The 72,089-nt window shown below is 36.9% G+C and overlaps 1 protein-coding gene across 1 annotated transcript; it reads right to left on the reverse strand.

Annotated features, from left to right (window-relative positions):
• Positions 1-5,207: 5,207 nt before the first annotated feature.
• DKK2 (dickkopf WNT signaling pathway inhibitor 2) lies at positions 5,208-55,903 on the reverse strand. Its single transcript, XM_072119138.1, has 4 exons — positions 54,882-55,903; positions 14,866-15,016; positions 7,041-7,187; positions 5,208-6,568 (listed from the first exon to the last, which is right to left on the reverse strand). Exons 1-4 carry the CDS (start codon positions 55,098-55,100, stop codon positions 6,318-6,320), a joined length of 768 nt encoding a protein of 255 aa, XP_071975239.1. The 5' UTR covers positions 55,101-55,903; the 3' UTR covers positions 5,208-6,317.
• Between the last annotated feature and the right edge of the window lie 16,186 nt (positions 55,904-72,089).

Raw genomic sequence — 72,089 nt, forward strand, 5'->3', positions numbered from 1 at the left:
CTTTCAATAGAGTGTATGTCAGCTAACATCTTGTCCCAAAAGTCTTGTGAACTGTATAATAGAAAATAATATCCAAATGTCCGAATTACCACTTTTTCGCCATAGCACAGTGAATAAAAATTGGAAAATAAAAGCTGATTAAAAAGGTTATGCTGTGCCAAAAATGGTAGCAATGAAATTATCAGCTACTCCCGGAAAAAATTACACATCACACAGATACACACAGTGAAGTATGAGAAGGTTACTCATGTCAAAATGAAGACTTTTTTGTACTTACTGCTTTTTAAAATCTATTAAAAGCTGTTTAACCTTCATTAGGTATCTCTCTGAGGTGTCGTTTGGAGTGCACTGTGAAAGATGTGAACACAGAGCCCACAACATTGTGGCAAAAATTATCTTACAATGTAGTATTGCAACAAAATTTGTTACACCAAAACTATAACATTACTAAAAGTTTTAGATGAGGACTGTACAAAAGGCTCTGTATAAAAAGGTTATTATTATGTTTTCTTCTATGTGTCTGTCCTTCCTTACCATTCCTCTTCATAAAACATTTCCCTAGATGGAAACATTGAAAGAAAAGATCTTCTTGCAAATTCGTGGTTTGGTCGGTTTTTCTATTTGGTCTCAATGTAAGTCTGTATGTCATTTTGAGATGACAGAAGTAAAAACTAAAAAACAGAAGTGAACTATTTCTAAGTATTCTAGTAATCAAAAGTAGTCATCATTAGGTAAGAGGGAAAGATGGCGTGATGTCACATTCATTATATAGCAAACTATAGCCTGAAGCACCCTGATTTCAAGACAGATGTATTATGTGGGACTAGAAATCATTCTGATGAGGTGATGTTAAAAAGTTCTAAGCATTTTGAATGTGGTGGTCTTGGCTTTTATCCCAGAGATATAATGGTCCCAGAATGAAAATACCTCATACTGGGTCCAACCGGCAGTTTTCTATTTCATTGAAAAGTCCAAAATGTACAATAGGCCATAAAGAATAATGTTTCCCCTAATGGATGGTAGCATCTCCAAATGAAGGGAACAGTAAATGAATCAATAACATTTTATATGGACTGGCTGCATAGGGAACTTGTAGAAGGCAGTTTAAACCATAGTGTAATAATCTTTCAACAAGTAATAAATTGCAGGAAAGAAATACATGGAAATACATGATTGTTACTCTGAAGTATAGTAATTGCTTGGTCTTCTTCAGTAATATTTTGTATGTTAATCTGAAGCTATTAAGTGAAAATTTATGTAACATACACCATGCTTATAGTACCTTAACCCGTTCACGACCCGTGACGTAATAGCACGTCACGGGTCGGCCGCGGGTGCATGGAGAGGGCTCACGCGCTGAGCCCTCTCCATAGCCGGTAACTCTTTGCTGCATATTGCAGCAAAGGCTTACCGGTAACACCCGCGATCGGTGCTAGCACCGATCGCGGGTGTTTTCACCTTAATCGCCGCCGGCAATGCTGCCGGCGGCTTCAAAAGGATGCCGGCGCGTGGGCGCCGCCATCTTTTCGAGGATCGCCGCTCCCCGTGATGTCATCGGGGAGCGGTGATCCGTCGCCATGGTAACCTCGGGTCTCACGATGACCCGAGGCTACTTCGGGTTAACCCATGCATTACAATGTGCTATCAGCACATTGTAATGTATGAGTAGTAAAATCCCCATATACGGCCATACTGTAGTATGGCAGTATATGATGGGATCGTGCAGACACCCTAGGGTTAAAGTACCCTAGGGAGTCTGAAAAGTACTAAAAATAAAAATAAAAAAAAGTTAAAAAAAAAATTATAATAAAAAACCCTAAAAACTGAAATCACCCCCCTTTCCCTAGAACTGATATAAATAAATAGTAAAAATCATAAACACATTAGGTATCGCCGCGTCCGAAAATGCCAGATCTATCAAAATATGATAACGGTTTTTCACTGCGTTTAATCCCGTAACGGAAAATGGCGCCCAAAGTCGAAAATGGCACTTTTTTTGTCATTTAAAAAAATTTAAAAATTCTATAAAAAGTGATCACAAGGTCGAACAGTCCTAAAATTGATAACATTGTAAACGTCATCAAAATCTGCAAAAAACGACACCACCCACAGCTCCGTACACCAAAGTATAAAAAAAGTATTAGCCTCAGAAGATGGCAAAATCCCCCAAAAAATTTTTGTACAGGAGGTTTTAATTTTTAATGTATGAAAACAATATAAAACCTATATTAATTTGGTATCCCCGTAATCGCACAGACCCAAAGAATAAAGTAGACATGTCATTTGGGGCTCACAGTGAAATCCGTAAGATCCAAGCCCACAAGAAGACGGCACAAATGCGTTTTTTTACCAATATCATTGCATTTGGAATTTTTTTTCCACTTCCTAGTACACGGCATGGAATATTCAATACCATCACTATGAAGTGCAATTTGTTACGCAGAAAATAAGCCATCACACAGCTCTGTACATGGAAAAATAAAAAAGTTATCCAAAATGAAAAAACAAAAAAGGGCCAGGTCCTGAAAGGGTTAAATGGCATCAGCAAGTAAAGTGATTTTACTTGAGTGTTTTATTATAGCAATGTCAACCAGGGTTGACACCACACAAACAAGTCATTTGGCCCTCTTCATCACACCTGTGGATAAATGCTATTTAAATACTGCACCTTTAACTGTAAAGGTGTGAGCAAAAGGTTGCTTGTTGAATATATATAAAAAACAACATTCATTGTTCAAGAGCTTTTGTCAATAAATTATTTCATACTATACATACTTTATAGACCACACTTCATAGACTTATAATGGGCAGCAAGAAGTGTGCTGTTTCATTGGGAGGATTTATCAAGGCTTGTGCTATACGTTCAGCATTTGCATTCCTAAACTTTGGACAACATTTTATAAATGAATATTGAAGATGATAATTGTTGGAATTTGTTATGCAGTTCATTAAAGAAATGTGTTTCTTTGTCTTTCATTTTCCCCTGCTTTTCTTCGTTATTTCAGCAGTTTCTGTAAATGAATACCACTAACAGCTATTGATAAATCAGTCCAATAAAATATCCTACAGTCACCGAAGGTCTTATCTCCTTAAAGAGATTAATCATTAAGGGAAATATTTCCTAGTTATGGTAAGAGTTTATTGTTTGCCTGTTTATCACTCCGTGGTACATGGAGCTCAAAAGGCTTTTAGAAACACTGCTCGCTACAGGAGAAATAGCAGAAACAAGGCACAATGAAGCTGCTTTACTTTATTACAAAGTTAAGTGTTATAACCTACTCTATTCATTTCTGTAACAAATAAAAAATAAGTTTAATAAAGTGTAAATAAAATACTCCAGTTTTACATTACGAACATCTACTTTCTATTGTTCTTTCACAAAGGACCTATCAGTTTCCTTTAAGTAATTTGATTTCTAACACTCAGCTCTGAAAGACAGTACTTGACTACTTTGCTAGAGAATTATTTATGTGAATTTATGTCTATACTTTCATATACGGTATATCAGGAGGGACTTACAGGTACAATGGTGGGGGAATTTATCATAAAGCATGCTTCTTGCGCCAGTTTCTTAGACTGTTTAGAAACTTTTTTTGTATGTCATTTTTATCATAGTGGCTTGGACTGTTTGATAAATGTTGCAAAAGTGTTAACTCCTTAATGCTTCTTGACGCACCTGTACGTCATGAAGCTGCTAAGGATGTATGAATAGGGCTCACAGAGTCCTTGCCATGCAGACATGGGGCTCACAAGCACCCACAGTAAACACCCATGATCAGTGCTTGCTGGCATCATTTAAAAGAGGGCCGTGCTTAGGTGTCGCCATCTTTGTTTTGATCATCGCTCTCCTGAAGTCTGTCTTATGTTAGCTTATCTATTACAATGTGCGATTTGCATATTGTTATAGATGTGGAAATCAATTAGATCAGTTTCCTTAGAACTGATATAAAAATAAGTAAGCAAGTAAACATGTAAAGTATCACCACATCCCAAAATGTCCGGTCTATCAAGATATGATAATGGTTATTCCTGGTTTTGAACACTGTAAATATCCAAAAGGCCACTTTTTTGTGATTTTGCAACATATAACATTTTTTACTAAGAGTGATTAAAAAGTTAATAAAGTCCTTAAATTGGTAGCAATAAAAATGTCAATTCATCTCGCAAAAAAAATGTACACCTTACACAGTTACCGTACACTGTATAAAAAAGTGAGAATGGCAAAATTCATTTTTTTAACACAAGATTTTAATTTTTTAAAATATATTAAAATACAATAAAGCCCGTATGATTTGAGTAACCCTATTATGTTACTGAACCAAAGAATAAAGTAGAGGTAGGTATTTGGGGCGTCCTGTGAAAGTTGTAAAAACTGAGGCCACAAGAAAATTGTTCAAATGTGTTTATTCCCCGATTTCACCGCATTTTACCTGCTTTCCAGTTCAATGCATAGAATAATAAATGCAATCACTGTGAAGTGCAATTTGTTACACATAAAAAGCCCTCATACAGCTCTGTATGCGGAAAAATGAAAAAGTTATAGATTTGTAAGGGTTGGGAGCAAAAAATTAATGAAAAGGCTGCATCCTTAAGGGGTTAAAGTCTCCATTGTGTTTGAGACTTGTTGGTGAAAAGTTGCAAATAAGTTGCACATTTTTTCCCAACTAATTCCTGGGTATTTCCTTTTCCAGGGGGGCAGTAGAGTGAATTTGCGCCTAAAATTGCAACTTTTTGAAACTTGTACATTACTATACTGTCTACTACATCTGGAATCACTTCCAGATAAATCCAGTTTAAGGCTACATTCACATGAACATATGGGGGAAGTATATATGGCTGACGTTTATACGGCATATATACGTCCCCATAACACTTCAATGGCCTCACAGCGCCGTATGGGAGCAGTGCAGTGCAGCACACTTGAGGCACCGTACCGTTCCATAGCCTGTAGAAAGATAGGACATGTCCTAGGCGCTCCCCCCTCTTACTCTCCCCAGCGCCGATGTATGCCTGCCGTACTACGTGCGAATGTGGCCTAAGTAAGCAAAAGGAAAAAAGTGGAGTAGGTTGGAAAATGTTGCAAAAAAAAATTTTAAATCAATTCTGCATATTCCAGACAATTGTGATAGTTATATGTCTGAAACGTGACATAACTACAACAATAAATTCCCCCCTTCCAATGAGCTCAAAGAAAAGATGCAAGAGAATAATTGTTTCAACACATTTTTACTGGGACAAAGTAGTAACGAAGACTGCTTGTAAGCTTCAGACAACAATTTTTCTATCCTTTCAGTGATCAATCCTCAATACCTCCTTGATACAATAAAACACAATAGAATGCAGTAAAACACATGAATATTTTATTCTTTTTTAAAGCCAATGGTCAACAACAACTGAAGAGAAGTAATGTGCTTCAATATGGGACAGTATAAATACCTGCAAAGAGTAATAAAGGCAAGTATAATTTGGTAATAAAGTGGAATCCAGAATTGTTTGCTGTTCCTGTTGCAATCTTCATGATACGGTGATGATATAATTGCTAGTAAACTATAATGTGTTGACTTGTAGACATCTTAATACCATGTTCTCATAATGTTAATTTATGTAAGCCACAAGGAATGACTGTAGTATTTCATTGTGGACAGCAGACACATGTACACTTACCATTACAATGGACTGTGTGTTAAGCAGGCATGCGTCCTTCCTAATTGGTCTAATTCAATAATACTGATCTCTTCTCCACAGTCACGGCAGTCTCTAAGCTTTCTGGATCTGCTATTCATAATTGACCTCTTAGATTCATATGGAAGTTGCCAGTAACTGGCTGAGCCAAATTTCTGTGTTCTGAAAAAGACTTTCTTGACAAAGAACAGGATGTAGTGTAATTCTGATCCAGCATGATTGATCATCACAAGAATATTCTATAACTCTATTCCCTGGACATGGTCTGCTCTACTTTCTATTGAACAAGCCCCATGCCAGTGCACAGGAAATTCAAGAAATATGTTTGGATCTGGTTAAAGCATTTAACAGAATAGACAAACAGAGATTATTTCTATATAGATAATTTTTTATACATTTTGTAAAATCAGTGGGCATGCACTGTTACAATGGTAAATGTCATTTTTTTAAGAAATGTCACTGTCACAAGAAGTTTATTTACACAGATAAGCTCCAATATCTCCAGTTCAAATATATAAATTTCCTTTCAGGTCAGTGTTTTACGTTCTCCAGTACCAATGACGCTAAGAAACGTCCCCATCTTGTACCAATGGCAAATTCATAGTCTGTTGGAAAAGCAGCTATATGCCAAATACTTATATTTTCTGGCAAATGTGTAGTCTTGATTTTGAAGAATATGTGGCATCTTTCCAAACTTTGCAAGATAAGCCTTTAGCACAGTCACATCTCTGAAATATCTCCAAGCCATGAGAACCCTTTTTTCTTATTTTTGTGCAAACCTCCCCTTGACGTAACACAGGTTTACAAATTTTGGTCCAGAAATGTCGAGCACAGCAAAAGCCTTCAATGCAATCAGTTGACCGCAGACAGGGGTCTCCTTCATGTCCTGTCAAGAAGTATAGGAGATTGATCACAATATTATTAACAATTTATAGTAAATAGCCAAGTAACATGCAGGTGCACAATTCACAATTCTTCATTAACAGCAGCCATTAGAAAATAAACTTAAATGGATTCTCCAGGCTGACTTGAATTTGGTACATTGTAATTCCCTATACTGTTATACTGTACTGTTCAATTTAGATGTAAACAATCTAAAGGATGCAGCAACCCCTTTTGAGAGGTGATTGGTGGGGTGATGTGTGTAATATCATGATTTTAATTAACCATCCTGATCATATCCTAAAATGGAAAATTGTCCTAAATTTTCTAACTGTATCTTGCCGAAATTGTGGCATTTAGAGTTGTAATAAAAGTAGTCCTGAGAAAAGCAGTTCCTCGGAACTGGTTAGTAGGATTAGTCTGCCATGAGTAAAGCTGATAGTAGATGTCCATAAAATTAAATGTCTAATCCTTACCTTTTATATGTGGCATCTTAGAATGATGCCTTCCAATATTCTGCCAACCTAAATCCTTGTTAGAAATGTGGCCATTTTTCTTTGGGCGACCTTCAAGTTCTGGAATATGAGGTGTCAAGATGGTTTCAGCAACTGGGATACATATACCTGTTACAGAAAAAATGTATTATCAAAATGCCATACATCACATTGCTATGTATGATGCACGAAATGTATTAAATGGGTTCAATTAGCTCAAATCAGCAATGTGTAGGGCATAGTAAAAACTTTAGCTTTCCCATTGCACAGCAATCTGTTATTTTGGAGAAATGAGCTTCTTGGTGTATAAAGTGTGTGAATGTGAGGCTTTTGTACTCATTTAATCGTCTTACCACATCTTTCCATGGGAAATGTCAATCATTGTGTACAGGGGTGGTGCTGGGAGGTCCTGGCAGTGAATAGCACATCAAATGGGTGTAACAGAAACCCAATGCGCCAAGAATTTTATTTGCAGTAATAGAAAAATTTAAATGTCTAAAATTACAGAGTGCTGGTAAACAGAAAATATATGCCAGGGAAGTTTATAGCCCTATACAAGTTTGGATTACTTGTGGGGGTGATTTAGGAGCTTGTATACTCCCTTTATAAGGTATATTCTAAATAGGTTCTCTATAATTTACAACAGCTTCTGGCATAAATGAAAGTAAATCTTTAGGAAAAACTTGTGGGGTAAATCTCATTTTTGGACTGTTTTCACCTTCACAAGCCAAATATTCTCAAATATTTCACATGAGGACTAGGTGAAGCCATACAGTGAAAATTACTGGTCATAAAGTGTATAACATGGTAGAATCCAGAAAAACATTTTTTATCGAAGAAGAGAGGAATAGAAAGGTAACTTAAAGGGCTATTTCAACAAAGCAAAAAAATCTTAAATATATGGCAAAATAACACATTCTCTTATTAAATGCTATTAACAAAAATACAGCATTTCACAAAAATAATTCTAACGTTTCTCTAGCCGTCCTGGTATTGTGTGTTTTGGTTGTCATGGGATATGGTACAAAAGAAAATTAGGTATATCAATACCTGATTTCTCCAATAAAGTTAAAATTAATATTAAGAAAAAGGGACGCTTTTAGGACAAAATCCGGGAGGTAAATCCACTGACTGGAAACCATAAGATAGACAACTCTACACCCACAAATACAGTAAGATCAGTAATTATCTTTGAAAGAACGGATACCTTCCAATATAGGATTCAGAATAATCCGAGAAGTCTTTTTCAAGGATACCGACTGTATATGTCAAGGTGTTTGTGACAGTATATGGAAGGATAATAGGTACATAAAGGACAGGAGAGAGGCAGACTGCCACAGGGGTATAAAGGTACTTATACCCAAATGTTCAAACAATGGTGGAAATTTGATGGATAATGAGTCCTAATAGACCCTACAACAGTGACTCATCCCTTTTGTGACCTAAATGCCGCAACTTAGAGTGGTAATCCTATATGATTACCCTCCGCATATTGTGGGATATGACTATAAACTCAGTCCTGACTATGGATGGGAAGGTCTTCCTGTCTGGACAGGTTCCTCTAAAGTGAACACTGTACTTCTGGAGCAGGGGTAGAAGGATGGAGAGATCACTAGAGGCAGTGGTGCTGTAATGAGGAGAGCAACTTTACAGATGCAACACCCCTGCCAATACATGGTCAGAAGGGTAGTTGCCTGCAGTTGTTCTAATAAAGAACCGTGAGTTATTTTGCACAATGTTGCCTCCGTCTGTTCCCTGGATATGGCTGTAACACCAAGGGTGCCCCATCTATTACACCACCTGCTGGAGACCTCCAGGCCCCAAGAAAAGGCTAGGCCCCGGTGAGGGATGTTGCACAGACAAGACATAGCAGTGCTGAGTGTTTGTTTGATTAGATGAGAAATCAGAGCTGAGTTTATCAGGGATCTTACCTCCATCTCATGTTTCATCTATATCTTTCTATGTGTCAGATACTAGTAGAATGTTCACATTGCATGCACAAAGCGACAGGTGGATAGGAGGATGTACATGAACATAGCATAGAGCAGTGATGGCGAACCTTTTACAGATCGAGTGCCCAAGCGACAACTAAAATCCACTTGTCTACCATGAAGTGCCAACAGGGCATTTTGTGCAGTAACTTATTGCTACCTGTTTTTCCACATCTTTCAATTGTATCGGCCCCCTGAGGCCACCAATACAGTTGTAATTCTGACTGTCATTGTAGCTTCTCTCCAGGGTCTCTCTGTACAGGAAGAAAGGTGGGTCCAGCAGTAGGACCTCCAAAGATAATGCAGTTCTGTCCAAACCTTTTCACTTTTCCTGCAGTTCCAAATGGCCAATGAAGTGTCGCTTTAAAATAGCTTTAAGTTGCTTGGGACTGCTGGAAGATTTGGTGGATTTGTTCCTGTCTGGTGAACTCTGTCCTGGGGTGACAACCTGAGTGCCCACAGAAATGGCTCTGAGTGCCACCTCTGGCACCCGTGCCATAGGTTCGCCACCACTGGCATAGAGGAATCAGGAAGTATCTGCTCAGCTAATGCTCGCCCACAGGGCTGAATTTTACATTGAGTAGCTGATACAGTGGTAGGAGCAAAAGCAGAAAAAGGTGAGTAAAAGTGCAAAGTTAGAGATTAAAAGTTATCACCCCTTTAAAGGTAACCTGTCTCCAGGGGCCTCATTTTCACTAAAGACAGGTTACAGAAACCCTTTACTGCTGCATTGCAAATATGACATTCTGCCTTCTCTAAGTATTTGCATTAAAATATAATTGTGTGCTATAGCTTATCTTTCACCCTGGCAAAATCTTCTGTGTAGTCCTAGAGTTTGGGCTTTGGTTTGGATGCATTTCAAAAAACAACATGTGACTTGTCTGTGCTTCAGACTACTCAGCTCTTGGCCCCAGACTTTGTGCTCCTGTACAGCTCCTCTGTTTCCCACTGATGTCAGCTCACCAGGCTGTGAGCTCTGTGAAGGAGCAGGAGGGAGGGGCGGTACAGGAGCACAAAGGTGGCGGCCAAGAGCTGAGCAGTCTGCAGCACAGACAAGTCACTTTTTTTTTTTTAATGCATCCAAACCAAAGCCCAACCCTTAGGACTAAACAGAGGATTATGGCAAGGTGCAAGGTAAGTTATAAAACACAATTATATTGTAATGCAAATACTAAGAGAAGGCAGAAAGGCATATTTGCAATGTAGCTGTAATGGGCTTTTGCAACCTGTCTTCAGTGAAAATGAGGTCCCTGGTGACTGGTTCCTTTTAAGAATCAAACTCTAGTAAACATTCTGTAACAGCAATTACCTACTCCCATGCCCAGTTTATAATACTGGTATCTTACTTTGTGGCCCTTTCACTCCTGTAGGAACCAGAACCCTGGTGCAGCTGCTACCTGTAAGCCGTACTTTAAAGTTTGTACTAAATTGAGTCTTTTCAAAAAAAGGTGAGAATTGGCGAAATTATTAAAAAAAAGAAGTGCATTGTCATACAGGGTGATTAGAAAAGGGTTCCAGAATGGGAAATTTTAAAGATCAGTGTCACAAGATACAACAGAGTTCAGCACACATTTAAAAAAAAAATTATCAATTTAAAAAAGCTTACAATTTTACCCCAATATTCTCTGTGAAATAGCTCAATTCTTTGGCAACTTTATACAGGACCTTATGGTATAGTACATAGCGCTACCATTAATGGCAAGCAAGACAACAGTGACCACCCAGGCAAATTGCTGAAATTCATTCTGCTCACGAAACATTAAGATTCCTTGTAATGTTCCTTTATATGAAGCAACATATGGATATGTTTTAGATAATTCCAGACTGAGCATCCGCTTTTGATTACTTTCACTGTGTGCTTGTTGTTATTCTCTATTATATTGCTACAGTTTATTTACCACATTGCTTTCTCTCACTTTTATTTGTGATCGTGCAAATAGACCCAGCTTTTCATACTAAATATTTAGCTTTGACTAAAAATCAGTAGTGCATATCAATACTGGATGAGGCCACAAATGGAATGAATACTGCAACCTATGACGTACAACCATTGTATTGTAGAGGTAAAAGCCATGCTATTTTACTAAATTCTGACATGGCCATAAGTAACAATAGACTGAATTAGCCAGAAGTGTCAACAGCAATGGCCCCCAGTGATTTAGAACAAGAGATTTTTTAAAGGTCTGCTGAGGTCGCTGATTGGCTGAAGTAGGTCACCAGCAGTATTGGTGACAAAAGTAACATGGGAATCAAGAGCCTGAGAATAAGGATACGGTTTCAGATACCCATATTGATTCCTATTTCATTATTGAAATCTAATAACTAATTATTATTTAAAAAGCCATTTGCTAAGTATTGAGTAGAAGCATCTTTTGAGCTAGCACAGCCATGAGTCTTCTTGGGAATGATGCAACACATCTGGTTTGGGGATCCTCTGCCATGCTTCCTTGCAGATTTTCTATAGTTCCCTCAGGTTGGATGGGGAACGTTGGTGGAAGCCATTTTCATGTCACTCCAGAGATGTTCAATTGATTTTAAGTCAGGGCTCTGGCTGGGCCAGTCAAGAATGTTTGTTCTGAAGCCACTGTTTAGTTATTTTAGCTGTGTGCTTGGGGTCATCGTCTTTTTAGAAGGTGAACCATTGGCCCAGTCTTAGGTCCAGAGTACTTCATCTATAATATCTCTGTACTTGGCTGTACATACCTCCCTTCAATTGCAACCAGTCATCCTGTCCCTGGAGCTTAAAAAACCCATAGCATGATGCTGCCACCACCATGTCTGACTGTTGGGATTGTATTTGGCAGGTGATGAGCAGTTCCTGTTTTTTCCACACATAACTCTTAAAATTAATACAAAAGAGTTTAATCTTCATCTCATCAGACAAGAGAATCTTATTTCACATAGTGTGGAAGTCCTTTTTGAAAACTGTATGCAGGCTTTCATATGTCTTAGACTGAGGAGAGGCTTCTGTCTGCATACTCTGCCATAAAGCCCCAATTTGTGAAGGACTGCAATGATAGTTGACTTTGTGGAACTTTCTCCCATCTCCCTACTGAATCAATGGAGTTCAATTTAGAGCTGTATAAAGTAATGGCATAATGAGACAAAACTACTTTTCTGCAATGCATCAGATAAATATATCTGACTTAAAAAGAAGTAAGATATAAATGATACAATCAAGACTGACTTACAGCATATGCACATCAACCTACATACATACAAAACTTTTTATTCTAGGGAATAAGCACACTTGAAATGTATCATTAATAATGTACCATATACAGAAATAGACCTGACATTCTCAAAACATGAATCACATAGCCGAGCAGAATTAGCACAAAAATGAATTCAGCAGCACGAACATTGGCAGTACTTCTTGAATAGAAACAGTATTGTTTCGACTATACTACCAAAAGGGATATCCTTTGGAAATATAATTTCATTGCCAAAGCTATTCTAGATTTTATAGAAGTATATAATAAGAAATAATCTATGGCACTGAGTACTCAAGGCACTTTTTGCTATCTTGAGGTTTCGCCTTTCTGGAACACTTACAGCCAATTAATTATATGAAATATGAACACTTGGATGAAAAGTTAGAGTGGGGACCTAATAATCTGTTAGCTATAATAAATCATTTTCCGTTGTTATTCCATTAAGATCACTGGTCCTTTCAAGTTGTGCTTTGTTGAAATACAGCAGCTACAACTCCATCTTTTAAGAAAGCCTTGCCAAGTTTATGCCTACAAAGCCTTTCATATGATTTCTATTGGCAACATAACATTTTTCTTTGGCCCACATACAGGGCATACATATCATAGAGACAAACCATGTGACTGCTATGGCGCCCTTGAGAGAGGATTCCCATTTATCTAGTATACGTTAACATCCCCATTTTAATAGGTAATAACAACGTGTTATGGATCTAGCTATGGGTTCTGCAGGGTTTGAAAGCAAAAGTAGGGAATGTACTAAAGCAAAGCAAAGAGAGCATTGAAGCAGTAGGACCTCTTGACCTGGCTAAAATGTGAAAAAGATTGTAAATGGCCTTTCAAATTATGTGAAGTATAATGATCAATACAAAAAGTAGATACAAGACAGACTGTGAATCTGGTCGTCCTTTTTCTGTGTATCATTTCTTGCTGCTTCCAAACAAAATAAAAAATGAATTAAAAAGAAATAAACTGTGAGATGAAACCCCTAAATATAACAGCTTTTCTGCCAAAAAAGACCCAAACTAAAATTAGTATGTGATTGAAATGTTGTGACAGGACATTTAAAAAGTGATTGCCTTAGAAGATGTAAAAATAAGCAGCAATGCTTCGATTTTTTCTATCTTTGCCCAAAACAGACCAGTTGTTATCCAATATATTGTTATCTATCATCCAAACCAAGCAGGATTAACCAGGGGCACATAGTGATATATCTATGGCATCCTGCCTTCTAAAATCATCTTTAAAAAAATATGCTGTTATTATTTTATGGCTTAGAGAAACTAAAGGAAAAGTTAAAGGAGATCATCCTACCATCAAGTTTAGTTGCACACGGTTTACAGTTAACAGAACTTTATTACATATGTGAATTCTTAAGATTTTATCAGAATGACATAATATTCCCATTTGTTGCTTCCACCCTCCTATCTAAGTAATTGTAGCCTTTCATACTTTCTATTTTACATCACAGCATTTGTTACAGGGATAGATTTTCTGTAATTTTTATACTCACTCGTTTTTTATTCCATTTGTCTATGTTTATATCTATGTAGATGGAAATGTGCCTTTTCTGTATATTCTATAAAGCTTATGTTAAACCATTACTATACATTATAAATTTTATGATAATCAATCGACTAGTAAAATAAGAAAAGGAAAGTTTAACAAGGCCTCACTGAAATAATTTTGATAGCGCCAAGTATTGTACAAAACAAGATGTTGCACTTAAAGGGAATCTGCAATGGTGGATAAACTATGAGGGAACTTTGCTTGCTTCCCAATACAGAATGCTGTAGGACTGCAGCGTCATTTTTTTGGGAATAAAGAAAGTTCATTTTGGTTTATTAAATATCACAGATTTGCACATGCCTTGTTTGAAGTCACAGGACACAGTAGGACTGTATTCAGCTGGTACTCTATGAATGTATAAGAAAATTGACTCTCCTGAGTCAATTAAGTCATTGTGTACCTGGGCCACCTAAGAGCCCCTCCCTAAGGAGTGAGAGACATTTTCTGTGTGTGACTTGCTGAAGTGAAATCAGCTCCCTTAGAAATTTTCTTCAGCAAGTCACATTAGGTCAACATCTCTCTCCTGAGAGGGTAGAATGAGCATACATAAAGAGAAAGCAGATCTCTTCTCAGGAAGCTAGAGACGTGGCTGGAAGAACATGACGCGGAAGACGTGGCTGGAAGAACATGAATATGCTAGACTCATCTCAAAGGAAAGAATATAATCATGTGTGTCATTTGCATAGATGAGAAGTCAACTTTACGAATGGACTGTAAAACATTAAAAGTATGAGAGGAACAATATAAGGATAGCTGTAATACAGTATAATTACAATTTTCAAAGATATGTTTAGCTAATGTTGGTCTGTTTAACTGACATGCTCCCTTTGAAGGCCACTTAATGCCATTTTTTATTATATATACAGGATATGTTATTCAGCAACTTACCAATACATTTTCAGTTTCAGTATTCAAATCAGAAGTCACAACCCTCATACAAAGCCTTCATGCTCATCAGCAGGCTGTTCCCATGTATAATAAAAAAAATTTACATAAAGTGGACAAGCCCAATAATCAACCCCTTCTACCACTTACCATTGTTGCACCGATTTCCAGCACAGCACATGCCATCTCTGTGGCAACGTTTCTTCTTTCTTCTGCATAACATGCAAGAGGAGGGAGCTTGGTGAGGACTGTAGCAGTATCTTCCTACCTCGCATTCTTTATCACTAACACAGGGATAAGCCTGAAAAATGAAAGGAATTGCTTAGCAGTCATGTTGAATAAAGAAGACCTTTAGCCTTTATAACATAAGATATGTAAAAATAATGTCTTGTATATTGTTCTCACATCTACAGTTAATTGTAATAGTGTATGTCCAAAGTTAGAATACATACAAATTGCCTTCAAAAATTGTCTCCAAAGTCAAATGCAAATGAGCTGGGAAGAGTTTCTTTTGCCTGAGATGAGACACTTTTAGAGGTTGGGCTCTATAAGCTCTATTATACCTAGAACCATGGTTCTTGCTTAATATTAAAGATAACCTTTTTCTTTAACAGCCCGTAGCTACTATGATTCTAGCCAAAGATAATCCCCCAATAAAATAGATATTAGCTAGTATAGGACTCCAGGATCACAATTTAGTAATGAAACAATAGCTATGAGACGTCACAAGCATTAATGTAATTTGTTAATGAAAAAAAAAAATATGCATTAAACCCTAATATTAAACCATGAGGAAATCCAGAAATCACCACAGGTATCACAGGTTTGTTGGTCTTGAAAGACCATATTGTTTTCTAATAGTGGGTCACAAATTAATATCCTAATTGATTTTGCTTGAGGCAATTCAGTGGTTCTTGTGGTTGCTGCCTTTGAAGGAATTACTATGTTGTTATATTGTCAAAAAAATATTTCATGAGAATCTAGAGACTGAGGTATTAATCAACTAAACCTTTCAACAAACTTTGCATACATTTTGAGTAACGTAAATGCATAAATCCAGGTTGTGTACATGGGTAATAAATAGTTTTTGGGCCTTCCTCTCTGCAGTCTGCCTATGGTTTTTTTGAAGGCTACTCTTTGATAGCCACATTGAGCTTTTATGTAATCTGAAAGGGGACTCAGTCCATTGATGTTCATTTTTCTAGCAAGACAGAATTTAGCACAAATTTATGGGTGAAAAGTGATTGCGGAAGGAAATATGGGAAGGAAAGTAAATGGAAAAGGAATGCATTTTCCATTACGGGGTTAAACGCAGTGAAAAACCGTTATTATACTTTGATAGATCTGGCATTTTCAGACGCAGTGATACCTAATGTGTTTATGATTTTTAGTGTTTATTTATATTTTCGGTTCTAGGGAGAGGTGGTGATTTGAATTTTTAGGTTTATTTTAATTATAAATTTTTTTTAATGTTCTTTTTATTTTTAATATTTTTTAGATCCCCAGGGTTGCTTTAACCCTAGGTTGTCTAATCGATCCTACCATATACTGCCATACTAAAGTATGGCAGTGTATGGGGATTTTCCACCTCATTCATTAAAATGTGCAAATCACACATTGCAATGAATGGGTTAAAATGAGGCAGCCTAGCATCGGTCGCGGGTGTTACCGGTAAGTCTATGTCTTACCGGCTATGGAGAGGGCTCAGCCCATGAGCCCTCTCTATGCACTCGACGTGCGCCATACTATTACGGTGCGCATCGGAAAGGAGTTAAAGTTGCATTTTTTGTGAAGAATTGCAAAATAGTCACAAAGAAAGTCACAAATCCATACCTGCTCCTTCCAGATGTAGGAAAATTAATTGTAACTTTTTTGCAACTTTTGTTCAGGTCGCAGAATCACTAAAGACATTTATGCAGATATATTAAAAAGGCAAAGCTCTTAAGACACATCTGACTAGCAGAAAAGCAGAAGCAAAAGTACTTCTGTCCCTGTGACCCACCCATCCTTATACAATATTGTTGGGTTGCTTTGCTCTACACATTACGGCGATAAGCTCTACTCTTATATGTTACTTCGGAGGATGCAGAGGTTATATTTACAATAGGGATGACCTGGGGAATTTGGGTCAGCTCTGTGCCTTTATGAGTTTCTTCTCTTTGTAACTTTTGGAATATGTTGTAAGTTATTTTAGCAGTATAATTAAAAGTTATACTTTAATTGTGTCCCTCTGCTGTATTCACATTTCTATACAGTTTCTTTTTACACAGAATCATTTTCTATAGTTTTTGTTGGCTCCCACTGGTTCCACATTACATTTGTAAAAGTGGCACGGTTTGCCAAGGAACCTAACTTCTTTGCCAGGTTTGCTGGGAAGAATTAGGACTAACATTAAAGTATAGTGGGCTGTAAAGCTGATGATATGTGCCAATTGGGCATTGCAGAAGCAGACGTTCATTAGTTCCTGTACTTGTCTACATTAAGTCTGTAAGATTGATTTCACCTCATTATAAGTCAGTTCAAATGTGTAAGTGTTACCTGGTTTCCTTCTTTTATGACATTTAGCCTTCCAGAGCACAATAATTATGTTTCCTAAATTTCTGAATCCTTGGAGAAATTGGAAACTTTTCTAAGGACTAGTGAAAGTAATATATTGTGGTGGAGGGGTCGACATGATTCAAACCAGTACAATGAATAGCTTACTGTCCCTCGACTACTAATGGGACAACATTGAAGAGAAGATGGAACTGAATCTTGTGTAGATTGTCATTGTGTTATTGTGCTTCTGGTGAGAAATAGATCTGGATCCTGGGTTTTATCCTATGTAATAATAGAAACTGTGGGAAAATGCATCAAAATCTGTGTGTAAAAACTCTTTGAACTTGCTTTTAAAGGGAAACATGCCATAACGGGAAGATGGTATTCTAAGAACGCTGATGCTTCCAAGAAGTACTGTTATATGTGAATGTTCTTATAATGCTAAACAGATCCACATGGGTGGACGTTAGGTGGCATCTGCTTTTGTTTTTCCAAATAATAGCTTATTTACATGGGTACTTGTTTTTATCCCATTTTTATTTTTAATTGTTACAATAAAATAAACTCCTTAAACTGCATATCTGCAAATTACAATATGGGTGGGTTATGCTTGGTTTTTTTAACAACATTCCTATTTCGGCAAATTATAATTTGCTCCAGTCTATAGCGTTCTTGTATTTCACTTTAGGGCTATTGATTCTGTTCTTGTTACTTTTCACACATCTGCTTTCATGTCACTTTCAAGCTTTACTGTCTAACTCTTTATATACCTGTTGCTTTTCACATCACTTGCAACTAGGCATAGATTCATCACTTTACAGCTGCAAGTGGTTACAGAATGATATGCTGATGTAGTAACTGTGATGGGCGTCAAGGAACCTTAAGAAAGTGTTGAGGAATATCTTAGACTTTCCATGTCTCTTACGTGCATCCTACCTGCTGGACATTATTGGCTCATACAGTAAGTAGAAACTCTTGATGGCAGTGAAATGATGTCAGATTTCCTAAACATTGTTAGTATATAGGCATTTAGCAATGGGAACATGTGCCTGCAACATATGGAAACTATAACATGGTAACTTATAACAATACATGAAGTAAAACCTTTAATAAGCTCCGATGCTTTAGTTTTACTAACAAAAGGGCTATGAATGAAAAGAAGACCTTGACCTGTATCTAATTATCCATTGCAATATTCCTAAAGAATCCTGCATTTACAAGTGTTCCTCAAACCCTCTGATTGCAATGGTATGGTCTGCACATATGGTGCATAAGATTTGATGTTATACAATGTTATCAAAAACAAGAACACTGTCACCATGAAATCCAGAATAACCCTTGATTGAATCAGGACTGGGGCAACTTCAACTTTTCAGTTTATAAGCTTAAATATACCATCAAAATTAAGCATGATGAACAGGGACGACGCTAACAATGAGCATACCTGGGCAAGTGCTGGGGCCCAGAGCTGCTTAGGGTGGGGGGACATAAGGCTGAAAATAAGGAATTCATGGGGCTAAGGTTGGCTGTATATAAAGAATCCATATGGTAAGAGAGTGTATTTTATAAAATAACCACAAGGGGGGCTGTTTGCTATGATAAACTTGGTGAATATTTTAGGGAACAGGAATATGTTTAATTCAGCCACGTGAATTCTCTTCAAAGGGGCCTACTGAAGCGCTGTCAACCAGAGACCTACTGAAACTTGGAGCTGACCCTGATGATGAAACAGGGACACTTACTTGCATATCCAGGCACTGTTACTGTGGTAATCTTCTGATATTTGTTATACATGACTTCCTTCCTTCTCAAATCAACATTTAAAATTATGCTAATGAGCCAAACGTGCTCAACACAAAGGCTGTTACACTTTCCTACTGTGGGGGATTACAGCAAAGGGAGGTAAGAGTGTTGAGGGAGCAGAGAGTAGTTGAAGATGTGCTGCTGCATAGTGTAACAGAATGTGAGGATAGAGTATGGCAGAGCTCTGGTAACACATTCTGGCTCATTAACATAATTTTAAAAGTTGATTTTAGAAGGAGGGAGGCCATGGATAACGAATATAAGATTGCCTGGACCTATGAGTAAGTGTTCCTCGTTTCTAATGATAGATTTTAAAGGTAGATTGAACAGGTAACTGCCATGCAGATGCATGCAACTTGTTATAAAACAGGAGTAGCTAAGCAGATAAATCTATAGTTTGCAATAGGGCTAGAAAGTCAGTATAATATGAAATTCATCGCTCAAAACTGCGTTACAGAATTACAGAAATTTAGAAATTTAGTGGGTGTTACTACTCAGAAGTTGACAGCCTACCTGTTATGAAAGCATTGCAGAGATTGCTATCAATCATTAAATAGGTTTCCCTCTGTACTCCTAAAGCCAGAGGTTAATAGCTTTTTCATAGCTTTTTCATGAAACATTACAGAGATGTGTCCTGTTCCTCTTGGTCTACAACGTGGCTTCCTAAAAATGAGTCTGATTTGTAAACATGCAAAGTAGGTTATGAAATAGTTTAACCACCTAGTGACCACTCCCATGCGGTACTCCATTGGTCCTAGACCAGTTGCTCTGTCATAAGACAGCTAGGCAAATGCTCTAACAGTCCAGATCGGAATGAGCGCTTGATTCTGCCTGTCTGCCTGCAGTCTGCCTGTTAGCCCATATAAAAAAATAATAGCAAAAAAAAAAAAGTTTTTAGATGTGCCTTGTTTTTTTTATTATTAGCCATATGCAGCAATTACTGTGATATTTCAAAAGGTCACAAACATTTTCTCCCTGAAAAAAAAAAGTAAAATTTATATTGAGACTAAAAATGAGTGAATCATTCAAGCTTTGTAACCATTGTTGCTCCAATTGTCCTGGAAATTGTCCATTGAATTGTGATACAACTACTTTCCCTAATAAAATTTAAGGCATCTTACTACATATTTAGGCTCTGGGAGGGGCAGAGCATATCAAGCATACATATTATACTAGCAGACACTTCACAGAATTACTTATTGCACCTGACTTATACCTAATAACCAAAGAGCTCTTGTTCTGTGTTTGTTTTTTATTCAATTATTATTTGTTATGTATGTTTTTCATACTGCATCTCTAAAAAAAAGAAACGATGGCAATAACATGTGTACAAATGATTGCAATTCTTGTTATTACTCTGTAGTACATACAGCAGTTGTGATGATGACAAAGGATGGTTCAATGGTTACATCCTCCTTTATATTATCTACAAAAGAAATATGTGCATGTATTATGCTAAAATGAAACAAAATTTACTATATTATATATATAATGCGATGCTGTGTAACATATTGTACACTAGGTTTTAGTTAGTATGGCTGCCTATGAGAGAAGGGTCTGGGAGTAAGAGTTATGAGAGAAAGCAGTTTAGGTATAGGATTGAATATTGCAGTGGAAGAGCATTAAATATGTTCTAGCTAGATCACAGAACGTGTGAGGTCTGGATTTGGTTCATTAACCCAATGTTTTTGGAAAAAGAGCAAGATCTTTCTGTTTTTACAGGTGTTTTAAGTGGTACAGCTTTTGCTCCCTGTTTTAATGTTTTAATTTTGTGAAGCCATTCATGACACATTTCAGACGAGACAACTCCAGTGCTAAAAAAAAGGAAAAGCTTAAAAAATATTTTGGCCTGTAATAATTTGGTAGATTATATTAACAAACATAACAAGGAATTATTTGCAGTCTGGGTGTATTTATTTTAGCTACGTACCACAAAAGGCAGAGGATTAAAAGAGATAAGCATGTTTGCATCAAGATAAGAGGATTTCATTACAATTTGGCACAAGCATAACTTTGTATGTCTCCTTAACCAATAATGAGCTAGAATGTGGTTTTCATACTTGGTCTTAAGCCATAACCTCTAAATATTTCAGCTCAGTCATGTATTTAAGGAGAGCTGAACCCAGCAAAGATAATATCATTTTTTATTTAATTTTCCCTTCTACCCAGTGTCTTTCCAGGAATTGTTTTTACTTAAAAAGTATATGGAGGTATAAAAAAGTCAGTAGTTTAGTTATAATAACAGTTTTCAATATAAATGTATACAGGTTAGTTATTAAAAAATTTCTTAGGTGGGAAATAAATACTGATAATTAGGAGTGTTTGAGTGCAAGTTATTGGAATTTAGCTACAATCAATCATCTTTTTCCAAAAATTCACATTGGTTATAATTATATTGGAAAGAAGATTGCTGAGAAAATTATCATAACACATGTCCCTACCTCTGCTCCAGCTCCTCCTCCTAGAGAGGATTATGGGAGGATTGGTTAGACATCTTAATGATCTTACTGATATCTCAGCAACCATGAGGGCTTGAAACGAAATTATAAGTAACCCTAAATCTCTGTAGTACCGTATTTGTGAAGTGATGAAGATCCTCTCTAAGTTCTATCCTAATGTAAGTTTCTCCAAAAATTTCCCTAGATACATCTAAAGTAAAATGCGTTCTGTTGGGTAAAAAATATTACACAATCATAACCAGCTATACAGTATAAATTGGGGGTCATTTACTAAGGGCCCGATTGCGTTTTCCCGACGTGTTACCCGAATATTTCCGATTTGCGCCGATTGTACCTGAATTGCCCCGGGATTGTGGCGCACGCGATCGGATTGTGGCGCATCGGCGCCGGCATGCGCGCGACGGAAATCGGGGGGCGTGGCCGAACGAAAACCTGATGTATTCGGAAAAACCGCCGCATTTAAAAACCGAAAAAGTGTCGCTTGGGGAGCGCTTACCTTCACCTGGTCCGAGGTGGTGCATTCCGGCGCGATGAGATGACTTTCAGCGCAGCAGCGCCACCTGGTGGACGGCGGAAGAACTACATTCATAAATCCCGGCCGGACCCGAATCAAGAGCAGAGAATGCGCCGCTGGATCGCGACTGGACCGGGTAAGTAAATGTGCCCCATTATGTCTGTTCCTATGCATTAACTAAGACACATTTATATACTTGCCTGTTTGTTACAGTAAGTGGCTCATGGGTTGTATTTTTGCTACCTTGCTGATTATGACATGATTGTATGAGTTGCCATAGGCCTTAAGACCCCTTTATCCTGGTAGCTGCCCATAAAGGACAAATAATCTGTCACTAATATGGCCAGGAATGAATTAAGATAAAATTGTTTTTCATGAAACATCAACACATCAGCACAACATGAGGTAAGTTCTCTCCATGGGCTGACACTAATTTTAAAGTGTCTGTCTTTATACTAGTGCAGAATAGAACTAGACTAGTCTTCTGCTGTGCCAGATAATCCCTGTTTCTGGGGCTGGATGATTAATCTGGAGTATAAAACTGAAGAGTCGTACTTTGCACCTCCTATAACAGTGGTGGCGAACCTATGGCACAGGTGCGAGAGGTGGCAGAGCCCTTTCTGTGGGCACCCAGGCCTTCAACCCAACACAGAGTTTGCCAGATAGGACTCAAGACTTTCTTCTGTGGTCCAATACAGACCAGAAAGTGCCATGCCCAGTGCTATTTTAAAGCAACATCCTTGGCTGCCAGAACTACAGGAGGAGCGAGAAGGTGTGGATAGAGATGGCTTGTCATTGGAGATCCTGCTCTTGCTCCCCTGATTCTTCCTCTTCAGGTGACCCTGGAGAAAAGCTACAATACAATTTTCTCCATCATCTTTCTATTGTATTGGTGAACTCTGGACACCAATACAATTAAAACCTGTGATACAGCAGGGATCAATAAGTTACTGCTTTGTCATGTTGGCACTTTGCGACATATTTGTGTGTTATTGTTGTAGCTTGGGCACTCGGTCTCCAAAAGGTTCGTCATCAATGTCCTATAATATGGTCTGGTTGACTGCACCATAGTATTGAATTTTCTAGCTCACAAACCACATTTCTGCCCCACAGGTTATTTTCTGTTGCAGCCCCACGTCCCCTTTTACAGAGGGTTGAAATTATAACAAAAAATATGATTAAAAAAATATTATTAAAATTCTAATCATCCACACATATAAAAACACATTTGGTATCTACCACATCTTAAAATATTAAAATTATTATCAGTTGCCGTGAAACCCATAACAGTAAAACAAAATATCCAAATTGCTATTTTTTAGCATTTTGACACCTTGAATAAAAAGTGAAAAAGGGGTTGTATCGATGGTATCAAGAAAAATGCCTGCAGAGAATTAAATCCTGCACAGCTCCGTACACCATGGAAAGAAAAAAATATTGAGGTGTTAAGGTGTAGAAAGGAACGATTTCATTGATACTTATATCATGCTCCTGATTCTTCTTCTCCAGCTTCTCCTGAACTGGGCAGGAACTTCCTGGTTGTGACATCAGATAAGGGCACTGAGGCAAGAGAAACTTCTCTAAATTTGCATAATACTGAGCTCTCCTTACATGCACTAGTACAAGTAGCCCAGCCAGTCAGCCAAGCTAATCAGGACACAGATTCTCAGGCTCAAGCCTCTCATCAGCATTGATGTTTGTAATGTCAAGTTTCTAGGGCTGAGGAGGGCAAAAAGGAAATACAAAAGAATATGCAACAAGCTGATAGCTCATATAACTGGATCCTTGCATCATGTACTGAACATACAGTAATTTACTAAATAAAGGCTCCTAATTCTGACCCAGCACACATATGATACCCTAACCTGGCAAATGTAATGTTTTTCATATTCACATTCATGCTAACATGCATTACAATTAAAGTAACACATACATACTGTGTATCATACTGCAATGCTGACCCTCCCAAATGTAAAGTTTTAAAAGCCTAGAAAGATGGGGAGGTTTGCAGAGCAGGCTTAGGGATGATATTAGATCCTTATTAAACTGAGTAACCTGTAGACCAAATAGAGCAGAGATGGGAGCAAGCACATTGCATAGCCCCTCCACCTCATCTCTTGTTGCACAGTATTGTTTCTTCATGACAAAGTCCTGGGGTGAAAGGAAAGGCACTGAGGTAGGCAGAAAACGGTTGCAATGAAGTAATAAATGTATATGTTAATTTGCAGCTATTACAGCTATGGAACTTTACAGTTACACTTTAATACACAACAAAACAGCTTTTTGAAGGTGGGGAGTAAAAAATTGAAAAGGAAAAATATGTCCGCTATGAGTTAAAGGGGTTTTCCCATGAACATAAGTTAGGCCCTATCCCCATTTGTATTCTTTTGATTCAAGATAATGATATTTCTTTTATTTATTTATGGCTCCCTTTTGAATGAAAGATGCCCATAAAAAGTTAACTGCTGTGTGCAAAAGACATTTGGCATCCAGAATAAACTTCTAGCATTCAACTGATTCCGAGTCTTGATTGGCTGCGTTGCCTATGCACTTTCATATGAAAGCCCTCAGTTCTCTGGCCTCACTGCCCTTAGCTCATGTCACAACCAGGAAGTCTCACCCATTTTAGGAAAATGGATAAGAGGATTGTGCAGATAGCCCTATATCTTAGGATGGGAAGAAGCCAGAAGCATGATCCAGGTATTGTTGGCATTGTTTTCAGAATTGCTCTCCAGTTGTTCTAAAATTATTTTTTTGTCAAGTAACTCTACAGTTAAACTTTAACTAAAACCAATCATTGCCTGAGAACATCAAAACCTATATGAATTATTTCTCTGCACTGATCCTGGGTGTGACAATACTGTACATTTTAAATGCCAAGTCCTCTAAGTCTTCAGCAGAAACAATAATATTTTTCCAACTTTTACAAAACTAGAATGCTTTGACCTTTTCTGCACCATTCTTTTGTCACCTATCCCACTCAGATCATAGACAACCACACTCATGGCAAGCTTCCCAATTGGCCTTTTCTTAAGGTCAAAGGGAAATACTGAGCATAATGTAAAAAAATATTTTGGTTGGCATTGTGGATTTGAGTGAAAAATCCTTATGTCCTTTATCCTACAAATGACAGACTAAACGCAATACACAACTCAAGGTAATCAAATAAATATAATTTACTGATGGAGCACTTCTTACTCCAACACTGGCATAATTTGGCTTCAATTTACTAGTATCAGGCTGACAGGATTTCACCACAATGTCACATGAACGGCATAGTGTTCTGTAGCAGCTGGCCAGCAGGCAAAACCTCAAACTACTGCCGCTGCCACTGCTACAATTTTTTTAAAATATTATCTTAAACCTCTAAATTATACTTACAGACTGTTATTTCACCTTATGTAGTACTAAATTATTATTTTTAATATCATATATTATATTTTTTACTAAGAAAAGCTTTTTCGATTTTTCAAGGTAGGCTTGAAAAAGCGCCATACAGGCGCGAAACGGCCCGTCGCTTGCCGCGGTCTGCACTATGTCCACGTCTACACTCTGTGTGTCCAAATAAAACTCTCTGCACGAATCCGGTGACGCTTTTTGCTCTCTCTATTATAGTGATTTTGCCTTCTCAACTTTTCATCAGCTGAGCACCACCTTAGTGCAGCCTCGATTCCTATTGGAGCAAGGCGAAAAGGGATAAGTGTCCTCAAGGGGTAGTGCAGGGCATCTATCTCATTGTATATATGAACAGCTTTTTCGATTATAACTTGCAACTTGATGTTCCATTAATGGTTCTGACCATAATCCATAGCTTGTGCCACATTGCCTAAAAATACTGCACCTTGTTTGCCACATGAAATTAACATTTCAGGCTGTTAACAAGTTAAAATGAGTTGATGAAATAGTGGCCTTTGTCACTAACTGTTTTTTTAATCTAGATTTGTGTGCCATTCTTTTCCTTATACTAGAAATTACAATAACCTTGTGCTTGTTTCCCCTGTATGCCCCTTGTTGCATATTGTATGCTAGTTATACAATTCCTGCACTCATGTACCCAGATCCCCGAATAGTCAGTGCCTCTAGGTTAAGCACCTTCTTTCAATTTTAAACCGAATCTGTCACCATAAATGTAATTTGTAGATGGTAACAGGTCTGTGTGCTTGTATCTCAGTCTCCTCTATTCATTTTCACTCTCCTCTACACCATCCCCCTCCCTCCTATGACCACTCAATGGACTTGGAAAAAAGAGAGGAGGGAGCTGATGAGGAGAGGAATAATGCATCCGGAAGACTGAGATTGTTGCAGGTGCTCCCCCCTATGATTTATCACACTTTGCCGACAGGGAGCCTGGTAATTTGAAATAAATTTTTATAAAGTGGTGGCAGTATATATAATTCTGACAAAGACATTTTATAAATCAACATACCATTGGCTAATAGAAATGGTCACCAGCTAGAAATAACCTTCCTGGAGACAGGTTTGCTTTAAATATTTTGGATGAATGCAAAGGCAATGCTTCCCCACATCATAGAATGTTATTGCACAAATAAATATATGATCATATGTTATAATGTGTCATTGCAGAGCTGCTCCCATAAACATGTATCCCCTATCCACAGGGTAGAGGGTGACTGTCTGAAAATAGAGGATCCCAGCAGTGGAAACACCTGTGTGGCTATGTGATATTTTGTTTATGGGAAATCCCCTCTAAGCTTCTGTATACATTAACATAAATGCTAATTTCTGATGGAACTTAGTTTATTTGATCAATGAATAACGGCTATAATTGTTTTATTTCTACACTGTTTTTATAATAATAATAATAATCTTTATTTATATTGTGCCATCAAATTCCGTAGCACTTTATAGTTTTTATCTTGTAATCTAGTATTCTTCTTTCCTTTTTATGTAGCAATATGAATATTACAATATGCAAGATGGGAAGTTATTTAATTAATATAACAAAATATAAGGTTTTAGGTCAAGGTATATTTTTATATAAAGTTTTTTAAGCCAAATCCAGGTGTGCTTGATAAGGCAAAAGGATTTCTACTTTATTTAAATGTATATTTGGCTTCAAAAACTCCATGAAGATCAAACACACCCCGGAATTTGCACCCTAAAGGAAACTATATGACAAGAGTCACTTCTTTAATAAAGTTAGGGGGTAGAACCCAGTTGGTTTGCCCAGTTCACTCTTTCTTGAGATGTCTATATAGACTCCTCACACTTGCCATTCATTATTGAATGCAATATATCAATATAATACAACTGTTCATTATTCTAATATATTATTTCAGGATATATGAATCGGAAAACACGGCAAAAGCAACATATTATATACAGCTGCACACATGGTGTAGGAATCACCATTTTACCTCGGAAATCCTCCAGCGGCATTATTTATGACATATCTACACCAACCAAACGTCATTGCTCTTGCTACATAAAATGGCACTGGTAAAGGGCAATCTTCAAAGTAAAAGCAAGGAACAGGTTTTAACCTCAAAGGAAATGAAAAGAAAACCAATATTTCTCATGCTGTGAAATTGAAAGAGAGAGGAAATTGGACTACAAGCAAAGTACGATTTGAGGATGAAATATTCTCTAAGAAGATGTCTGTTGTTGTTCATGTGGGTGACTGAATGGTCACTTATATTCACAAAAATGCTGCCGTATAATCTCTTCTGAATGCGCTCCGTAATCTTCGGGTTTTAGGACAAAATATGGTTTATTCACAATTCAACCCAACATTCTGAGTATTTATGGGGCATACCAACAAGAGCAGACTTTCTCGATGTCAATCTATTCAATTAGGCATTCGCTATGGTCAATCACATTGATCATAAAAACAATGTTTAAATAACAAATATTCCTAATTTCTGTTAGCAAAACATGTTTTACTTTGGGAACCTCACTTTAGGGAATATAGAATCCAATCCAATTGAGAAATTCTTCTTCTTTGTAATATGTTTGTAATATGTTTATATTATATTGTAGTAAAATACAAAAAGTAATCTGACAGGGGCATGTCTCCTGATGCTCCGGATGCTAACATCCAAAATAGTCCTAACATCCAATAGACCTACTTCCCCACACTGTTTTTTAAAAGAAATGCTTAAAGAGGACCTGTCACCTATAAAAACGGCACTAGGTGCTGCTTACTAAACAGACACAGCATTGTTACACTGCTAGCGTTATTGGAAACCTCCGCTAACGCTAACAAACACTGCCGCGCTGTACACTACAAATGCCGGACCGCTCTCTAAGCGTATTCATGAGGGGGTGGCCTGAGACGCTGCCTTTTCCCCGGACCGCCCTGCCCAATCCATAGGCCAGTGGTGACTGCCCCTAATCCCGCCCCTCATTAATATGCCTGATCACTTCCAGTGTGGTCCGGGGTTTCTAGTGAACAGCGCGGCAGTGTTTGTTAGCGTTATTGAGCGTTTCTGAGAACGCTAGTAATGTAACACTGCTGCGTCTGTTTGCTAAGCAGCTCCTAGTGCCGTTTTTATAGCTGACAGGTCCTCTTTAATTCAATCATTTGCTATTTACTGCACGCTAATTTTATAGGAAAATGTAATTTTGTAATCACTTTTTGGTCAATTTATTTTAAAGAAATAGAAAAAATCTAAATGGCAATTTAGATTTCTTCCAGATTTATATCTAAATTTAAGATGAAGGGGGGAAGGGGTTTCTTATAGAGAATTCCTCACCATGATTCACCCTCCAGAAGAAACTGCTATATAACATAGGGCTATGCATCCAGATGCATCCAGATGCCACCCAAATCTTTGTTTTCATAATCTGGCTGTATCTTCTGTGCAAGGAGTAGATGGACAGTAGCATATTTATCATTTGCATAATGAAATTTTGATACAAATGGAGCAGTGGGGCAATAAAAGGTATATGTGGAATGTGTGGGCATAGGTGGATCATGTTGACGGATTCCCTGTAACATGCAGGTCAGTTTTGGTGGAGACTGTGTGTGCCAAATTTAGGAACTTTTGAAATATCTGGAGAATCTTTTAAGAGGTTATTGAGGGAATATAATAACTCAGTAGGTATCAAGAAACCTATTAGTAAAAAAAAGTTTTTAATCTTACGTAAGCTGTCACTTTACACTACTTTTATGTATCGCAGTTGATTTGGAGTTAAAATTAAGGATTTTTTTTATTAACATCAGTTCCCAATCTCACTGGCAGGGATTTTATGTGAAATCGGTGGTGTGGTAACTTGCTCAATGCTCTCTAGCCATAATTATACCCTATAAGATATAGTTTACCACAAGAGTGGTTTCTTCAGTTTAGTATTTTTTTCTTAGTTATGACATGGGCAATTGAGTTCATCTGATTTAGCTGCTCCAGTGTGCACCCTCTATCACAACACATCATGTATTTATTATTGTTTTACAAAGATCATTGATAACTGGAGTTTTATATATACCTTATATACTCGAGTATAAGCCTAGTTTTTCAGCACAAAATGTGCTGAAAAGCCCAAACTCGGCTTATACTCGAGTCAAAAAAATAAATAAATCAAAACTCGCCTTTCTGGCGGCACCCGTAGATCTTCTGTGCGATCCATCTGGTATTGTTGTGCTGCATGATGGGGAAGGGGGGGGATATATAAATGGGGTAGGGGCTGGCAGGCTATATACACTGGGGCAGGGGCAGGCAAGCTATATACACTGGGGCAGGGGCAGGCAAGCTATATACACTGGGCAGGGGCAGGCAAGCTATACACACTGGGGCAGGGGCTGGCAAGCTATACACACTGGGGCAGGGGCTGGCTGGCTACATATTGGAGAGGCTGTGACCAATGCATTTCCCACCATCGGCTTATACTCGAGTCAATAGGTTTTCCCAGTTTTTTGTGGTAAAATTAGGGGCCTCGGCTTATACTCGGGTCGGCTTATACTCGAGTATATACGGTAATACAATGAAGTTTCATATCACATGCTAATAAAGAATATAAATCATGATTACAAAAATCATTATTTCTTTAAAACTGAGAGTCCATTTCCAAGGGTGGGGGAAACTGCTCCTTTCCAGTCCCTCCCATTTGGCAACTGAATAGTCACACAGCACATGCTAATGAAATGTACTATATAACATATCTTTTTTACTGTAAAACCAATTTTTTAAACAAAAGCACTTTGGCAGTGTAAGTACTATGCTCTGTGGGGACTGGGGGAGTGCTAAAAATGGGTCTCCTGGTGACAGGTTCCCTTTAATTGACAAGCCATTGGGTTCAGTGGACTATATTTACTGCCTAAATTCCCCTGTTGTGGAACAGGGTTTTCTAAAAGGTTATTGAGCCTTTTAACAAAATAAAAATAAAATACTTATCCCAAGTCAAGAATTCCTAGCTTGATTGCTAAAGGATTGATGTGGTTGTTTTAAAATGTAGTGTAAATTAAGGACAACTATAAGAGTTGTGCCTGTTTTGCTTCAGTGCCATACTTTGCTCCTAAAATACAGCAGAAGATACACTGCTGACTGTGATATTGTGCTGAGATTGAGATTGGTCCTGTACTAGTCAGAAGATTGCCTTACTTCACTCCAAACTATTTTAGTTGATTTCCACCAAATATATGTCCTGTTGACTTTGTTCTGAGCTTCAGACAGTTAAGCTAGCTGTGATCAACAGATGTCTCCTCTACTCACATTACTCCTCTGTTAATCTGGTTTGTATGGATGTTATGGGATTGGCCCAATCACATTTTGGACCAGAATTCTAATATCTCAGTGCTTCCATATTCTCGTTTCTTTTGACCCCTGCTAGTCTTCTAACCATCAGTTTGTTGATTCTGCCCTCCATTGTCATCTTTTTATACCGTTTAGGGTAGAAAAGGCAAGCTAGGTGGGTCTTACTTTAGCCATTCTGACTGCTCTATAACTATACTGCTTATAGATCAGACAGTATTTATAGCTTTCAAAGGGCAATATTTGAATCACTGAAAGTTTATTAGTACACTATGTAGGAAATTAAAACATAACTTTAACGGAAATCAAAGCATGCAAAACCAGGGACACTTACACTTAGATCCAGGCACCATGACGGTGGTAATCATCTTATATTTGTTATCCAATTGTTTATTAAAAAGTGTATATTATTGTTGTCTATTCAATTCTGTATTTTTTGTTTTGTGGCACATTCATGAAAATTTTTTATATCAGCTAGGATCAATAATTTCTATAAATTAAAATTAATAAAAATGTTAGGTTCCAATTTGAGGAAGGGCATCAATTTAAGCAACTTCAAGTTTGGCTTTTTATATTATATACATCTCAATAACTAGGGACAAGGAATGGAAAACACTCAGTCACAAGTGGCATAACTTTCAGACTTGTTTTGATGAGTAACATATTTTATTAGAAAATCATATATGCCTTTGAATTATGTACTTCTATATTTATTTCTTGGAACTGTAGTAAAGTGTATGGTAAGATTGTGGACGGAATGTGTATATCCTTTGCTTTTCTCAGCCAGGGAAGATAACAGAATTTCAGAAGGACTGCATGATGCTTTAGCAGAACCTAGTCTGCTAAGACTCTTTCCTATAAAGTTACATGGGCTGGATTTCTTGGACTGGAGGGCAGGCTGGCAGTGGGAGTTTATCAGTCCACACCGCTAGTCCAGGGTGTTCTCAGGTGAGGCTTGCATTGCATAGAATGTCAGTCTGGGAAAGTGAAGCCTGGGAGCAGGCCACCTGCTCGAGACCTGTACAAGGTGTGGACATTGTGACATTGTTTCGGAGCAAGGTATTAGGCCTGCGCAAGGATAGTGAGGTATCCTGCTGTATAGTTATAGCCGGACAGGCATAGGATTATGTTTTTATGTTTTGTTTGCCGCTGGATGTTTGCAAGATAAACAAACTGTTTGGATCTTAAACCTGCTGTCTGAAAAAGCTTTGTCATTGCCGACCCCACCATTTTAGCTTAATCCCTACAGAACCTATAATGTTATACATATTTATAGCCATTTTAAACATGAAGTATGTATCATACTATTCTCCATTGAGTTTTATTTTTGCTGGTGACAAAACATAGCCTCCTTCTATATATCATACTCTATGTCAGAAGATGGAGGCAGGAATATTTTTGTTATAGCTTTAACTTTTGTTAAAGCTAATTCACTTTGTAGAAACATATAAAATCATTAATTTGCAATAGCAATACTTTATATTGGGTCACACTGCACATATTATTGGTTATTAACATGTTACATTTTATAGTGTCCTAACTTGAGAACATGATTAGTGCAAGGGTTTCCAAGAGTAGGTTATCGAGAGCAATGTATGCCATATGAATACAAAGTAACACATGGCATAAAGGCAAATTACACAGGATAATAGCTACTTTAATTTGTGGGTTATATGCAGAAGATCTACCTTTTACATAGGTAACCTGTGCCCCATTGACCCTGGTGTCGAAAGCTAGTATAATCATCTTAAAGAAAAGATCTGAGGATATAGTTTTTCATTGGGTGGCTAACAATTTTGTAGTTAATACAAAGTAAAATGCTATCATTTCTTGCCTCTGAGATCACATATCAGATGCATCTTGTTAATCAATAGAACCACATACGCATCAATACACCTGCCAAGAGTTTAATTTTCCAGAATTTGTATAAATAGAATATCTTCTAATGATTAAATACAATTTACATTTTACTTAGCCACTTTTCTCTTACTTATTAAGAATTCTTTTGATCAGATTCTGGATCCCTTTCAGCTGAAAGCAATATTCTCGATCTGTTTAGCAACCTTCTCTAAAGGCTAAATCCTGTATGCTTGGCACCACATCAGTCTGGGTGCACTCTCCTTGTAGCCATTGAAGTAAATATTTAACACATGAAAGCAATGTTTTATATAATGGTCACCACAAGCAATAGTGGGTGGCCTAGCTGGCACTTGCACAATTAGTTTTTAAGCAAATGGTTTAAGCTAAGGAACTTTTTTTTTACTAAGATTGATGTTATAGTTCTTTGCTATATGGACTAACTAAAAATGAATTGCATCTTTAAAGTTTTTCAATGCAGAAGTCATAACACACTGTATGGTATTATTATATCAAATATATTGCTCTATATGCCTTCTTAGCCTCAAGAGTATTGCTAAGCTTTGGCTGCTGAGCCATGCCAAACTTTGGCAGTGCAGGCCCCGCAGACCCGAACTTCAGGTCCAGGTCTACCTCAACCAACCGGAGATAATGCTTGCAATCAGTGCTTTTTACCTGTTTAAATGCTGTTGGCAAAATTTGTGCCGACATGTAAATTGAACTGCCAGTTAACACCTTTGATCAGTGCCAGGTTTAAAAATAGAATTATTTAATGTGTAGGAATGTAGACATATATTTAAAAAAATATATGAATGTGTTCGGTTATTCATCATTTTTGGCACTGTACTTTTTTCTATGGAATTAAAATATACATTAACTTCGGTAGGGAATGAATCATGTTTCAGTTAGAGAGAATAACATTTCACATAATCAACATGATGAATTGCAAATGATTTTTCTACTTCTACTCTTCTCGTTCAACTTGTTTAATATTTGCAATATGATCATATTATGCAGTCATATCAAATTTTCATTCTGATGCTACCAAAATCTTGTATCGAGCTGTAAGTACTATAATCAAGCTTTGTATTGGGGCTTTCAGCAGTTTCATGCTGACTTATTTTTAATACAGACTCTACAGAATAAAAAGTGTCTAATTGCTCTAACTGCTATAAGCATTCTAATTAAATGTACCATTAATATCAACAGATATTTGGTAAAGAAATGAAGGATACTTTTCACGAAAAGTAAGCTGGATATGGCGCAATCACAACATAATTCTTTGTAATGATTTCATATTCAGCTCTGCTATATAAGTAAAAATGTATACACACTCCAGTGTCCTGTTCTTTCAATAAATTCATGGCGTATGATATCAGCCCTGCTCCTCTCTGCCTCCTGATCCGACAGGTGGCTGCATTGCGCTGTCCAGGCAATTCTACAACAGTTCCAGCCTGGCATAAAATTGCCCCTCCATGCCCACTTTGCATGGAGGTATTGTTACGAAGAAATCAGTGCAATTTCCTTTCCCTGCACTATTTTAGGGTTTGTATGCCACCCTGATAAATCTGGTCCATTGCATTTTAATCATACTTTTACATAAAGACAACATCACTTTGGACTCCCAGATCTACCAGACCCTCTACAAATGATTGACTCTCGATTAGACTACTCTAATTCCCTACTAATTAAACTCTCTCCTCTACAATCTATTCTTAATGCAGCAACCAGGGTTGTCTTTCAGACCAAATGTTACATAGATGCCTCCAGCCTGTGCCAGCAACTGCACTGGTCTGTTGCTGTCTCCTTCTGTATTAAGTTTAAAATAATAGCCCTCATCCACAAAGCTCCATAATGCTGCACCTTCCTACCTCTCCTCTCTCATCTCAGTCTATCACCTAACCCGTGCTCTTCGATCTGCCAACCACACTCGCTAACTGCATAAAATGACAACTCTCTCTTTACTAATCCATCCTGTGTCCTCCTCCCGTCGGTTATCTGGCAAACACTAGATATATACCAAGCTACTGGCTTCTCTGCTGTTATTTTCACCATGGGAATGTATATAAGATTTTGGCTGATGGATAGTTCAGGCAGCATCATTTTTATTATATTATCTTATACAGTTCCCTTATAAATAATGTCTGGACCATATACAAGCTCTTATACCTCTCGTGTCACCCCCTTCATCCTCATAGAATGTAAGCTCTTGCGAGCAGGGACCTCACTCCTATTGTTCCATATGACTGCTTGTATTCTGTAATGTAATATTATATTTGTATATGTCCCCTATGATTTGTAAAGCACTGCAGAATTTATTGGTACTAAAGATTATTATTATTATTCATCTGGCTCCAGAAGGATGAGGCAGCAATGAAGGAACGGGCATAGAAATTATGCAAATTCAAAAGACCTACTGCTCTAAACCATATGTTGTGCTTATCACTCCTTAACTTACGCATTTAATCGAATGGTTGCTTGAAATATTTGGGAGTGTAAGCAGACTATTTTTCTATCACTTCTTAAGCCATTTAATAATCAAAGGTGGTCGTATTGTCATCCCTTTTTAGTAATTTTCCATATGTGACATTTTGCTTTGGCAATTAGTTTTTTTGCTCCTACAAAAGGGTAGGAGTAGTATTTAGTTAATGTATCTCACATTGACTTTCACATGTTTTTCTCGAGCTTTCTTATAGAAATATGCCACCAGATTTGCCTTTTGGTATGAGGCCTGAGCCTAGGACATCCAATAGAATTTTTAAAATTCAATTTAAAACATATTTTCAATCTCATCCTTGGCTTAACCTCTGCCACCAATTAAGAAGTATGTCAAAACACATATGAGATATGACCCAAGCAGTTATAGTATATATATGAGTCAAGTTTATATTACTGAGCAATAGCAGCACAGGGCTTACAAAGTGGGGAAATAGGGGTATTATAAAGGAGGGTGGGAAATGGGTATAGGAGTTAGCAAATATGGGAGTCATAGTATATAACTGGGTGGACAGAGAGGTTAATGGTCTATTGGAATGAGGGCACTCTTATGCTAACTTTAGATATATGACCATGTTAATTACAGTTACAATTTTATTTACTGTTAAAGTGACTGTAATCTTCAAACTACTTGCCCTCCTGCATCTTTCTAGAAACTTGATTCCACAGGTTAATAAAATAGTCTAAAACCATTTAGATAACATAGACCAGGTGTAGTGTTAGCAATTTATTTACTGAATAAAAGTCATCTGGGAAATAGAAGAAATTGAATAAAAGAGAATTCTTGAACGTGTTAGAAGTGTGAAAGAGTAAGTGTGATACATAACATTCAAAATCCATTAAAGACATATGACATAAAACACTCTAAAACATGTGAGTAGGTGATATTAATGGCTGTGACCAAACCGTATGATATTTCCTAATAAATATTACTTCAAACTTAAGCCCTTCCATTGAAGCAGACTTGGAATCATGATTGTGCTAAATGTCTTACAGGAAATGGTCTACTGCAGATCTGAATGCACTTTAACCTATCGTCACAAAAGACTGAGACTATCAAACCACTTCAAAGCATCCTACTTGGATAGCCCTCAGAAAACTAATATACTGGTTCTTCCAATGCAAACAACAAGCCTCTGTTAAATTTTTTGCTTCTTATCACGTGTAACAGAAGCTTCCATTTGTCTTCACACTTTCATAATGACTCAAACCATTCGACAAATACAGATACTAAATAAATAAAACGCTTGCCTGACTTAATGGATCCAGACTTGGAACCAAAGTATCATTTTAATTTCTGCTTTAAAATAAATCAACGGTGTAGGAAAGGGTAAACAGAAAGGTCAAGAAATCTTCCCAAATATATATATATATATATATATATATATATATATATATATATATAACTCTGCTTTAGAAATTCTTATAGAGAGTTGCTTGAGAATTACTCAAAGCACCCAAACCCCAAAACTGTTTAGAAACATCTGGTCCCCTAATCTCTAACTACAATGATGAAGAGGGAACATCAATTAAAAACACACTGAAGTGGCACTTGGTGCCATATGTTGAGAAACATAGAAACAAGAAAGAAAACAAGAAAAAAATCAAATAAAAATCACAAAAATCAATATTACTAAAATACCAAGCTGTGACAAATGCAGAGATATGGCAATTTCTAAGATTCCCAAAATGTTTGGCCACAGACATTGTGGCTCTAACGGGAATGAATAGGAACAAATAAATTGTTATTATCTGCCCCAATAAAAATGTACATCATGTAAACTGTAGTGAATTTAATCTTCTTACTGCTGACAGTGTTTGTGAATTATTTAATCCCTTCATTTGGTCTGCTGCATCATGTACCTTTGGTTTTTATAGTGTCCCAAATCGCCCAGATAGGTCCTCTTTAAGATTTCATTGATTTAAACCTTGTTCAAACGCAATGTGAACACTATGTATACACCCTATTTATGTAAACAAAATATTAAGCTCCATTCACACTGTGCATTTACACTTGATTTACATTTCATTAATTTCATGCTGATGTAAACTGTGGTTTAAATCACCTCCCGATAACTAAGAACTGATATAAAACATAATAAACAGTAAAAATCACAAACATGTTAGGTATCGCCACTTCTAAAAATGCCTGATCTATCAAAATATAAAACTTGTTATTGCTTGCGGAAAACACTATAACAGAAAATTTTGCACATAAGTCTGAAACGCTACTTTTACACCATTTAACATCACAAAAAAAATGGATTCAAATGTACGGTAATAAAAAGTGATCAAAAGGTTGAAAATGATAGCAATGAAAACTACAGCTCATTTTGCAAAAAATGACACCTCAAACAGCTCCGTACATCATAGTATGAAAAAGTTATTAGCCTCAAAATATAGCAAAACAAATTATTTTTCGTACACATACGTTTAATTTTTGAAAATGTATTAAAACTCAATAAAACCTTTATAGATTTTGTATCAACGGGATCGTACCAAATGATAATTAAAGCAAAGTGGTTATTTGGAGCGCACAGTGAAAATCGTAAAAACTGAGCCTACAAGAAAGTGGCACAATTTTGCCAGTTTTAGCACCTTTGAAATTTTTTTCCAGCTTTCAAGTACACGGCATGGATTAATAAATAATGTCACTGAGAAGTAAAATTTTTTACACAGAAAATAAGTCCTCACACAACTCTGTACACAGAAAAATGAAAAAGTTATGCATTTTTGAAGGTAGAGAGCGAAAAAGGAATGAAAAAATCCTGCGTCTTTAATAGGTTAAATGCTATGTTTACATCACATTTATCACAGTGGCCCAGATTCATTAAACTGGCTGTACCAGTTTTCTGTCTGATTGTGCACTAGAAAGAGCTTTGGCTTACCTTGCACACTCAAAAAGCTAACTTTTGATAAATCTGGCCAATGTAAACGAAATATTTACATGTTTACATAAGAACAATATACATGCCATGTTAGGCTCTTTTGGTTTACACCGCATTTATGTAAATGTTATGTGAATGCCATGTTGGGTGGTGTTAACATTGCATTGATTGAAACCGCAGTTATATCTATGGCCTGTGTTCACACGTTGCATTTATATTCCGCCAACATTCCATTAACGTTACCTTTAGGTTGATTTAAACTGTGTTTACTCCACATTTGCGTAAACGGTCATATCGAAGGACAACTATCTTGTTTTAAAGGGAAAACATTGTAACATTAATGGGAAATTATCTCCCCACAGGGACATTTTTTAATAACAGGTAGTTACAGAAATCTATAAACTACATTGAATGTGTATGGTCAGATGGGAATACTGCTTTATCCCACTGGTGTACCCTTTGGAGGCTGCATTTTCAATTACAGGTTCAGGAAGTGGAGTAAAATTAGGGAGTAGCATCTCTATTACTGTTATCAACAATTTGGATCCACACCTGCCTACAAAACTGCAACAAAAAACCTCAACATGGAGGAGTTATAAGATTTCAATCAGTTTGGTTTCTCACTTAGCTTACCAGAGAAGAATACACAATAAAATTTAGAAAAAATAAGTATTCAGAATGCTTACAAAGGAATTTTTAAAATTGTAACCTGTCGCCAGCTTAAAGTGAAATTCCTGGTGACAGGTTAGCTAAATCTTGTCTGCATTTGCCTTATTTAAAGGAAATCTACCACTAAAGGACAGTAAAATTAAGCAAAACATGCTCACCTTCTGTCCTCATCATCCCGATCTCTGCGCTGGTCTTCTGACAGGATCATGAGGAAAAAAAGACTCAATAAAAGGAGGTCGGAGCATGGGGACGAGATGTCTGACGCTCCTGGCTGCTAATTGTTCACAGCTCATGTGTGATAGTTACCTCCCTTTCCCATGTTGGAGAGGGAATTGATGTCATGTCGGAGACAATAGGTGAGTATGTTTAGCTTAGTTTTACTGTCCTTTAGTGGTAGATTTTCTTCAAATGCTTCTTCAAACCTTAAAATAGCAAGAAAACTTTAAAGAGATTGCCTGAGATACCTGATCACTAGATCTGACCACTGGGACAAAGAATGATCATGTGAATGGGAGCTTAAATGTCCATAATGTAAATGCACCTATGGCAAACATAGCTTGACTTAGGCTATGTCCATTTTTCATAAGTATTCTGTCTATGTATCTTTGATTTTCCACCTAGCGAAGTTCAAGTAGGTGTAACCCCCTGTTAAAGGTCACATCACCTTTTTTGAGTTGCTAGCAAGGTTTTATGGAAACATGAACAACATAGCCTCCATCTGTGCGCTATCCATGTTTTTACTGGACACGTATAATCCACAAAATGGACAAAAATAAGCTCTCATTTATAATGTATATGGCCCTTAATGATATGCACCTTTATAAAACAGATGGGAGGTGCGTCCAACTTGCATCACACTCGCCGTGTGTGCTTGCTGGAATATCCGACCCAAACACTGCACAACCAGAACTGAACTCAGCATTTCAGTTCTTTTCGGGTTGTCAGTGTTTGGACTGGACGTTCTAGCCAGCACATGCTGTGAATGTGAAGCGAGCTGGATGCGTCACACTCACTAGTTTGCAAGGGGTCCTACTTTCTCTTAAAGTTCTTCAGTTATAAAGGATTAGAAATTCCTTCACCTGGAACCTTTATTGCTATGTCCCAACCACACCCCTAGTTTCTTGCAAACTATACGAGCATGCTCTATCTTTTCCCCATGCACAGTACGGTACAGTAACAGATGCGTGTATCACCGTACACCGGCTGATGCCTATAGCCATCAATGGGGGTGTATATCCGCAAGTTATGTGTCCTCACGTAAGTGTGGCAAGTGTGAAAGTGGCCTAAAGCTCATTCCCATTCTGTAATAATAGAAAACTCCATTAACTCTTGCATAACATTTATTCCATTAGAATAAATCACATTGAGAAAATAAAACAGATAGGAATGTTTCCCATCCTGATGACAATACATTTATAGCTATGTCAATTTTGTCAATTGCAATTAGAATCAGTAAAAAAAAATAAATGATGAGGAGAATCAGATGTTTTACTTGAAAGGTTTCTCTAATTTCCTGCTTATTCTACAGACCCTGCTTTACGTAACAATATTTTGTAGTACTTTTAATATAAAATGAACTAATGGCTGGGCTATCTGGTCTGGGAAATGTCTTATCCTGCACTACAATAACTGGAATTTGAGGCAGGAGAGATATCATTAATGCTATAACAACTACTTTTTAGCTTGTAATTTACTGGGCCAAGATATTGGTGTAGGAGATATGGCGCTCATCAGATAGCACCTGGAATACAAATGTTTATAAGACATGAGTTACAGCTTGGAGGCTTACTATCAGCGATGAAAACCTACACATGAAACTATTAACACTCATCCAATAATAAATTTGTAATGTGTCTTGGATGGAAGATATTACTGACAGTTTACAAAAGAGGAGAAAAATGTATTTATAATTGAATGTACTTATGTTGTTCCCAAATGTTTCCTTAATCATAAATTTTTTGCATGTTCGCACTTATCCATGTACAGTATGTCAACCCTCCCACATGGAGAGAATTCTCCCAACTGTTAAATAGATTGACTTGGAGATGATCTTATATACGACTTCTTCACATTTGAAAGTTGCCAAACTTTCCAAAGTTCTCTCAGTGCATTACCAAATTGATTTATTTGTTGCAGGTACAGGCAGACTGACTTAAAGACAACTGGACCTCTGAGACCACTGTGGTCTCTGGTGATGTAGGTAATTTAAGGAACTTTAGACTCAGGCTGCAATGATCAATGATAAGGTGTCTGTAATGGTTTATTGTGTATCCTTGATGCATTGTCAACCCCAAATTTTTAAAATCTAATTGTCAAAGGGACCAAAAAGTAACACATTAAACTTAATAACAAACTTATAGGGGGATATTTAGAACTGACGTATGATAGCCCCGCGGCTGCATTGTCACAGTGCAATACATAAAAAGTTTTTCAGCCATGCAGCATTTATTCTATGCCAGGCCCTGCCTGCCACTTTTACATGTGAAAAGTCAACGGCAGCAATGAGTGCGCCAGCGTGAGGACAGTTACGTGGCCCCCCTTTACACCCCTTCACGCCCCACTGGAGTGAAGGTAGTGGATTGGGACAAATAATCGCAAGTGCTAGCAATAAGAACTGACATAGCGCAGAGGCCCGGATAAATAATCTCCGTAGAACCTATCTTGTACGTAACTCGGGGACCACCTGTATACATGTCAGCAGTAGTGAATTCATTTACAGTTTTGGGTAAAGTAACATACACCTTAAAAATTGGTGAGGTATGAGGAAGGGGCATGCTACAGAATTGCAGATTTTCTGTGAGAACATAGATTAAGGTTGAATTTGCATCTGATTGGCTCAAAATGTTAAAAACTGGAGCCACTGTGTTCCACAAGGAAGAATTTTTTTATGGAAAAATTAACATGACCTTCTTGAAAGACACCTCCTGTACCTCCTGTACTCCAACACAGGAGCTGGCAAGGCAGTCGTCATTTCTGAGATCCACCATTTTCCCGTGAAGGCTGGAAAGGAATCAATAAAGTAGTTTTCATGAATGTGCCCAGTGACATGGACCTTGTTTCTTAGGCCATTGAGATAATATAAACCTGCTGCCTTAGCTGTTTTGAGTAATAATTAAAATGAATCTATAAGCAAGCATTTATAATAAACCACCAAAGTGCAAATCAAAAGAATATTCTCAGAGGTAACCTCACATAGTTGTCTTTTGGTCAGAATTTTTTTTCCTTTTTTTTAATTGGGCGTTGCATGCTTAGGCTGTCACCTCTACAAATCCAGCTGGAAAATTATATGAGTTGTTTTCCTTACCCACTCCCTAGACATTTCTCAAAGACTACAAGGGTGTGGTAGTCGCATTTCTTTGAAAACATATTAAGATGAACGAATATTTTACAAAATGCACATGTAATTAAAAAGTCTACACAATATTGAGCTAATGAATCTGTGTCCTTGAAGCGTGCTTATTGAAACTGGATTCCTGTCCCTCCCATTTCAATTGTACAGCTCCCGACTTCTGAAGGAAATTACTACTTTTAATTTCCCTACTACGCCTTCATTGTAAGGAAATGTTGGCAATTGAACATATAATGCATTTCGTCATGGAAAACATGATGACTAATTTTAGGGATTTTCTGGTTCATAGCAGCTAAAGTTGCCCTCAATGATGCCTGACAACCATGCTATCTGATGTCCTGTCCAATGAATATAAAATATACAAAATGTAGAGCTTAAAACCAGAATCAAATGTTTAAATTGGCTTCTATAACTGGCGTGACCTTGGTGTTAGCACTCTTTAACACTTGTTTTCTGCTTTTCTAATTGAATGTAATGTAAATTAAAAATTGCAAATAAAATAATCATTTTATTCTTATTATGATTGTTATCATTTTTGCTGGGGATGGACTTACGGTTCAGGTATAGACAGTCAAATAAAGCTGATATAAATGTCATCAAAACTTAGGGCTCACTTAAACTCTCGTACACTACTGTACCATTGATCTCACAATTATGAAGACATTAAAGAGAATGAAAATAAATCTGTGCCATGTGATCCTAAGTAATGTCATGTGATCCTAACTGTCCACGACCAATCTACCTTCCAGGATCTTAAGCTTACATTATTACTGTCATAAGGTCCTGGTCATGTGCAGTTAGAATAATATGCCCCTCCATCTGCGGCCACTGTATGGACAGGAATGGCAGCTGATGTGGTAAAAGACTTTTCTGAACCAGGGGGCGTTACTTTACATAGCACAAAATAAGAAGGTCTCCAGCTCACAGGGGTCTTACAGTAACAAACTCCGTGTAGCAAGGATCCAACCTGGCTGTTACAAGTATAGCAATCCGAAAAAATACTTCACGGATCCAGCTTGTTGTGAAGGATAAAACCGCCTTTATTTTTCATTACATGACATCCAGCAGCATATAACAGGTACACAGGATATGAATGTCAACGCGTTTCTAGCACAAAACCGTGCCCTTACTCATTACTGGCTTTACTTTACATAACCAGAAAATGGTAATGGACTATTAATGATTGTATATTGATAAACTATCTAATATCCTGCCCTCTACACTTACATTACAAAAAAACATGAGTGTACTCGAAACGGCTCATTGCTCGGACGAGCATTTCGCCTGCTCGAGAACGAGCTTTCACTTAAGAAACATTTAAGTGAAGAACACAGTGAAGAACACAGTGAACACAAGATCATTTAAGGATCATTAAGGATCATATAAGTGAAGAACACAGTGAACACAATGAAGAACACATTGCAGATGTTTCCATACATGTGCTAACTTATCAGAAGACATGAGTGCAGAAAGGTGTTCTTCACAATAGTATGTGAAGAACAATATGTGTGAAGAACACATTGCAGATGTTTAACACGGGTCATTCTCCTTTTTAAAGTTCCACGAATATTCCATTGAATAAAAAAAACGAAGAAACAGGATTGACTTCCTTATTTCTCAATAAAATGACACATTTTACTGCAGAGCCTTGATCCCCTTGAAAAATGGTTGAGTCTCCCATTGACTTCAGTGGGGTTTGTTATTCGAAACGAGCACTCCAGCATCGAAAAAAGTTTGACTTGAGTAACGAGCACTCGAGCATTTTAGTGCTTGCTCATCTCTACTCCTTACTTCACTACTATACAATATCACTCTCTAGGCCACCTATGCTAGAGTTTATAAATTTATCAGTGAGTTTTAATATATTAAAAGAAGGGAAGGCCCCAAGAAAAAATAATAATAATAATTAAGTAACATTATATGATATTATTCCAAGGCCTCATTGTGAATTTCCATATCCTGTTACTAAATAACTCTTCGATTTGTATGCTGTCACATTTTAAGCAGGTGGACTTGAGAGATGGTATCCCAGGAACATAATAGGCTTCCAGCTGACTTTGATTAATGTTATGGGAAAAGTTGAATTTTTTAGGGCGGAATTTGGGAACAAACAGGTGCTGGATTCATCAACCTTTTTTCATCAACATTTTACTTTTGGCCTAAGACCAAAAATCACAAATGATTCACAACATTACTCAGGCGTGGTAGATAATTAATATATATGTATATATATATATATATATATATATTACCTTTAGCCTACCCCCCAATTAATTCTTGTATGATCATCCATCTTTTTAGTTAGATTTCAATGTTTAGATTTGCATTCTTCTAGAGGAGAATATCTACCTGCGAAAGAGATCTGACAGAGCCTACACTGCAGTGCAAAGGAGCTCCGTACTAAAGAAGCCATACATAAGCTTAAATCATTGAGATTATGTTCACACAGATATATACAGTAGATATAAATAGTAGTGGTTGCCAAAGGGTGAACATAAGCTGTTTGTATTATGCCTAAGTGTATGTCAAATAATGCAAAGTAAATGTGAAGCTTGTGTATAATGTACTTAATATATGTGTATAATATATTTAATTGTGACTGTAATGGAAATAATGTACTATGGGGTATAAAGTATATCATTTTGTATATATACCTAATAATTGGGCATTTAATGTACAGGATAACATAGCGAGAGAGCTTAAGAAAGTTTATGAAAGCACAGAAACTGTGTAGGTCCCTCTGCAATACTATTTCTATAACTCGAATTCACCTCTGTCAGGTTTCTGGAAATGTTATATCCATAACTATAAACATGGTGGGTGGGAGAAGCAGCTGTGTATTGTCACCCCTACCATATTTCAACAAAGTAAGAGTACCCATTTAAGATAAGTGATCAATTTCATGAGTGGTGGTCTGGCAACTGGCACTACTTCTACTAAGCTAAATTCCAGAAGCAACCCTTTAAAAGCAGTTAGAAAGCTAGAAATCATCTCTAAGGTTTGTGGAGGTAATATTAAGAGAGTGCAAAGCTATTATGAGTGCAAAGGATGGCAATGTTAATGCTAATTTTATTTTTATTTTTTGCTCACAGTATAGTTCCTGCTTTATTACTTTTTACAATAGGATTGAAAGAGGACTAACCAAGGGTTAACCAAATAAAGGACATTTTATGACGAGCCCTTTAAAAGAGTCGGGTCTGTGTAATTTTTATACTATGTATAATGTTCAGGAACCATTAGAAAGCTAAAAGAGGATTAAATGCTAGTTATTCCAAAATCAAAGTACAGCTCATTACTGCTTTAGAAACCTGATACATTAGAAAAATCCAGGCATATGCACATTAGGATCCTTGTGTTTTGTCTCAAATATTGTGCGCCCTCTTGTGGAAACATGAAAGATATAATCTCAGTACACAGAAATTCCACCAAACTTTTAAAAGGTTTTAATATATTATAAAAGTATAGAATATCCACCAATAAAAGTAAATTTCTTTCTTAAATTCATAAATAACAAGTTGGTTAAACTAAATTAAACATAGGAAAATGTAAAAATTAGCATGTTTGACACAAATATAGCCTAAGTTTCTGCCCTGTGAAGTAGCAAGCAGCTGATGTAACTATAGTTTATCTGGAAAACTATGGAAAATATATGCATATGTTCTAGTGCTAGACGTCAAGCGATTGGAAGCCTGGTTTTAATAATGGTTTTCTGGAAAGAATACCTGAATATTTTTTATGAGATAAATAATAAAAGTTGTATTTTAAATATTCCAAGTATCAGGCAGCACGTCTAAGCAGAATAAGACTGTATAGTCGTACTCTAATTAGTTGGCTTACTTTACGCCCGAAAATTAGCACACAATTCTGTCGGATCAGTAGTATTTCTGGCGATCCAACCTTTTTGGCGCCCCTTTTTCATAAACCACGCCCCTTTTGTCAAGCTAGTCGTAGGAGAGCCAGAAAACTGTCTAAATCCATTTATAAATGTGGTGCAGACACTTTTTTGTGCAAATTGTGCAAAAAGGAAAACACTTATTTTCAGATCCTAAACGGTGATCAGACTGGATTATCATTGAAATATTATTATATTTTTTCATACATTTAAGGTTATTTCATGTAAAAAAAGCATCTTAGCCATAATTAATGTGTATTAGCTTTTAATACAACTCATGAATTAGTTACATACAAAAGGTCCCATCACTCAAATTTGTGGAACACAACTAATTAGGGACCAATCAGGGTAAGATTTATTTTTTTTACATGTTTTATATCAATAAAGTAGTTTTCAATCTTATTTTAAGCTGTAGTTTATAAACAACAACATTTGATATTCAAATATCACTGCATCCACAGCCACCCCTCAGAAACCCTATCCAATATTCATGGTTCTTGAAAAGGTACAACTCCACAACTGTAAAAAGTGCAAATATTATTAAAAACACAATCATATAAAATAAATCAGATGCACATACTGTATTTCACTACTAATATGTATCAAACAATTTAAATGGGTTAGACAATTTCAGTAAATTATTGATATTATTTGTGTTATACAATAAAAGTTATACAATTTTTCAATATGCTTTCTGCATCAATTCCTCACAGTTTTCTAGATCTCTGCTTGCTGTACTTCTATATGAAGCTTCTCTATTTACTTTCAGTGGTAAGAATCTGTCCATGCTGATGTGATGGACACGCAGGTTCACGAGCCGTTATTATCACAGAGAGTAATAGGAGTTGTTTGATAATAACGGCTCGTGCATCTGCGTGTCCATCACATCACCATGGACAGATTATATCCACTAGAGGTAACCTTAGAAGTTTTCTATAGAAGCAAAGCCAGTGGAGATCTAGAAAATGGTGAGGAACTCATACAGAAATTCTATTAGAAAATTATATAACATTTCTGTACACAAACAATATCAATTATTTGCTGAAAGTGGACAACCCCTTTAACCTCTTTATATGAATATGGATCCCAAGTGAAGGGAGATAAAAAGGCCAACACCAATGTCCTCCAACTTTGTCCCAAAAGAGTTTTATTAGATACCAAACATAATATTGTATTGGAGTACCAGCCATAGAGCAATAGTCATGTTTAACACTATTCCCTCTGATATGCATTACGTTTGGAATCTGATCAAGTCTAGCTTTTTTATTTTTGTTTTTTGTTTTCTATTAACAATGCATGCTGGGAATCACAACTATGGCTTATGGTTGTAATCCATGGTTTATTTAGAACTACTCTTCTACTGACCCAAGAATTAGAGATAATAAATACCCTTAGTCCATACATCTGTTTCATCATGTTCTAGCTATAATAACAGCAAAAGAAAAGGTCAACATCAAGAATCTGTAAATGTTCAATGCTCTGACTGATACCATCTTAAAGGGATTGTATTAAGTTTAACATATACCCCCTATGCACAAGATAGGGGGTAAATGTATAATTGCATGGGGCACCCCTAGTGACCTGCCAAAGAAACCCTACAGAAAAACAAACAGAAAAATGTGGAATAAAGATGACGCATATGGTCTTCAATCCCAATGGCTGCTGTGCAGGCTACAAGGAAGGGATATGCTTGGTCCAGTTACAAGGAGAAGGTAGCCATAACATAGGAAAAGTGATCCCATAAACCACCTGACCATATTTTTTTATGTCATCACTTTTTTAACATCAATGAAATACATTTTTGATGTTTTTACATTTGCTGGTGCGGATTCATACCTTTTTTGTAGGTTCCCATGACCTGCTTTATATTAGTAAAACTTCAGAATTTTGGAAGTCAAATATAACTAAATGAAACGCAGGACAGAGCTCTTTCCTGCACTCCATGGGTTTCAATGGGGCTGCTGTATCATCTGACAGGTCGGCCAAAATCCAGAAATTCCATTGGTATGAAGAATAACCTCTCATTTTGTGGATGATGGGAGAAGCTGCTGTTCTCACTGTACATCCCGTGTGGATAGGAGATACATTTTAAACTTAATACAACCGCTTTAAATATGTATTGACTCCTAGTTACAGACAGACCGCCCTGCCCACATTGACCTATAGTAAAGCTCTTACTGTACCTTAGTGTACCTCTCATCTGGTCACTGTCCCTTTTGCACCCCCTCCCAAAAATAGGAAAAAATTAAGATAGCTATAGATAACTATAGCTGCTGGGTCCTAAGGCAAATCTGTAAAGAAATTATGTATACCTATCACCTAACTGTTGACCTCATTTGTGCCTGTGTGCCCTTTACCCACACAGTATAATACCCACCCTCAAGGTCAAACACTGTCTAATTGGCCCTATCATGGTCCCATATGGTATAATGCCCTTTCCTGTTATACCCCACCAAGTATAATGTCCCCTTTTGTGGTCCCCACTGTATAATATCTCCTGTCCTAAAACAGTAAAATAACTCTCAGTGGACCTCCAAATTAATACCCAATAATGTGGCCTACTTTTTTTTAGTAGTTCCCACCTACATTGCTTTAATTTATTCCATCCACTACTGTTAGAATAATAGAAATTTCCCTTTCCCTGCTCCATCACAGCAGTCATGCTTGCTCTTAGACCACTGCTTGTGTGGCTCGGACACTGGCAGGGGCAACGACATCATCATATGGTGTGCTGCACATAGACCCAGGAAAAGAGGGTAATCCAACATATGGCCAAAAATATCTTTTCTGTGGCTGTCTGTTAAAACTCCATTTTATTGAAAATCTAACTTTCTTTAGCCACTCTCTTAAGCAATGAATCAACTCTGACTATCGCATAGTATCTAAAATCCCCTATGCTGTGTCCCCTCCTTTGCTTCCTAACAGATGTGTGATTGTTACACAATTTTAGTTTTATGATCTTATGAGCAATTGAGGGGATAATAAATCTTACATAAGTTCAGCTGCACACGTCAAACAGGTGTTCATAGTTTCCCCAAAATCTGTATGTCAACAATGGCAGACGGTTACAGTTGTGAAAACACAGCATATCTCAATGGCGGACTCAATTAGTTGTCCCTAAGCATTATCATTCCCTGTTAATACAACTAAAAGGCTTAAAGTCAAATTATAAAAAAGTAATAAAAAAACAATACAAAACATAGAATTAAAATGTACCTAATGCTGAATATTAGCCTTCAGATGATGACTTCATAAGACATTTCTACTTTGTTAATCTGTAATTTTATTGTCCCATATCAACAGTTATGAAACAAGCATTGTCTGAAAATTTTTAGAAGTAGGTGCTGTTTTTTATCTGGAATTATATATGGGATGGTCCTCTAGAGGTGCCAAAATTGTATGCATTAAGTGTTAAAATTTGTCATTCTTAGCAGGACCAACCCATATACAGCTGGATATGGCTCCTACTAAGGTCAATAGGAACCATATTGCATATTGACCTGGAGCCCCAATGGCGCACCTGTAGCCAAGTTAGTGAATGTTTTTATATTGCATTTCACCACTTCATGTCCATTTGAAGAGAATTTCTCAAGAATATATATCCATTTACAGCACGGGATTTAATGGGCGTTGCCAGGATGGGACATATATATATATATATATATATATATATATATATATATATGTATAGATGCCTGTAGATGATGCATGAGAAAAAGCCACATAAAGTTGAATGAAAATGACTAAAAGAGCAAAGGAAGCAAAGAAATCTGCCTGGGGTATATTTCTCTTTGTAACATTTGACAATGTATTGTGTTCTTTTAGGTGACCAGATTAAGACGCCTGGTACAGGCAGCTTCACAGTGCCTGCTGGATGCCAATCGAGGTCTCCTATTGAAACACTTGCAATGTGTCCCAGTGTTTATAGTTCTCAGGAGAAGAATGCATTGAAGGTGCTAATAATGTCTGCCTGAACGTAATCTATCCGTTTGCCCTTTCATCATTGGCAAAATCATGTTTTAGACCTGAACACCTCTTAGATTTCCTCTCTTTTTCCAAAGCCTTCTCTTTTCCTATTAGCCCCGAAGCTAAATACCTGATCCTGATAGTTTTAAATGTCACTCCTCCACTTGGTTCTCACTGATTTATTTCTATCCAGGAGAAGGACAGTGCACTGTTTACTGGAGGAGTGTCTCCTGGGAATGTGCCTGAACTCCATAGACATTTCAAGAAGTAAAATGGTTAATATAGTATTTCTTTTCACATAATAACAGACTGCAGCTCTTATATAGACAGACAAAACTTGTAATTTGACTTCCTCATTATATTTTTTTCTCTGTACATAATGGAAATGTTCCCTTATTTGCTGAAACTCTACACCGACAATTTTTGAGATGTTCAATAAGTCAAATGATAGACAATGGTAATTTATCCTCATTCATAATTTCTTTTTTTTATTAGTAATATTTTTTGACCATAAAACAAAACACGAATTCCCATATCTCAGAATTGTCTCAATCATCTTAACTGGTTTTTGAAAATCATTGGGAGATATTTATCTTTTCTCTTTCTAGTTTTCCTGTCAGTCCAATTCCTTTTTTGTCTTGTTTCTGTTGCTTGTCTTAGGCCCGTTCCACACTTGCGAGTGTGATGCGATGAACTCGCATCACACTCGCAACGCATGCTGCCGGGAACGCGCGGCCCGAACGCTGCACACCGGGAGTAAACTCAGCATGTCAGTTCACTCCCGGTGAGCAGCGTTCGGGCCGTGCGTTCCCGGCAGCATGCATTGCGAGTGTGATGCGAGTTCATCGCATCACACTCGCAAGTGTGGAACGGGCCTTTGGTGGATTTTCCTTGTGTTAAATTACTCTTGTGCCTGTTAGTCTAAGATTGCTGCCTGGTGTGGAGAATGCAACTTTTAAAAAAAATCTAATTTTTTTGCGCAAAAAAAGTCAGAAAAGTCAAAGTTGGTTGTCTTGCTTCTTCCTGCCAAGTTCACCACCTGGGACCATGCAAGCTTTTGCAAAACTTTCTGTGACTTTTAAAAAAAAAGTTGCATATAGCCAATATAGCTAACTTTAGTCTAAACAGGTGGATCTCTTAGATAAATACAGTGAATCCATTAAAAAAGAGTGCACCACGAGTGCCAATGTGAAAAATTTGTTCTAACATTTAAAAGAAAAGTAATGATAAACCTTCCCCATGTGTTTGCCCCACTGTGAATGGAACTAAGTTTCAATTGCAAAAAATTATGCCACACATCCAAAGTGTGTGAATATAACCTAAGCTACTCCACCGCCACTTTTATGCCAGTCCTAAAGATAAGATAGTACAATTATATAATATAACTTCTCAGTTTGGACCAATGACCTGCTATGGTCAGTGATTGGCTGAGGTTGTTTTCTCCGGGTCTCAGGACGTCACATAGGAAGCACAGAACAATAAGGACTTGGAAACATCCAAATGGAGCCATGGGGGACTGGAGGAGGTTGTATAAACTATAATAATGTCTTTTTAATCTATGGATAGCAGGTTAAATTCTATATCATATTTCATCTGTCAACTAAAGCATCAGATACATGCCAATTACATGCCAATTCAGCCCTACTTTATTCATATATTTGTAAGGTTTGTACATGAATATCTGCCGTCTCGATGCGAACATATACATGTAGCATAGCCGCAGAAGGTCCTGTTTAAACACACATATGATTACACTCAATCTCACAATTCTTCTGTCAGATACCTTTTAAAGTTCAGCAGTAATGAGTTGAAGTACCATAAATTTGGCCCCAGTCCAAGGTAGCCTTCCAACAGACATTATATGTAATATGACATACGCTAAAGTAAAAAAAAATCTCAAATTAGAAGCATTACAACATCGCAGCAGTCACCCTCTAGATGAATTAACAGTGAAGGTTTAATCATAGCTCATGCATGACTCCAGGAACTACACACAGTTCTAACAATCTATTGTTAAAAAGGACAGACCAGAGAATAAAAGGGAACAGATTTTTAGAAAATACTTATTTTGACTGGAACTAGAAAACCAGAAGGTGCACATTTAAGATAAATAAATCACAATTTGGAATTTAACATTTTAGAAAATCCTGATTAACGCAGGATGTTTTTTTTCATATGTAACTATCCCCATCTGTCGAGACATTGTTGGATTCCGTTCTGTTGCAGATTTTTATATTTGTTTTGAGCAATTGAAGCTCATGTTGCCCATTAAACAAATAACCAAATTAGGAATAGTAAACAACAAAAACTCCTAAACAGCAACAAGAAAGGAAATGATCACATACTTCAGAAAATAGTTTTTTCATAATTTACCGTATAAAAAACTCAGATAACTTGCTTGATCTATGGGTCCATTACATTTCTATCTCCTCCTTAACTATCTTGTTGTTTGAGTTGTATTTATTTATTAATGACAAAACTTTCTCAGATCTATTGTCACTAATAAATCTACCTCCTATCTATCTATTTATAAATCTATCTATGTATCATCTCGCAGGTTGTATTCACATGTTGCATTTCAAATACCTTTTAGAGTTTAAAGCCAAATGTTTCTGTTTAGAGAACTCAGTAATCTGTTACATTTTAACAGAATGTTAAACATTGAAAAACGGATTGCAAACGCAACGTGTGAACGCAGGCTGCCATAACTATTCATTATTCTAATGCTCTTATCACTAAATCATACCTACCACATGTGTGCTTGGCCCTTTAAGAATCTACTAAACTATGAAAATATATCATTGTAATGTATATACAAGCACTCACTTATATAAAATTATAAATGTAAATGCAGTATTTATATGTGAAACTCATAACAGGATTTTTTTTTTAAATTGACAAAAAAATGTTTAGGCACAGTTATTAGAAATCAAGAATCACTGCAAGTGAAATGAAACCCTAGGGATGAAGGAGATGAATTCCTGTAATCTAATGCTGATGGCAGTGGTAGTAAATGTTACAAATTAGCATTTAATGATGCACAGAATGAATTGTATAGATACTTATGTAAAAGTGAAGACTCTGACCATCCTGTGATGTATATCTTTTCCCTCTTCTCAGACACATGCATGTAATTAGTGTTGATTTATTTAGATAAATAACATATGTTTATCATGAGCTGCCATATCGGGTAACCTGTCTAACGTGTTATTTCAGTTGAAATTATAATGTTCTCTTCTCTTTGACATATTATATGTCACTTATCTTATGATGTGTAGTTCATGTTAGCTCGTTTTGAAGGGGAAAAAAATGTGTAAGAGGCAAGTTAATAGAAGCCAGATGGCTGGTGTGATAAGAGGGGGTGCTGGGAATATCTGTCTAGAATGGCCAGAGCTGAAGGGATGAATTCCCTGTCTACACATCTTATTGAGGAACAGAAGACTACACAGAGGAGATGCAATGAGACTAACTGTGAAACCAACCACACAAGTTAGGGTCACTATGACCACAGTTACAGCACAGCTGTATAGCATTCATTTAGTAATGGAATTGCAGATGTAAATGAAGCAAGAATTTGCAGATGTAGCCGAGCTCAGTTTGTCATTGAACACAACTCATCATGGCATGTCTAAGTGGTTTTCCATAAGAATTTCAGTTTATCATTTTGCAAAAGGGAAACAGTAACAACTGAAATTTAACTCTACATCTGTAACTGAGATTATGTAAGGGTCAAATAGTTTTGCTTCCACTTTTTGTGAGTATTACTTGTCAAGAGTATTCAAATATGCATAATAAAAGGAAACAGATACAGGATAAGCTGTTTCAGAAAAGATTCTTTATGCCTGTTCTTCAGGTGGGACATTAAAATACACTTTAATGTACAGCATAAAAATACTACAATAAACTAACCATACCATTACTATACAGTGCACTGTCCAACACCTGTGTGAATCCACAGCATTCTGGGTATTATTGCCTCAATTTTAATGACAATACTATAAATAGCCTTAAGTACTGTATGTCAACGTAACATATCAAGCCTGCAGGTATCTTGATGCATAGGGCAGCATAATACAATGATGTATTTATCTATGATATAGCATTATTTTCCTTGGATTTTCCTATGTCATATGTTTATGTTTTGCACCTGATTGCTAACTGAAGGATATTTAACAGAAAATGCATCAAATACACTTTCTTTAAAAAAGAAAGTTTCATCTTCCGATACAGGTTCAATTCAACAATTAAGATATTTAGGATTCATCAAAGCAAACAACTGACACCAGAAATCAGTTTTCACTGACATTTGGTGGCTTATAGCATTCCTTTACTAATACTCCTAATTTACTCCTCTAGTAAATTCAGTATTTTATAAGCACAGAATAAACATTTTGTGTTACCTTAGTAATCCACAGCTTTTGAGTATATATATTACATACATGAGGACACCAATTAATAAATTTAATGGAATAGCAATGGAAATAAATAGAAACAAACAACATCTTTAGCCAAGAGAAACAGGTACCAAAGTTCTGTTTACATTGCATACTTAGACTACAGGTCCCTTGGTGGCATTGGACCAAGAGCAATTACATTTTTCAAATTATCATAAAAGTGGAACATAAAAAGTTCATTAAAAATGAAAAATTGTTTTTCTACCTAAAATGAAAAATTGTGTTTCTACCTGAAAGTGCTGTTATGCCATTCATATAATTAAATATGGACTAAACTGCCTATAACTTATTTGCCCTGGATGGTTACAGTATTCCTTTACATATTAATGGGGGTGTTTACAAACATAGATGTTATTCAGACTATATAGAGAGGACATTTGCTGTTATGTATGCTTCTTTATTCTTCATATTTTCTGACAATGATGCAAATTCTATGGTAAAGAACATGCATTACCAGATTCAAACACATTTCCATATTTTCAATATTTCATCAATTCAAATGACAGTGATGATACTTTCTACAATATAAGGCAAACTGCTATCTTTGTGAGGCATTAAAAACGTATATGTTACCTGCCCAAGGTTCTTCCCTTTCTTGTGGGAAACTCCATGCTGGAAGCTTAAAGACCTGTTGGTTGCTGAAGTCGGAGTCTGTACAAGTACAATAGACTTGATGGAATTGACCTTGGATCTGGAGGTGTCTAGTTGGGTACTCTCCACCATCAAGACAACGGCTAGTAAAGGTAGCAGGCAGCAGCACTCCCCATTCCACCCCAGGAAAACCATGTTCATCCTTCAGCAATGAGTGGAAGTGAAGGAAAGAACTATGACACAATTTTCCAAATGTCTCAAACAGAAGGCACTACAGGATCTGTTCTCTCTAGTTTACAATCACACCCAATAACTTTAAACAGTTACTGGAGAAACTGCACATCTGTTCGTTTGAATACATGGGAGTGGAAAATGCAATGCATGCATTGAAAGTCATCAGCATCCAATAGCCTCCTGGAAGATTCACTAGAATTAGGATTTACAGTTGAAATGCTTCTTCAATTATGTTAGCTTTCTAGTGTCCATGCAATGAAGAGTCCAGCTCAGATTGTCCTCCTAGAGAGGTCCAGCAGCATCCTTAGACAGGGATCCAGGTGAGCAGCTGTGTGGCTAGGATGCTGCAGGAACAGTTCTCCAGTGCCATTCAGAGAGGCAGGCTGCACAGAGCCAGCAGTGATGTACAGGACCTGATCACTGTGGAATAATACACATACAAACATTCCATGTGTTTCTGACTCTTTCTGGCTTCCCCTTTCTCTTTGGTCTTTAATGACCTCAGCTCCTTTCTTTTTATAGGTTTCCACAATGGGTTTCTTCCCCCCGCCCACATCCAGGAGTGACAAAGCATGAAACTGATCCTCCAGCTACTTCTAACATTTGGAAGGAAAAAAAGAAAGGGAGAGATGCCCTCCTGAGAAGTTTATCTCCATGCTTCCTACAATCCTGCATCCTGGAGAGCAGAGGCTGAGTGCACACCTCTCATTCCTTGCCTGCTCTGTGCAAGACATTAGAAGATCCACAGTACTCCCAGGCACATCCTATTGTTCTGTCTTTCCTGTCCTACAAACAATTACTCTGCAGCTGTTCCACAGGAAATATTTCCTTTTTTTTCTGTCCCTCTAAATGTCAGACATCCCTCATATACAAGTATTCCATGTGGGATGTCCAGAGCTTGATGCTGCATGTTTCTAACACAGAATCATGTCTAATAGTGTTGGTAAATATATTTCAGCATATGGTTAGCAAATCAAAGCACAAGTTCCTATACACATATGGCACCTTGTTTCCTCTTTCCCCACATTCAAGCACCAGTCTCTTGCACTTGAAAAAGGGGTTCGTTAATCCCACAACACTTTGTGATTTTGAGACAATGAACTTTGTAAATGTATCGGCGTGTGCCATTGCTGCTTCTCCCCTCTCCAAATAAACAAATGGGCACAATCCCAACTCCCATAGATTGGTAATTGGGTACAGGTATATACAGGCATTTATGTGCTTGTATTCCTGCTCAGAAATACAAGTCTGTTTCACATGAGGTTGATAAATGTTAGATCAGATCAGTTTCCTTTTAACTACATGGTTGGGGAGAGCTCGGACTGTATTAGGATGCTTTAGCAATTTCCAATAGATTTGACTTGAATTCCAACCTCAAGGATCTCTGGGTTTCTGTTAGATTGATAAAGTTTACACTTCTGTTTCTCACTATGCTTCCAAAACTACAGTCAAAGTTAAAATGTATTGCGTATTGCGTATTAGATTATTTCTCACAGCTGAGTGTTTGCTACAGTTTCTCTTCTGTGCACTACACAAATCTCTCATGTACTGAATTCTTTGTACAATGTACAATGTAAGTGGGCGATGGCACATCTATTTGTAGTAGCAAACCTCAGTGATACTTGTTCAATATGTTAGGGAGTTCAGACTGCTTAACTGACAGCAAGCAGAGATGTAAGTGTATATACAACACAGTAGTCATCCACACACATAAGTCTGTGTCCTGCTACACAGTACAGTGATTCAACATCTTATTCTCTGAGGAACAACATTTAAAGGGGAAACTCTAAATGTCTCCACATGAATTTAGTTGCATAGATAAGTATTGAAGATGTCCCATAGAGGTGTATGATTGTTTCTCTACAACTAAATAATCTTCAGATGTTATGCAGAAGTGAAATATTGCCATGGGACTTGCCCCCTTTCTATTCAAAGTTATCTTAATCACCAATACAGTATTCATCCTTCCTCGAGGAATTATATCTTCACTTATGGTAAACCTGGTAACACTGGGATTACACAAGCTGGTGGAAAGCCATCACTCTTACACAGAATGGAACTTGTGATCTATTGTTGGACACACACAACTGGGGCTCATTCAGCATATGAACATCTGACCACAGGTCTCTATAGTGAAGTGAAACAACTCTGAAACAAAAACTGCGATGCTCCACTAATCATTAAAAGCCTTCAAAGCTAAACCTTATACATAATTTACTGGATTAAAGGATGAGTATTTAAAAATGGTATTATTTTTACATTGGTAAATCATAATATCATAGTAAACATGATTAGAAAAAGACATCTGTCTATCAAGTTCAACCTATAAATTATAATGTATTAATCCAGAAGAAGACAAAAACATTGCAAGGCTGATGCCAATTGGCCTAAAGCAGGGGAAAAAATCAATTCCGACCCCTAATATGGTGATCAGAATAATGCCCTGGATCCACAGAAACTACTTAAAAAAAGTTTTATTCCCATATGATGTGATATTACTTCTCTCCAGAAAGGCATCCAGGCCTCTCTTGAACATCTTCTAATTATCAGCCATTACAATATCTTGTGGCAGAGAGTTCCATAGTCTCACTGCTCTTACAGTAGAGAAACGTTGTCTATGGTGATGTTAGAACCAACTCTCCTCTAGGTGTAGAGGATGCCCCCTTGTCCTGGCCACAGGCCTAGGTATAAAAAGATCTTTGGAGAGACCCTTGTACTGAGCCTTCATGTTTTTTTACATTCTAATAAGGTCTCCCCTTATTCATCTTTTTTCTAAGCTGATTATCCCCAAGTTTTGTCATTGTACTCTATTCCCCCATTCCCCTTATAATCCTGGTTGCTTTCCTCTGCACCAATTCCAGTTCTGCTATGTCCTTTTTATACACTGGTGCCCAAAACTGTACACAATATTCCATGTGTGGTCTGACTAGTGATTTGTAAAAGGGCAAAACTTTGTCCTTATCATGAGAATCTTTACCTCTCTAGATATAGCCCATAATTTTATTTGCTTTAGCAGCAGTTGTTGCCCAACTGTTGCGGTAGTAACTTCATCCCAATCTGACAAAACCCTGTTTCCATTTGATTACCCAAATACATAGATTTTCTCCTAGTCTCAGCAGTCTAATTTTAGGTAGCAATGTGGCACTGTATCAAATGCCTTGGAAAAGTACAGGTAAACAACATCCACAGCCTCCCCCAGGTCCAGTCTAACATGACCGATCCCTCATAAACCCATGCGGATGCTGGGTTATAAGGTTATGTATAGTGAGATACTCCAGGATATAGATAGTGTCCCTAATAAATCCCTCAAGTATTTTTCCAGCTACCAATGTTAGACTCCGGTAGTTTCCAGGATCGCTTTTTGACCCTTTTTTAAACTTTGGCACCACATTTGCTATGCACCAGTCCTGTGGAACAGAATCAGTCCTTAATGAATCTTCAAATATTAGAAATAATGGTCTGTCTATCACAGCACACAATTCCATCAGTACCCGGGGGTGTATGTCATCTGGGCCTGGTGATTTGTCTATTTTATTGGTGTTAAGGTGGTGCTGCACCTCTTCCCGGGTTAAGCAGCTGACATTTAATGGAGGATTTACATTGTTCCTCATCATGTCATTTCCCATGGGAATTTCCTGCTGGTCATATGATCATTGTACCTTCTGTACAATCTATATCCCAATTCTTCTGCTCCCTTTTCAATTTACTAATAATAACATTTTAGAATTCTTGAATTATCTAGTGCTAGTTAAATGTCTTTATGAACCTTTTATTTGTGACAGATAATATATTGCATGTATAGACTTTCTGTAAGTGAAATTTCTATGGAAATCCATTTATCACTAGCTGTATTAGTAACTCAGTAGACTAAATATCAAACAAAGGCAAAGTAGTGTGTCACTGACATAATTGGTTCAAAAAGATATGTAATAAATTTTATTGACATCCAACACTGAACACAGACATGAATATAAAATCAATTAAAATAGTACCAAAGTGCATACAATTATATACCATGTTATATGCACTATGATCGGTGCAAAATCAAAACACCTGAATGGGTGACATCCACCCAAACCACCCCTAAGCAATAAGGAAACACGTAAAAAGTGCAAGTGCCTCTGTCAAGCTGCCATAGAAGTAAGAGCCAAGTAAATTAATGCCTGCAAAGTAAATAAGGTAAAAAACCCTAAAATCAAGGGGGATTAAGGTAGTGGAGGCAAAACCCTAGTATACATTACAAATAACCTGGCAGGAAAACCAGTGAAGTAGCAGCATGAAAGTGGGGTGGTAGAATAGTCAGGAGGTGGAGGGCTCCCCGCGCGTTACGTCTCCAACTGAAGACTTCCTCAGGGGTAAAGATCTTTAGGTAGGTGATGTGGGAGGTGGTAGAATAAAACCAATAAACAAAACTGTGCAAACAATTTCCTAAATGTCAAGGTCATTGTTTAGTCAATAGTCATATGTGAATATATCCTAACATGAGTAAAATAGTAGTATTTTAATCTTATTGTATAAATTGTTTATATTTTAAAGCACAAAATAAAAATGTAAATAAGGTCATAGTAAAAGACACTGATCAAAATTAGGGAACACTTTCACATACCTGCAATTTATTGGTGTAAATCAGGCACCTGGTGAAAATTTTCTTAATTATCTGACAAACCCTATTTCACAAACTTTCCTTTTTTACTGCAAAAATGGTGTGCTGTTCCAAAGTGACTGAAACCCTCAGGCAGCAATTTGCCCAAATGAAGGGGTGACCCTATCAGCCATAGCAAGAGATGTTGTTAGTTCTAAGTCTAATTTCAAGAATATTGCATTGTTAAAATATCACAAACACATTCGAGTCCCCCAAGAAGACTTGTCGCCCTTGAAGGACAATTGCAAGAGAGACCAGGATGATGCAGAGAATTTCCACTGTTAAAAAGGTGTATGGATCATACCAGCTTAATATCATAACTTCCAGTTTTAAAGGCCTATTTATAACTTATTAGACCAATACAGTATCCACTAATATTGGTAGAATTAAGATAGGGACAATATTGAAGCAATATTTATATATGATATTACGAATAACGCTAAAGGCTTGTGCTTGCTACTTAAAATTATACTGTATAAAATGTTTGTTTTCTAGCAATATTTCTATATGTTATGGCTAAACACATGGCATCACTGTAATTTAAGATATAAACCAATTTATAATCATATGTGGGAAGTTGTTTGTGATAATTGTTTAGATTTACTCTACCCTACGCATGGGAACAAGAAGCACATGTTCTCTAACCTCACATCTGATAGTTTACAGCATAATTTTTTCCAGTGTTCCAGCACAATAAAAGTTGACTTTGCAATACAGTAACTTAAATCATGTTAAAATAAACTGAAATATTCTCTTTTTTGCTATTTATAGACTGTGTGCCTCACTGAACATATGGTAAACCAGCTATGCAATAACTACATTCTTAACAAGAAAACACATACATATTTAAGTGGGTATATAAAGTAAAATGTTTAACCCTCTCATGGTGCAATACAAAAGACATATAGGGAAGAAAAAATGCATTTTCCAGATAATGTGACCAACTTCCTAATCTACCTAAATCGCTGACCTAAGCTTTTACATGTAATACATTCTGGTACTACCTTGGAGGACAGTGACCGCTTGTACTAATCATGTACCATGCATGATCCATTATGTTAAGTTAATCCCCTTAAATACAATGATTAATATAGTTTGCCCTAATGGTATCACGTTATTTATGTTGTCCATGGCAATATTTTTTAAGGTTTAGGTAGTGAAGAGCTTAATATTAATCTGTGATCTACAACAGGTGAAGGGGTTATTTTCATTGGTACTGGTAGTAAATAGGTTAATGACTATAGTAAGGGCATGTATTTTAGTATAAGTGGTAGGGGTTAATTACATTTTCTTAGTTGGTTTAACAAAGTAAAGAGGATCAGGAGAAGGATCCCTGGGGGTCTATGACAGTGGAAAGTTAATCCATTGTATCTTGTATTCTAGCTCCAAGCTCAAGTGTTGCCATTGCTGTACCTGATTATATTTATTAGGCCCTGGCTAAACCACTTGTTTAGCTTCCTGTTTTTACCAGCACTGGTTATAGAGATGCATGGACATAGAGGACTATGCAGCTGTAAGTATTGCTTCACAGTACTCCCTAGGTTTAAGCAACATTCAGTAGCACTCTGCTAACATGCATGCATTAAATGAATGAATAAATAAATAAATAAATAGATATAATGTCATATAAAGGAATATGTCCTTTAACAATTCCCTGCACTAAACATGTAGAATTTACATTTACAAAACTAGTGCATATCTCCAAAGAGATCAGACTCTAGAAAACATTAATTCTTCCCCCAGCAGAGAAGGTTGTGATGGAAATGTCTATAAGATGCCGGCTGCAATTTTTCAAATGGTTGGTGATGTGAGAAATTGCATATGGGATCATAAATATCATAGCCCATAAATTTGCCATAGACAAATAGTAAAAATATATGAAGACTTTCCATCCCTACATTTTTATGCATGTTTGTTTTACCTCAAATACCTCTAATTTATGATAAAAAAAAGCATTAAAATGTCATAACAAAATCTGCAATTTCTATTCATCATTGTATAACACCTCAAAATAGAAAGACAAGTAGAGATAGAATATAGCTCTGAAATGACCACTACAAAAAGTATTTCACAACAGAAAATAACACATCTATCAGATTCTAAAGCATTGTAATGTTCTATATAGGATTCATGTGTTTCACAGACTATGTATACATTATTTCCAAGCTCTCTAACTTATAACCATAACTAATGTTATAACCAGATCTGTGGGAGAAATTCTGCAGATGTGAAGCACACACAATAGCTCTGGTTGAAGAATGCTTTCTATTACCAAAACCACAGCATTAGGGAATAAAAGTTTGTTCTATGACAGCATACTGTATTTATTGTTCTGTTGCCTGTAGAGAAAGTCTGATGTCTGTTTATTTATTTGTATTGTATTACATCGATGCGTCCTTTTGCTCTACCAGTTATGTATGCTTGCTCATTAGTTCTTAGTTGTAACTAACAATTACCATGATTTAATGTGTCATCAGGTTTAGTGATTTCATTATTAACTAAAAAAATATAAAGGAACAAAAACATATACAGTTCAAAAAGGGCTTTGTATGATCAGTAGTAATGAAAGATGCTATGTTAACCCCTTCCCACTAATTCCATTTTTGCTTTCCATTTATTCCTCCCCTTCTTTAAAAAATCGTAACTTTTTTATTTTCTCATATACAGACCTTAATTAGGGCTTGTTTCCTGCATAAGAACTTCCTAGCGGCAATATTTAATTTTCCACGTCACAAGAAAAAATTGCTAATTAAAAGTTAAAACGCTTTTGTGCCATTTTCTTGTGGGCTCTATTTTTACAGCTTTTACTGTGTGCTCCAAATGACACCTCCCCTTAATTCCTTGGCTTAGTGCATTTATGGGGATACCAAATTTATATAGGTTTTAAAAAAAATGAAAACCTTTTATAAAAAAAAAATTGTCTTAATCTTGCCACATTCTTACTTTTTATACTTTGGCACATGTAGCTGTTTAAGGTGTAATTTTGCAGGACTTGATAATATTTACATTGATACCATTAGTGGATCTGTATGACCTTTTGATCGCTTTTTATGAGTTGCAAAATTACCATTGCAAACATTTGGGCACTATTTTCTGTTACGTGGTGAACCGTTATTTTTTTTTACTATTTTGTAGACCCCCTGATCCTACAATACAATGCCATACTACAGTATATCAATATATGGCATATTTGTACATGACCTCTGCACCTTATGACAGGTCTGCAGAAATGACAATTCTTGGTGTCTTATAAAGACCCCAGGCTGTCATAATGACATGTTATTCATGTTATACAGTAAACTGCACAACATTAAAAAATATATATTAATTGCTTAAGGGCGCAAGATGATATAGATCGTCCTCATTAGCGGGTCATTGCCACATGAGGACAAGTTATATAATCTTTGGGATCACTCTGGCACTGCCATAAAAAAACATATCAGCCATATCAGCTAAAAAATAAAAAAACAAGTTATATCTTTTGGACTTTGAGCAGGAAAAAAACATAAGGTCTGTGTCCTGAAGGGCATTTTAGGCCGTGTCCTTAAGGGGTTAATGTCAAAATATGTGTGTTTTTTATTCTCTCCAGAGTGAGTTAATAAAATGTGTAAATAATATGCACTCCAAATGGATACCACCAAAATGTACAACTCGTTTTACAATAAACATGCCCTTAACCAGCGTCATATATGGAAAAATAAAAAAGTTACGACATTTTAAAGTTGCAAGGGGAAAAAAACAAAACCTATGAGGATACAATGCATATATTAACAAATAAATGGACAGATCAAGTAATAAAAATGTAAGGTATCCAAAATGCCTGGTCTATGAAAATATAAAAGTAATTAACTATCTAATTCAGTTTGGCGAATGAGAGAACGGGTGTGAATTGCAGTTTTTCCATGTTTTGTTATTAAGTTTTGATAACAGGGAAGATTTGTCCTCAGCCAGGTGTCTTACTCAAGTTTTTAAGAAGCTCTGTAGATTCTGTTTGCACATCAGATTTATTATAGTGGCTTATATGGCTTGATAAATATGGTACATGAGTGGCACATGGTGCAACTTCTTGAGTTTTTCTGTACTACTCGGGGACTAGAGTGGATTTGCCTCAAACTTTGGAAATAAGTCTGGCCCCTCTGGATTCATATGATAAATCCAGAGTATGTTGTCTAAAGGGAAAAGCGGAGTGGGTTGGAAAAAGGTTAGTGAAAATTGGCAGATATAACCATTTTGAGACATTTAAAAGAAAGGAATTAATTTAATTCTCCTTCCATGTATGTATATTTCTTCAGTTGGGTGTTATTAAAAAATGTGTCCAATGTGGTCAATCCAGGAACAGCTTTCTCATTTCTAAGGGACACCACGGCTACACTTATGAGAAATTGTTAAATATGGAAAATGGCACACAAAGCCTATGGCCAAAAAAATGTACAGTCTGAACTGTGCTCAGTAATAGACTGACACCATAGCCAAAAAAATAGAAATATTTAAATTAATGACTGGCACTAGTAGAGAGATGTATATAGTAATAAAATTGTGTTTAATACATAAAAGAGTATTTGGTACCCACAAACATTCACAGATATAAAATAAAATAATACACATAGATAACATCAGTTGTATATTTCTTCTACAACAATGTAAATATAAGACATATGTATGTCATAATACTAAATATTTACATTACTAAAATGAACCTAATAGGTAAGGTATCTAATAAGTAAGATAAAGGCTCTTGTTGTCTGTTTATACAAGTTCCAATCGTATGAGAAGGTATAAAAGAGTCCAATTAATGTGGAATGGAGGTATCTTCAAACTAAGTCCGTTTTAGAAAATACTTGTTTTGCAAAAAAACATATCAATATTTGTAGCTTTGTATGGAATAGGTTCCTACTCACGGTTAGTTTATCAAGGCACTGAATTAAGGAGAGTTATCATAGGATTCAATACTTTAGTAAAAATAAATGCGCCTGCGTGTGTCCGCAGGTTCTTGCATGCGAGATGGATGTGCTTGGTGCACCACAAGAACAAACAAGACCTGGTTCCTGTATAAAGCTGGTAAGTATAGCCTTTCTATTGTGCAGGTTCCGGTGGTATGGTCTTCTATAACGGACCGGCCAATCCTAATTGTAGTAGAATTGGTGCTTTGAAATACTAGAGACTAGACGCGTTTCGAAGTAACTTAACTTCTTCCTCAGTAGCGAAATACAAATGATACCATGTACACAAAATACTATTTGTATTTCGCTATTGATGAAGAAGTTAAGTTAGTTCAAAATGAAACTTAACTTCTTTCTCAGTAGCAAAATATAAATGATAATATTTATACAAAATTCTATTTGTATTTTGCTACTGAGGAAGAAGTTAAGTTACTTCGAAATGCGTCCGTTATAGAAAACCATGCTACCTTGAATCTGCACAAAAGAAAGGCTATACTTACCAGCTTTATACAGGAACCAGGTCTTTGTTCTTGTGGTGCACCAAGCACATACATCTCGCTTTTTGCTAGCGTATTGGATACTATGATAACAAGTTTCCGGGACGCTGGTGAATAACGCTCCTTCATTCAGTGCTTTGATAAACTAACCATAAGCAGGAACCTATTCCATACAAATCTACAAGGATTGATAAGCTTTTTGCAAAACAAGCATTTTCTAAAATGGACTTAGTTTGAAGATACCTCCATTCCACATTAATTGAATTGTTTTATACCTTCTCATACTATTGAAACTTGTATAAACAGACAACGAGAGCCTATGTCTTACTTATTAGATACCTTACCTATCAGGTTCATTTTAGGAATGTAAATATTTGTTATTATGTCATATATATGTGTTATATTTACATTATTGTAGAAGAAATATACAACTGATGTTATCTATGTATATTATTTTATTTTATATCTGTGAATGTTTGTAGGTACCAAATACTCTTTTATGTATTAAACACAATTTTATTGCTATGACATACCTCTACTAGTGCCAGTCATTAATTTATATATTTATGAGAAATTATTTTCCCACAGAAATTTTTTTTAATAACATGCAATTGAAGTAATGTATATTTGGCAAGCTCTGTGCAGTGCTGCGGAATCTGTATGTGCTGTATAAATAAAGAATTATTATGTATATATATGTCAGATTAATTCACTTAAATGTGTATGCCCAGATGGCCCACCCCTTTAAGTTTTATTGCTTTTTTTGCTTAAATTGTGTTTTGTTGGTAACCAATAAAACTGTTCTTGAGTCAATTAGCCCTTATTGTTGCATTTGACCTGGTGTTGATGAGAAAGAGGAAAAATTCATATTTTAAAAAGGGGTTTCTAAGTAACACATTTCCTTTAAAGCAAAACCAGTCAAAAATGGTCAGAATTTGAAGAAGTCTGTGCTCACGTCTCATTTCAAAAGCATGTCAGCTGTGGTGCAATAAATCTCCTGAACCACAGCTTGCAGGTAATATTTACTGAATATTACAAAATCTAAAGCAAAGTGCCAATCATTTGAACTGACTTCTGCAAAGAATGTTATGTCAGAGCTTTAGGCCTTCAGCACACAAGTATGCGTGATTCGTGAAAAACAGACCATAGCTAGATATCATTAGATCATTTCATGTATGGGAAGTTATATAACATTAACATTAGTTCAACCTTTCTGATTTAGTTTTCTTTTCTGTATGTAAAGCCATTGCGGCATAGAGATTTACTGCAAGATTTTCCATGTCTTCAGTTGTTTATCTGTACAGAAAGTATTGGTCTTATTTTTATGATGGATCATTATTTTAGCCAGGAAAATTGATAAAAACAGTGATATTGATTTTCCAGCACAAAGTAATTTTGATATTATAGTTCTTTGGCAAAAAGCAATGATCAACAAAATTGCAGTGTGGTTTAACTTTAGTAGAAGAGATTTTATTTTCACTGATATTAAATAAATAAGAAAAGCTGCATGGAAAGTTGTGATCTGTTCCCGTGTACGCAAGCAATTGAACCATTACATAAAATTGACTTGTTTTTATTCTCCTTAGTGACTAATTCTGGCTTGGGTTGCTGTTATCTGAGTGAAAATGAGAGATATTTTGCAAAGGCTAATGCCCAAATTACTAAGATAAGCATATAAAAACAAAGGTAGTAAATCAGTCTTCTGGAATAATATTGTCCAAGTTCTAATCCTTGAAAGGTACTACATTGTGCCAATGGTTTGCTTAATGACTGAGATGATAGAGAGTTGGAGTCATGTCCTCTAATGATGTCAGTGAGGCAGCTGAAGGTCAACATAATAAATGTGCTCCATTTGAATTGGGTAATGGAGTTACATATTGTACAATACCCTGTCAAGCATGATGTATTCTAATCATCAACATTTAAGCCATTTATACAGTGTACCCCCAAGGTGTACAGACTCAATCAGTCAATTGCAGCCATAACTTCTGCTTTACCCAAGAATTTGTTCATAGCCAGAACCTAGTCATGAATCACAGATGTGTTTTTTCAGAATTTGCTGGAGTCCCAGATGCCAGATCCCCACATATCATAAAGTGATGGCATATCCTACAGCTATGTGCCATGACATAGAATACTTATTTAATACCCTATTCACAAAAACATTTAATTTGAACAAATTTTGATCATTTTATACTTCCACCAGCAAGTACAAAAAGGTTATGACATACAAATTATCAAGCACATTAAACCAGAGAATACATCTATTTCTTCAGCCAGTAATGGCCAACCTTTTGCAGACAGTGGGGCACATTTCCTTACCGGGTCCAGTCGCGATCCAGCGGCGGGTTTTCCGACGTTGATTCTGGTCTGGCCGGGATTCACTAAGGTCCGTGTGCCGATATCCACTAGGTGTCACTGCTACGCGTAAGGTGCAGGTAAGTGCGGTTTTTCCGAATCCGTCGAGTTTTCCAACAGCCACGCCCCCCGATTTCCGTCGCATGCAACCCGGTTCGATTTCGCCGAAATCCGATCGCGTGTGCCAAAATCCTGGCGGAATTTTTATATTTGTACTATATTTATTAATAAAGCACAAGAATTATTTTTACTATTTATATAAGTAATGTTTTAAAACAATTGCCGGGAGCCCAAACACCTGAGATGACTCTTGTATCCACCTTTAGTTGCTGGAATGGACCATGTTCCAGCCATCTGTCACTGACAGGGTAACTGTGGGACACAGTTTTAGTGTTCCCTGCTGTCTGGGTGCAAGTCTGCAATAAATTTATTACGGGTAGGATATCTGACTTTACTGCCTAACTAACTGCCTTCACTAACAGAAGTTCACTAACATGCACTCAGCAAGAGAGTTGCCCAGTCTCTGGATGCTAATGCTGACAGGTGGTGAATGCTAGGGAAGCACAGTGTTAGCATCCAAAGGCAGGGAAACTCTCCTGCTAAGCATGCAGGGCTAAGAGCAACCATTTTGCCTCCATTAGTGAAGGAAGGAAAGATGGCCTCCCTCCCTATGACCAGCTGCGAGATATTCCACCATCCAAAAACTTTTTGTTACACACTATATATGTACCAAATGGAGTAAGTACCCCATCAATATGTAACATCAAATCGTGTGCATAATTTCACAAAAAAATAATTATCACTACATAACTACATGTAAGCCCAGTAGTTAAAGAGGACCTGTCACCCTAAATTAGTGCCTCCATCCAAACATACCTACTGAATCTACTCCCCGCCCCTTTTCTAATGCTGCCCATTTCAAAGCCCTGGCATTAATCAAACTTCAGTAATCGGTGCTTAAGAATATGATACATAACATACATGATGTCCAATCGACAGATCAGCAGTCCGGCTTATTCATTAGGGGGCCGCTCAGGCACTCCTCTTTCTTCACAGGCCGCCACTCCCCCAGGCACCAGTTCTTTTCCTATGCACTAGATGCCGGCGATCATGGCATCCAGTGCGCAAGCTCTGCCGCGTCATGCTCTCGGCACTTACTGCACTTGCGCAAGCATGACAATTGGAGCTCAGGGAAGTGGCAGCCTGTGAAGAAAGAGGAGTGCCTGGAGGGGCCCCTAATGAATAAGACGGACTGCTGGTCCATCGATCGAACATCATGTATGTTATGTGTCATATTCTTAAGCGCCGTTTACTGAAGCTTGATTAATGCCCAGGCTTTGAAATGGGCAGCATCAGAAAGGGGCCGGGGTGTAGATTCAAAAGGTGTGTTTGGATGGGGGCACTAATTTGAGGTACTCTTTAAAGCAGCCTAAATTTACCATATAAAATATAAATATATGAAAATGAAAACTCTAGAATTCTTTCATACATGAATGAGGATAAGGGGAAGAATGATTTTAACTTTAAGGTTCCATATATCACAATCCACTGAAGATTTGAACGTGAGACTACCATAATTTTATGGACAGTCATCTTGGTTATCTCATTAATTTGACTATCAACTATTTTTTATATGCTTATTTATACAGATTCTTGTCTTGTAACTGCTGTTACTGTTTTACCCTTGGTAGCAGAATGATCTGTTTCCTCCCGGATCACAAATTGCAACCTGTTCTCACTTTCTTTAAAAGTTCAGTCTGTTATAAGGTTGAGGAGAAAGGTCACTGGTTAGTATTGAGGAGCAGCCATGAAAAAGATTTCCCAAGAAAAGAGAAACATTATCATCCATCTCATCAATAGCATCATGTATTCTTTCAGCTGTCAACTGCATCATGTGAGTGTCTTGACAGCTGGAAGATTACAAAATGATGGTCTGTCCAACCATTCCAAAGCCGAGAGGGGGATGTCCAGGCAAAATATCAGAGTCAACAAGGCGGCTCATCACAAGTCTATCAAGTCTATCTGTTCAGGGGCAACAAACATGGCAGCCAATGGGATATGATGGTTGCAAATGGGTCTGGAAGAAGGAAAAGAAAAGGAATATCATGGATTGACAACTTGAAGGATATGTCAAGTCCAGTGGAGAAAGCCTGATGATTTGGTGTTGTTTCAAAGGTGTTGGATACTTTTCCAGAATCGATAGTGATCTCATTGCTGAGATATGTGTGTATCCTACATAAGTTACTTTGAATGCACTAGTGCTATAGAATGTAAAAGAAAAATATAGTGTTCCAGGAGGACAACGCCTAGATGAATAAATCAAGATTGGCAAAGAAATGGTACAATGTAAATGCATTACTAGATTGGTTACAGAGGCCTCAAATCTCAAACCAGTTGAACACTTTTACTTGGAGTTGAAAATAAAACTGTATTAGTACCCATGTGAGTCAACCACTATGCACAAACTTTGGGTGGGAGACGTGGGATAAAATTTGGGTTGAGACATACTTGATTGAGATTCTGCCCAGTAGAATTCAGGAAGCCTTGAAAGTAAGAGAAGCTGTCAGGGTCGTTGATGGTGGACCCACAGAACCACCACGAGTAATAATATAAGCTGGAAGTGGAAGTCTAAGTGGCACCCGGTATTCACCAGAGCCTTCCCCAAAGTGGGCTGGACTTGCTGCGGCAGGATACCACCAGGTGGCTCCACAGGCTCAACTTTGTTTGGGGTAGTGGCCAAGGCAAGGTAAAGAGTCGTAAGGCAGAATTGGAGTCGTGGTCAAGCAGAAGGTCAGGGCAGGTGGCACAGGATTGGAGTCGGGATGTAGCGGAAGGTCAAGACAGACGGCTGAGATACAAAGTCAGGAACGGAAACAAAGGTCACAACGATAATCACAGAAGTCACAAAATCAAGCTTTCCCTGCAAAAAGATCTGGAAGTGGTCACAGGAAGAGGCAGGCTAAATTTTAGGACAGTGGACATCCAGCGCCAATTAGCAGTGCGCCTGCCCTTTAAATTTCATAGAGCCGGCATGTGCACGCCCCACAAGGTGGGGAAGCATGCCAAAGTACGGAAGTCATCCCTCGAGCAAGAACAGGTGAGTGAGGCTGCGGCCGGCATGGTGGGGCACACTTAGGTGCCTGCAACCCAAAACATGGGTGGCAAAAGCACCCGTGACAGCAGGCCATGGTTTACACTTTAAATTCCCAATGAAATTGCATAGATATATTGTTTTGAATTACCAAGTATTTTTTTTAATTAGGTTGGCTGTTCTGTTCAGACTGATTATAATAATATGTGCTTTTTATTTCTGAATCTCACAAATTATGGACGTTTCTTAGGTATCTCTTGGCACCAGATAATTCTAGAATGTAGAGCAGTATATCATAAGGTTCACTAAATGCATATTGCTTTTGGGTGCCAAGGTAGACATCAACATATCAATACCACCTTTGGTTTCATCTAAATGCTGCCAAAGATGGACCACATTACATTCACTGCAAGAAATGCTATTGATGTTATTCAACTCTTCGTGAAGACTTGATTAGTTCCCAACACAGAATAAAAGATTAATGGAGTTCACTGCAGTCAGCTTTCTGGCTTCTTCTCACTAACATTCAACAATCAAAGAATAGAAAATAAATATACTTTCTGATACAATACCATTTCTCAAGGATCCTCAATCATTTATCACTGAAGATGAAAAGATCCCTGTTATATACCACATAGTGAAAAAATAAACCCTTGTCTATTATTGGTACCAAGATTTTTAAAAAATCTACTGTCATTGGATAAGCTATGGTTTAAATTAGGTTTTTAAATTGATTTACTATTTGGCAGTTGTTTTCCATTTTTTCATTTCTTCTGTTATAAAGTTGAATTGGTGATAAGGACTGCATACTTTTTTTGGTCATTTCCTATGGATATCAGCGAGCCGCTAGCCACAAGTTGAACGGCTGCTGATAAATGGAGCCAAGTGTCATGGTGTCCGGATGCATTGTAATTTACAGAAAGTAAAACTATAAATTCAGGACAAGCAGGGTGGGTGAACCATTGATTAACCCCTTGACGCTCCGCGCCGTAGCGCGGCTCTTTGTAGTGAATACTGTGCAAAAATGCCTTATACTGCTATACAGTAGTATTGCAATATATGGTAGGAACACTCAGACATCTATGGTTAATGGGCCTAAAAAATAGTAAAAAAAAGTTTCAAAAAAGTTTCAAAAATAATTTTAAGTTCAAATCACTGTTATAAAAGGTAATAAATAGTAAAAATCACAGACACAATAGGTATCACTGTGTCCCAAAATGCTCAATCAAAATATAAAAACAGTTGTTATGTGAACCACATAACGGAAAATAGCGCCCAAATGTCCGAAACGCGACTTTTACACCATTTTAAATCACATAAAAAGTAGCCAAAATTTCGCACAGACCTCAAAATGGTAGCAATGAAAACGTCAGCTTATTATGCAAAAAATTACACCCAACACAGCTCCATACACCAAAGTATGAAAAA

Source organism: Engystomops pustulosus, chromosome 1, assembly GCF_040894005.1.
Source record: "Engystomops pustulosus chromosome 1, aEngPut4.maternal, whole genome shotgun sequence".
Classification (NCBI taxonomy): domain Eukaryota; kingdom Metazoa; phylum Chordata; class Amphibia; order Anura; family Leptodactylidae; genus Engystomops; species Engystomops pustulosus.

Coding starts and splice junctions, on each gene's coding strand:
- DKK2 (XM_072119138.1), bottom strand. CDS start 55,100: ATGAACATGGTTTTCCTGGGGTGGAATGGGGAGTGCTGCTGCCTGCTA. Junction 15,017..54,881: donor AAGGGAAGAACCTTGGGCAG/GTAACATATACG, acceptor TTCATTTTTCAG/GCTTATCCCTGTGTTAGTGA. Junction 7,188..14,865: donor TGGAAATCGGTGCAACAATG/GTAAGTGGTAGA, acceptor TTTCTGTAACAG/GTATATGTATCCCAGTTGCT.